Raw genomic sequence first — 71,603 nt, 5'->3', positions numbered from 1 at the left:
TCTCCCTTTTCCGGTTTGTTTGTTTGTTTGTAGGCAGCATCTCAGGAACCTCTAGATTCCATTGTGTGGTGCTGGATGACCTTGACCTCTCCTGATCCTCCTTGCCTCCACCTCCCAAACGCCGGATTCGGGGCCTTCCTAATGCTTTCTGGAACCTACCTCACAGATTTTAAGCCAGCTAACAAAAATAAACTTGGTGTGGGCAGGGGGGGAGGCTGTGTTTTTCTGATGAAGAAACCAGCCGCTCTGTTGAAGCTGCTTACAATACAGGGTCTGTTGGAATTCAGTGCTACACCCAAGCCCTTCAGAGGCATTTCACCTTTGTGTCCACCAGAAAGCTACAGGCGTGGTTCTCTAAGGCAAAAATAACCTCCGAAGTGGTACAGGTTGGGGAAAAGTTTTAAACTAGCAAAACAAGTTAAGGAAGAAAGCAGTTGTGTTTGAGCCCAGGTTCTTCATTCAGGACAGCCAACTAAGGTGGGTTTTGTCACTTCGCCCTTTCCAGGTGAAACCCAGCTTCAGACAGAACAGGGTGGGCTGTGAAAGGGGCAGCCTCGGCTTAGCTAAAAAAGAACAGACTGAAACAATCAGCGTAGATTACAAAGATTGGTCCTCGAGAAGAAACCCGTAAGGAGGGCAGGGTAGCTCAGTATGCTGGATGAGAGATTTAACTCAAGTCTTTGTCCTCCAGGAGTGAAGGTAACCATTTATAATGGACATTATAATCATTTACATTGGCTTTTTAAAAAAAAAAAAAAAAAGCTTAACTGTAAGTTAGCTGGTTGCCATGGTGGCACATAAATTCCTCATAGGGACAAAGGAAAGAAATTAGCTTATGTTAAGTGTAAATATCCCTATGCTTTAGTCAGTAATGAGCAGTTATAACAGCAAAAGGGTCATAGGAGTGATGGTGACAACTTAATTGCTTGCATGGAGTCCTCTGCTCAGGGAAGAATTTTTATTTTAAGCTCCTGGAGAATTTTCCTCGGTTTAAATCCTCCATTAAGTGAGAGATGGTTCCCTCAAATGTATTCTGTACTTAGACTGTATATCCTGGAGTCTCCAGTTGCACTCTGCTTTACTTTGGGGTTGAAGGCTGGTTCTCACTCAGGGGCCACTCATGTACAATGCATTGATCCCCCTTTTCTTGTAGGACAACAACATGGCAACCCTTAAGGAAAAACTCATCGCCCCAGTGGCAGAAGAGGAAACAACCCTCCCGAACAATAAGATTACTGTAGTAGGTGTTGGACAGGTTGGAATGGCATGTGCTATCAGCATTCTGGGAAAGGTAAGTTTTAAGAGCAACAGAGGTCACAATTCCTGCAGGAGGGCATGTTCTCTCTGCACAGCCTAGGATCAGGGTTGTCTGTAGAGACCCTCAACAATCTGAGATAACTTGAGGAATCACACTTACCTCTCAGTACTTGTATATATATCAGAGAATTCTGGTCACTCTACTCTGTGTGACCACACTGGAGCTACCATCCAGGGATTTCTCAACAGTGCTATAGTATTGTGCTGTCCCCCATCCCCCATCATATTCATACTTCTCCATGTTGTTAAAAATCACACCCTTTATAGCTGGTTTTGCCTCAATCCAAGACACACGTTCTACATCCTTACCATACCTCTTTTTCTCTGTCTTCCAAAAGCCTAATGGTTTCAGAGCATCTTCTTCAGTGTTTGCCTTGTGGGTGTTTCCCTGTGATTGATCCGTTTGTATGTGTTGGCTGGGTCCCGCATCAGGAGGTATAGCATGGTAACTGCCTCGTTTCTATGGTGATAAACTGAAGCCTGTGGCTGAAGGAGTAACTGGAAAATTTAGAGGCAGTGGTCTTTGCCTTTTCTTCTTAAGGGATTTTTGTAGAGTGGCTTGTTGAAAGAATGTCTTAAACTTCGAACCCGCGCCTTTATTTGTAAATGATTTCAGACTTAGTGGGAGATTTGTAAAAATTATTATCTTAATGAACATTTCCATGTGTGCATCATTCAGATTTACCAGCCCTCTGTATTTTGTTGTGTTCTCTCTCTCTCTTCCCCTCTCCTCCTTCCCTCCTTTCTCCTGGCCCTTACGTCCTCCATTGTATGTATGTGTCCATGTACGTACAGGTTCCCTAAATCATTTGAGAATGTCTGTAGTAGATGAATGTTTCTACAGTCCCCAGCATGTTTCCTAAGCATGGGACAAATTCTCACATAACCACTGCAGTCCCCAGCGCTCGGCATCAGTTTTAAGGCTGCTTTTGTGTCTCCAGACTTGGCATTCCTTTTGCTGTCTACCGTCTAGGTTCTGGGCTGTCCTTCCAGATACCCCTCGTGGTTCACAACACACCCCTTTCCTGGCTTCTCTGACTTTAGTGACTCGAGGCCTTGCTCACTCTGAGAGCTCCCTTAAATGTGGAAAGAGAGAAGGCAAGCAAGCAGCACCTCCCCCGCTGTAGAGCACACTGACTCTTTGTGTGGAGGCTTCCGGAATACCTCTGACCAAGCATATTCCTTCTGTTTGTGAAGTTTAAGGGGTTGTTGTTTTGTTAGGGGCTGAGCGCGAGGACTCTCTTGCATGCTGAGTGAGCCTTCTACGAGGCAACCCCTGGGTTGTGTTCCCAGCCCTTTGCATTTTCATCGCTTTTGAGGTGCCATGTGTTTCACATGCTGGCCTCATACGTGTGATCCCTCCTACATCCACCTCCTGAATGTTGGGGTGGTGGTTATGTGCCGCAAGACCTGACCCCAAACTTAAATTCTTTTTCTTATTTATTTTGTGTGTATGGATGTTTTGCCTGAATGTATGTACATTCCTGCCTGAGGAGGCCAGAAGTGGGTGCTGGATCTTGTGGAACTGGACTTACAGATGGTCCTGAGCCACCATGTGGGTGCTGGGAATCTAAACTGGTTCCTCTGCAAGAGTAGCCTGCGCTCTTAACCTCAGAGCCATTGCTCCAGTGTGTACATTTTAAATTCTGAAGGATCAAATTCTGACTCTTTTAATGAGAAATAGTTATTCAAAGAATTCATCAGTGTGTACCGAATTCTTGGGCGTGTTTTTCTAACTACTTTCAATTGACTAGATACCTGCGATTTGTGATAGTTTCCTTGAATTATAGGGCTTTTAAATAGTCTTAATTTAGTGTTTACTCTTCCCTTGGTCACACAAAAACAATTGAGCTTACATTTCTTTTTTTAAAAAAATAAGTACATACCACAAATATACCATGCACCATACTATTAAAGTGTTTTATTCTAAATAATCAATACAAAACATAACTTTTTTCTTTTGTGTGGGGGTTGGGAGGTTTTTTGTTGTTGTTGTTTTGGTTTTTTTGTTTATTTTTTCTTGTTTTTTTTGTGGGGGGAGCTATGGGGTTCTCCTTAAAACCAGGCTGGCCTTAATCTCATGGCAGTTCTCCTGCATCTGCTCGGCCTTCCAGGTGCTGTAGCTCTTGTTCTGGGCCACCACACCCTCCTAATGGAGCAATTTGCTTACCCTTGTTTTAAGACAAAGTGCCAGACAAAGGCAGGAGAAATGATGTCACCTGTCCATTGTTGTACAGCTGCAAAAGTAAGAGCTGCACGGGTGGCTATTCCGCCACGTATGTGACAGTAAATCTAAAGTTGACAATAGAGATAACATATGCTCAGGCTGGAGGAGAACTCCTCAGCACCACAAAACAATGCATTTATTTAGTGCCAGCAACCCACCCTGTGCCACAGCAGCACAGGACACTGGAGGAGACTATAGCCCTGGATCCTGCAGCCCACTGCCGCTGCCCAGCTTATTTTACACATATCCCTAGGCTAGGACAAGCTCAAAATGCAAATTAGTGAGTGGTACTTCCCTGGCTGGTTAATTATTTGCAAAGTTATATCTTTTCCTCCCACAAGAATCTCATGCTTAACAAACAACTTGAATATAAAAATGCTGGTATCAAATATCCGTGCACTGATGTCAGTCATTATGAACTAGGGGGTGGAATCCACAACCAAATCTGGTCCACTCTGGACTTGAGGTGAAAAGATTTCTACAGTAACATCCTTGACTTGCAACTGGCCTGGCTCCTTATCGATATATTTCTAGTCGCAGTAAATACACAAGCTGCAGAGATGCTGTTACAGAGGTCGATTCATTTCGGTAGCATCAATCCGTGGTCATGCATCTCTGTGTGGAACTGCTCACACAGGGCGTGCATCATACACATTCAGCTATATTCAACACTCTGGTTACTTTTTTAGGCATTGACTCACCTCCTTCCTCCTGCCAAATGTGCACTTCGAAGCTAATTCTCTGCACCCACGACAGAGAGGCGCTGACATCCGGTGACGTGCTCTTTGTGACATACACACTGCCTTGTGTTGCCCTGTCGACTTCAGTGCTGTCCCTAAAACATGACTGTGTCACAGAATGTTAGGTTATTATTAAGTGAGAAGGTATTAATTTAGGACTTGAAAATGCAAAGAAGGGCGTGTGGGCTCTTAGATGCTGCATGCGAAAGAACAGAACAGTTGTTTTTAAAAATTTTATTTTCAAACATGTTTAAATAAAAAAGGAGATAAAAATTTGAGTCCATACTTGAAACAGAGCCGTCATCGCTCCCTGTGCTAAGGGATTGGTTCCTGAGGGCTGGCGCTTTATCCTAAGACTTGGTGGCCTTTCCTGCCAAGATATTTAGCTACTCGGAGCCAAGCTAAGCATTCGGTGGTTCAACCAAGCACATCTCCAGTCTCTTCCAGAATTACTCTCTCTGAATTATGATGTCAGCAAAACACACTGGTAATGTTGTTCCTGAGTCAGTCTGTGTCTGCCTGCCTGTCTTTCTGTCTCTCTCATATATGTGTGTGAGTGCGTGCGTGTGTGTGCTTTCATGTATGTGCATATTCGTTACCTAATGTGGAGGCTCACACTCTTGTCTGTGTTTTCTATTGAGCCAACTTACTTTCATGAGGGAACTTTGTACCTTTCTCTTGAATAGTCATGGAATACCAAACACCAAAGTTCTTGAGGATTTTAGCCATTGGGCGCTTAGCCCTTTGGAAAAGACCTTTTTAGGGTAGTTTGGTGCTGAGCCTTCCTTGTGTAACTTAGGGCGCTATGTTTCTAACCAAACAATTGGGATGAGAAGGCACTTTATTTTCCCTCACAGGCCGGCATGACAGAAGGCATGCTTGCTCATATCTTTAGATCAGGCTGTAAAGGCAAGGCAGGAAGTAAGGCCAGCTATAACGTGAACCCTGTCCCCCGTGACCCACTTGTCCTGTGAGGCATCATGTCTTCAGTGCTACAGTTTCCCCCGGACAGCAGTAGTGACTGACTGGGAACTGAGTTCCGAACTCAGAGCCTGTGAGAGGAATGGACACCTGCTTTTGTCTCTCCAGTCTCTGGCTGATGAACTTGCCCTCGTGGATGTCTTGGAAGACAAGCTCAAAGGAGAGATGATGGACCTACAGCACGGGAGCTTGTTCCTTCAGACTCCTAAGATTGTGGCAGATAAAGGTAGGCAGCCTCTTCTAGTTCTCCAAGGGGCGGGTCTTAGGTGAAGGTAACTGTAACAAATAGATAATTTGGATGCACCCTCCAGCATGACAAACTATTACTCACTTTTAATTTATGCTGTTATTACCTGTGCTGCTGTGCATCAAACCCAGGGCCTTGCAGGATGCTGGGAGGACTCAGTGTACTCCTGCACTGTACTCCGTCCTAATTTTTGTTTGTCTTATTATGGTTTGGTTTTTTGAGACAGGGTTTCTCTGTGTAACCCTGGCTGTCCTGGAACTCACTCTGTAGACCAGGTTGGCCTTGAACCCTGAGATCCACTTGCCTTTGCCTCTGGTGTACTGAGATTGAAGATGTGCACCACCACCACACAGCTAAAACTTTTTTTTTTAACTAGGAAAAGTTGAAATTGTAGGCGAGATTGTTTCAGCTATCACTAATGACCTATTTTAGTAATCTTATATACTACAAAATTTCCATCCCTATTTTTTTTTCATTTAAAATTTGCTCTCATTTCTACTTCTTGTAGAATGTATTGTTTTTTTAAAAATGAGGTTGTTTTCCTTCTCTCCTGTGTCCATATCAGCAGCAGAGAACCGCAGACTGTGATGTGTGGTATTGTTTACCATCTGCCTCTTTCTCAGACAGGCCAACTTTTCTGCAGTCTTTAATCCTAACCCTAACCCTAAACCTAACCCACAGTCTTTTAATGCAGGAAATTTAGTTCTCATAATTTCTGGAAGCTAATGCATGGTGAAGCTTCTAGAACATACCGTAGATGGCATGTTTGGTCAACGACTTGAATTTAAGGCCCTGTCTCTTGCCATTTTTCTTCAAGATTACTCTGTGACAGCCAACTCTAAGATTGTGGTGGTGACTGCAGGAGTCCGCCAGCAGGAAGGGGAGAGTCGGCTCAACCTGGTGCAGAGAAATGTCAACGTGTTCAAGTTCATTATTCCTCAGATCGTCAAGTACAGCCCTGACTGCACCATCATTGTGGTTTCCAACCCCGGTACTAACTCGATGCTATAGCAATGGCCTGTTCTGTCCTGTCTGCTTCGGTGTTTTAGGCGCCTTATTGCTTTGGGTTTGTTCACTGACAGAGGTGATCCACATGTCTTCTGTTACCGGTGCAGAAACATGGCGTTTGCAAAACAGATGGCCCCATCCCCCATCCCGGGACAAATGTTTAAGAATGGTTTTGTGTTGTGGGGTTCCGTTTTGTTTCCTCTGTGGTTGTTGTAGATTTGGAAGGCATTTGTAAATGCTCTACAGGTGGAGCTGGGAGATGAGTCTGTAAAACGCATTATGAAATCTTGAGGACCTGGGTTTTGATCTCCAGCATCCATGTGAAACTTCAGGGAGGTGAAGGGGGGGGGGGGAGATTCCTGGCTTAGAAATCATGGGAGGCCATTGTTTACAGCCTCTGCTGAGCTGCAGCTGGCCAGGGTAAAAGTCAGAGCAGGATCACACAGCAAAGTCTATGACACCAAGCTGCCCCTGAGCCTTTCACTTATAGCGATAAATCAGGACAAGACACAGAAGAGTCACATTGCCCAAAAGGCCTTGGGGAGAATGTCTCAGTAGTTAAGGGCACTGGCTGCTCTTAGAGGTCCAGGTCCAGTTCCCTAGTTCCCAGCGCCCACCTGGCAGCTCACAACTGTCTGTAACTGCAGTTCTGGGGTCTCTGATGCCTTCTTCTAAACTCTGAAATAGGTTTATCTACCCATATAGGCAGATAGACACACATAAACTAAAACTAAAAATACATAAATAAATATAAATAATATCTATAAGTAAATAAATATAAATAAAAACTAAAAATAAATAAAACTTTCTAAAAACAGGATCATCTCTTAGAACTTGGTATCAGTTATTTTTCCTTTTTATTTTCCTATCACCATCTTGCAAGGAAAGTAACTTTGAAATGGCCCCGAGCTGGTTTTTGTTTGGCATTTTTTCTCCTTAGGATTTTTCCTCTCTGTTTATAAAAAGAAAGTTTTCTGTTTTCTAAGGACAGTATAAGGTTTCATAAGTAAATTATATTTTGGCGTGTGTTCTGGGCATTGAACGGCATGGTGAGTTAGCTTCTGCCACCGAGCTATGTCACCCAGCTCAGTGCTACCCATCTTTGCTCTATAATTCACCATCAAAGTTACTGCATGATTGTGAGCATAGATGGAATGTTAAAAAAATGGTTAGAGCATTTCTGATTTCTCCCCTGGAGGATTGTGAATAGGCCTGGGGAACCCTTGCAGTTCCTTTGGCCCTGGGAGTTAGGACCTGATAGGAGCTCATTTCTATATTTGAATTTTTATGAGTCTAGACTGGGGCCTCCAGAATGGTTCAGTCGTGTATGTAAACACATGCACAAGGTAGACGTAGAACGGAAACGGCAGGCAGCTACCCACACTCCATCTCTACATCCTGTTTCAGTTGTCACGGACTGATTACATCACTTCCAAGGTAGACTTTTTCCAAGTCTGGGTCTCCAGGAAACACTCCCGGTTCATTGAAGTCGGCATACAAAGGCATTATCCAGTCAAATATGTCTAAAATACCTTTGCTCCACAGAGGAGTGGGGTTGCCAAACCCCCCTTCGGCTTCCGATGGTGTGCATTTCCTTTTCTTTCCAACATCACCTGTAACTTCTGTGAGCCAGCAGAAGTTTTACCCCTGAGCCACACTGGATGAAGGTTATACAGCAGTTGTCCAGCCATGAGATAGTAATGGCATGAATTCTGTGATAATTTATTAGACAATATTGTACTCAACAAAATGTACACTGGCACCCCTTGCTAACTTAGAAGTAGCATTGTCTGTGGTGACAGCCTTCACAGTCACGGGCTGTTATCACTGGTGGCAATCTAAGTGAGTACGCTAGTGTTCCGTTGCTGTGAAGAAACACCATGATCAAGGCAACTCCTTTAATGGGGCTGGCTTACGGTTTCAGAGGTTCAGTCCGATGTCATCATGGTAGGAAGCATGGCAGCCTGCAGGCAGACACGGTGCAGACATCTGATCCACAGGCAGAGAGAGGGAGCCTGGGGCTGGCATGGGCTTTTGAAACCTCAAATCCCACTCACACTCACACACCTCCTCCAACAAGGCCACCATCACTCCCTGGTGGCTAAGCATTCAAATATGTGAGCCAGTGGGGACTGGGGCAGTCCTTTCTCTCATGGTAAAGCTTGTTGACACCTATGCACTTTTTACATATTTTCTTTACAAATGCTTCATTCTTATTTGTCTGAACCCGAGTATGAAAAGTTAAATTGCGTACCTCTTTCAGGCCGTATCTCGCCAAGAGATGGGCATGTGGGGAGGGAGAAGACCGAGCACCTTCTAATTGGTTCAGTAGTTCCTATTTACTTCCTTTTTTTTCTACACTATCTAGTGGACATCCTTACTTATGTTACCTGGAAACTGAGCGGGTTACCTAAGCACCGTGTGATCGGAAGTGGATGCAATCTGGATTCCGCTCGCTTTCGCTACCTCATGGCCGAAAAGCTTGGCATTCATCCCAGCAGTTGCCATGGATGGATTCTGGGAGAGCATGGTGACTCCAGCGGTAAGGAAAACAGTTTCCTTTGTGCCCCCGGGTTATGCAGACTCTTCCGAGTGCTGTTGCTTTATTTCAAAGTTTAGTTTTATATACTTTGCTCTATTTCAGAAAGGATTCAGAAGTAGCAGTTTGGATTCTATTCCAGTTTGCCTTTTCTCCATCCATCCACCCATCCACCCATCCACCCATCCATCCATCCATCCATCCACCCATCCATCCATCCACCCATCCATCCATCCACCCATCCATCCATCCATCCATCCACCCATCCATCCACCCATCCATCCATCCATCCACCCACCCATCCACCCATCCATCCATCCATCCATCCACCTATCCATCCACCCATCTATCCACCCATCCATCCACCCACCCATCCACCCACCCATCCACCCATCCATCCATCCACCTATCCATCCACCCATCTATCCACCCATCCATCCACCCACCCATCCATCCACCCACCCATCCATCCATCCACCCATCCACCAATCCATCCACCCACCCACCCACCCATCCACCCATCCACCCATCCACCCACCCACCCACCCACCCATCCATCCATCCAGTAGCTATCTTTTGTTTGGTTGTTTTGCAGACAGGGTCTTGCTGTGTAACTCTGGAACTTACCATGTAGCTATCCTAGAATTCGCCATGTAGACCAGGTAGGCTTTGAACTCCCAGAGATCCACCTGCTTCTGCCCCTCTAGTGCTGGGAGTAAAGGTATGTGCCACCATGCCCAGCTTCATCTAGCTATTTTTAAAAATGTATGTGTGAACGCTGGCACACATGTGGGAATCAGAGGACAACTTTGTGAGTTGCTTTCCCCCTGTCACGAGGGTACCGGGATCAAGCCCGGTCCTCAATCTTGGCAGTCCTTGAAGAACACAAGGATGTCTAGTTAGCCCGGAACAGAAGAGACTGCACCAAGGGCTCTTACTTGGCCTCTAGCAGTTTTGCTGCTGCAGCTGTGTAATTGCACTGGGCTCTCCCTGAGCCCTCATTCACACCATGAGTTACCATTATTCTCCAAAAGTCCCTGAGGAGCAAGAGACTGGGCTTTCAAAGTCCAGTTCCCACGACGGTTTGTAGACATTCTCCCCTGAATTGTAAAGACCCTAATTCATATATCAGTGGGCTTTCATAATAACCGTATCTGGGTATAGTTATGCTAGATCCTTTTTCTCTTTCCTTAAAAAGAAAGAGGCTTTTGTTACCAAACAGTTCCCGTAGAGTAGCTTATATTTCTAAAATTGAGGGCTTAGAATGGTCCCAAACTATAATTTCTCATGAATTTTACTAACCTGGAGATTTGGAAAGAATTTCCTGTTCTCTGTAAATTATACGGCGACTGTTTTGAACCTCACATCTTTGCAAGGTGAAAGGTCAGCAGTAGGGGCTGGAGGTGTGGCTCAGTGGATGAGGGCACTTGCTGCTGTGGGAGAGGCAGAGGTCTTGAGTTCAGTTCCCAGCTCCCACATCAGGTGGGCCTCCACTGCCTGCAGCTTCAGCACCAGTAGTTTCAAGTCTCACTTCTGGGCTCCTTGAGCACATCCCTGCATGTGCCCACCCACATACACACACAATAGCATGCATGCTTTACTTAAATATATGTATCTAAAAGGTCGGACCTATTGCTAGGTGAAGAGACAAATATCAGAACGAATACCTCCCCGGAGGGGATGAGAACTTGACTAGAGACGATTGCCACTGGGCAGTACCAACTGATATTGGGATATTTGCGTGGGAGTTGAAATCTGAGATAAGGGAAAGCAAGTTTGTTTTGTTTTGTTTCACAGTGGCTGTGTGGAGTGGGGTGAATGTGGCCGGGGTCTCCCTCCAGGAACTGAATCCAGAAATGGGAACGGACAATGACAGTGAGAACTGGAAGGAAGTCCATAAGATGGTGGTGGACAGGTGAGTGGAGGCAACCGCATCTCCGTGAGTCAGTCACATCCGTCCCAGTAGATAAAACCCCGAGCTGTTTCACGCTGCCTGCTCGGGTAGAACTCTCCACCTGGTGAGTCTGTCCTTGAGAAGTGAGCAGGATTAATTTAGATCAGTCAGGCTTGCTGTGTGAGTCTCTAGAGAAAGCAAGTGTGTTTTCTCAAGAGAAAACCAGCTGTAGAGGCAGATATGGAGTTGCCTCCTGAGAGGGGTCTTCATCTTGTCACCCGTCAATGAATAAGGTAAACCTGGACCCTGGTAGTCACATAACCACACGAACACACACTTAGGCAGACTGCTGAAGTATTTAAGGAGCAATAGTCTTACTACCCTCAACCCCCACCCACCCTGTTAAAGATGTCTCTCACCCTAATCTTGTTTTCTCTCTTATGATTGTTCTGCCCCAAATAATGTATCACTTTAAAATGCAGCTGATAATGGAGGCTTGTACCCAGATCCTGACACTCAAGCTGACTATAGTGAGCGAAGCCAGTTAAACTTGAAGCTTATCCATCACCGTCTTCTCGGAGATGCATTGAGTATAGGTTCTAGTCATCTCTGTGGGCCCATTAGTTGTGTAAAGTGTAAGACCCTGTAGGCTTGTCGAAATGAAGTCACACGTCACATACAGGGCCACAACTTATCACCGACAAGCATTCAATCATTGTTACTATTTGCAAAGTTCTTGCAGGAAAATTGCTAACTCAACTACGGGAGTTTTACTCAGAATGACTTTTCTTGGAGAATCTGACTTGTGTATTAGAAAAACAAATCTGAAAGTTGAAAAAGTCCTTAGATTTTCCAGTTTACATGATGCTTTGATTTCATGAATGAGAAGATTGCTCACTTGAGTGATGGCCTCCTCCTGTCTCTCACCGTTTTCTGAGTTCATTGATATATTTGGAAATACACTTTTATGTAAAGCAGTGTTGGTTGGAAATGTGTGGTCTTGGGGATTGGAGAGATGCCTTATCAATTAAGAGTGTGGACTGCTCTTGTAGAGGATTGGAATTGAGTTCCCAGCACCCACATTGGGTGGCTCACGATTGCCCTGTAACCCCATCTCCAGGGTCACTGATACCTCTGGCCTCTTGGTATTGGCACTCATGCACCCACATGAACATACAGAAATACAGACACACGATGCATACACATAATTAAAAATAATCTTGAAAGAGAATGTACATTCTTAACTGCTGTGACTCCAGAGACATTCGCTGAAGTCTCTATGTCACCTGTTTTTAGACATTTCACTTTCACAGATCTTATTTGTGCATTAATTCACTTGATGTTCACGAAAACCTTACAAAACGGGTGCATGTCCTCCTTCACTAAGAAAAGGAACTAAAGCAGAAAAAAAAAATTAAGGAACTGGCCACAATGACCATTAGAGGCAGAGCAGGTGTCCACCCGGCATCGGGTCCAGTGATCTCTCATGTGGTTTATTTTTCGAAGTGCCTATGAGGTCATCAAGCTAAAAGGATACACCAACTGGGCCATTGGGTTAAGTGTGGCTGACCTCATTGAATCCATGCTGAAAAACCTGTCTCGGATTCACCCCGTGTCTACCATGGTCAAGGTGAGTGAAGCTATTGCAAAGTGCAGCAGAATGTCCAGTCTTATGTTGTATAAAGAGATTTCATCTCAAGAAAGACAAGGGAAACTTCAGTTCACATTTAGGGTTTATATGAGCCTAGTTTTTCTCTTTCCAACCTAAGTCTAGGCCAAGAACACTCAACATTATAGGAGCTATACTCTCTTATATGTTTTCTAAGAAATCTTCCTTGTGTGTTGTAAAAACTATTAACTGTGAATCCTGTCAGGAACTGCATCTACTGTACCACTAAGTAAACATATATGAGGTTCATTATATTTAAGCTTATGTAATAAACTGTAGACAGCCTTTCATGGAACATTTTGAAAGCATGGCAAACCTAGCTTAATTCAAAAATTATAGAGCAAACACACAAAGCAGGCAAAGAGAACCTGAAGCCCGGGTCTGGGATGTAGCTCAATGGGGAGAGTGTGTGCTTAGCATGCGTGAGGCCCTAGGTTTGATTCCCCAGCACTGCTTAAATCAGGCGTGGTTGTGCAGACCTGTGATCTGAGGACTGAGGATGTGGAAACAAAGGGATCAGAAGTTCAAAGTCATCCTTGGCTACATAGCAAGTTTGAGATGAACCTCATTGGGATGAAATTCACTGAACAAAAATAAAGTTATATTTAAACAGCATATGTAGCAAGTGTGTCACGTCCACATGTCAGTGTCAAGAATGGAAAAAAAAAAGAGAGAGAGAGAAATAGATGGAATCACCAAGAATAAGCTAGCTGGCTAGGAAGCTGAATTGGCAAGCTTATGGTTGGTTCAAGTGGGAACCCCACCTTAATGTGTGGAGAGAGCCATCAAGGAAGATGCCTGCTGTTAACCTCTGACTTCTACATGTGCACACACACACACACACACACACACACACACACACACACACACACACAGAAACACGATGCACACATGCATACCCATACATACAAAAAATAGTTTAGGAGTACAGATGGTACCAGATGTTTGGCTTAGGATATCATGGACAGATTACAAGGTGAGCATGGGAAAACTCGAGTAATTACTGACTTTTGGAATGCATAGAGGATGTTTTTATTTTCTCTACTTTGGTGTATGTACAAAAAATCTTTTAAAGATTAAGATAACTCGTTAAATATAATTAATCCATTAGCTATATAGGGAAATTGACCCATAATCAATTCCCGTATTTAAAGCATTCGGGAGATAGCTCATTACTTCAGCATCTCTTGAGGGTATCGTACTCCAGTTCCAGGGGATCTGATGCCCTCTCTGGCTTTTGTAGATACCTGTACTTATTGACACACATAAACTCACACATAAAAAAAAAATAAAATCTTTTGTTGTTGGCTTTGTTTTTGGAGACAAGTTCCTCTGTGTATCCCTGGCTGTCCTGGAACTTACTCTATATAGGCTAGCCTTGAACTCAGAGATCTGCCTATTTCTGCCTCCCAAATGCTGGGATTAAAGGCATGTATGTGTCTCTCCAAGCACCAAAAATATAAAATTAAAAAAAAATGAGTTGATATATAGTTATCCATTAAGGGACACCACTGAAAGCCATTTAAAGATTCATATAACAAAGTGTATTTAAGTAGAAAATAATATTTGATTTAAAAACTAAATACTGACTACCTTCTTGTAACTAGTTTTTTGTTGTTTTGTAGTGTAAGTTTGTGTAGTCTGTAAATATAAAACTCACTTCAAATCCAAATAATTGGGAACATAATAAACCAGTTAAATGAAAACTAAGTGAATGAATTCGGGTTTGTTAAACTTCCTACAGTTGTTTGTATTTAACATGGCTCTTCGGGTCGTTCTTAACCGTGGCCTCGCGCATATCTGGGTTTCATTGTCCTCACAGGGGATGTATGGCATTGAGAACGAAGTCTTCCTCAGTCTCCCCTGCATCCTCAATGCCAGGGGACTGACCAGTGTCATCAACCAGAAGCTGAAGGACGATGAGGTCGCTCAGCTCAGGAAGAGTGCGGACACCCTGTGGGACATCCAGAAGGACCTAAAAGACCTGTGACTGCCAGGTTCTAGGCTGTAGGACCCAAACCTCCAATGTCACTAACCATGAGCCTTTAGTCTTCAGCCTTGTATATAGGTCTTCTCCCCTGACATGTGATACGAGCTCACAGATCAATCAAAGCCCAGGCTCGTTTGATGTTTGCACTAGGAGCTCTTGAACAAATAAAGTTAGCTATTGCAGCAAGCTTCTCTGTGTCCCTTTCTCTGGATTGTTTGAGATGGTGTCTCACGATCTTGTATAGCTAGGAGCAGCCTGGAACTTGATCTCTACTCAAACAACCCTTCCTGGTGTTGAGATAAAAGCTTGCCTTATGTGCTTTTTTTTTTTTTTTTTTTTTTTTTTTTAATGATTTCTGAAAAGTTGTGATAGATTTCTTCCTGCCCCTCAAATATCCGTAAATCCTGCCATCTCTGCTCCTGTAACCCACCTTCCAGGCGGTGCCTGAACATCCAGTCATAGTGTGCTCCACGATTCTCATGTTTTGAGAATACGGTTACAATGTTTTAAAGGTTTTTAATTATGGTTATGTGTAAGTATGTGCACATGAGGCCAGAGGCGAGAAGTAATGTGTGTGTGTGTGTGTGTGTGTGTGTGTGTGTGTGTGTGTGTGTACACGCGCGCGCGGGCGCGCGCCTTTCATATAATGCCTATTTTAATTCTCTGAAAGCAAGAAACTGTTTTGTGAAACTGGAAAAGACTTATGCTGGAGTTGTCTTTGATAGCGACAAAAAATGAGCTGTCGCGCAGACCCGGGTGTCAGGAAGACCGCACAATAGAGAAAAGAGGGTCGGGGAGAGAGATGGATATATGTAGGCTATCTAAGACTCTGTTTGAGGATGGTTAACCATCATAACAACTGTTATGTGATTAAGTGTGAGGGGAACCTGGGCAGATTCCATGGCAGGCGAGGGTGACCTAAGTGGGGACAAACATGCCAGGAAGACAGAGCTTAGTGAGAAGTTTCATTAGAAATGGGAGGGAAGGGGAAGGAAAGAGACAGAGAGGACAGAAGAGAAGAGGGTGACAGGAAAAGTCCTGTCTGCCCCAGCGGGAAAGAGAATGTAAGTGGGAGGGGTCTTTCTATTAAAGGGTCCTTTGCACCTGCGTGTAGACTACGCAATCATGGAACCCTGGGCTGACCAGGGTACTGCCTGAGTGTATTCTGCCAGGTGACGGGCAGGCCAGCATAATGCCTGAGTCCTTACAACAACCCAGGGTTTGAGCATCAGCTCTGTTCTTGACTGATCGTGGTCTGGGATTGAGCATGTTGCCTGCTGTCTAAGCAAACCTGAGCCTTAATGCCCTCATCCACGAACAGTGATGGTAATGGTTTCTTTTCAGTATGAGTACTTGACTGTACTTTTGATTGATCTTTTTCAGTGCAGAGGCTGAAACCCAGGGTCTCCAACAAATAAGCCATGCAGAGTGAGGGTATTGCCTGCCATGCATGCAGGGATGACCACAATGCCAGGTCCCCAGGGGGTAGGGCAAGATTTACCCTTGTTTGATAACAAGAACAAGACAGATACTAAATTTATTTTTTTCAAATCACATTTCAACCAAGACAAGTATTAATTTTACTTCTTCAAATAGCATTTCCGAAATGATACGTTTGTGTCAAGACCACTTCTATAAGTAGAGAGAGTGAGTCTCAGAGCCATTTCTTGGTCATAGTTCTAAGTATAGTTCTTAACAGCAAGCTATTGGTTTCCAAGGTTCATTTTTTGGACAAGTTAAGAGTTTAAACAGAATTCTTGTTTGGCTGGAGTTCCTACATAGAAACGCTGCTAAGCTGGGCGCTGAGGGGGAAGCAGAGCTGCTCGTCTAGTTTTGGAACACTGTTCAGTGTCAAATAAAAAAGCAAATTATAGCAGGAAACCATGACACGTTAATAGAACCAAGCAACAAATAAGTGTTCCTTGAATATTGAGTAGGAGTTACATGGCAGAAAAGGTAGCCCATGGCTCAGGAAAACAAGACATGTAAAGATAAATTATATTTATATGCTCCCATTTTTTTTTTTTCCAAGACCGGGTTTCTCTGTGTAACCTTGGCTGTCCTGGAACTCGCTCTGTACACCAGGCTCGCCTCAAACTCACAGAGATCCACCTGCCTCTGCTTCCTGAGTGCCAGGATTAAAGGTGTGCACCACCACTGCCTGGCTATATGCTCCTATTTTAAATAGATGTACTTAATTATGTGTACATTCATAAAGGTAAAAACAAGATGTCAGATGCTCTGGAGTCGAAGTGGCTGTGAGTCTGGGAACTGAACCCAGGCCCTCTGTGAGAGCAGCAAACACTCTTCTGTGCCATCTCTTAACCCTATTTTATATTTAATACAGAAAGGGGATGCTGGTCTAGATGTTAAAGATTCATAGCTCTCCAAATGCATGTGATCATGCTGTCAGGTATTTTTCCCTTTTAATTTTGTTGTTGTTGTCTTTGTTAATGTAAGAGATTAAATTGAAGACCTTCTCAGGCTTAGCATGTGACCTGTCCCTGAGCCACAGTTCCAAGCCATAGTCAGACACTGCCTTTAAAATGTAGCAAGTGGCACAGATTAAGTAGCATTTGGAAATGATGTGATTTGTCAACCTGCGTGCCTGTGTTGTTATGGTAAGAATAGCACAGTGGCCAAGTCCAAAGTCTTGCCAGTCTTGCAAAGCAATCTTTGGAGTAATTTATAAACATTTAGGAATGTGGAGAGGATTGTGAGCAACCAGAAAGCAGGACTGGGAAAAGGTACAGCACACATTAGTGCTTTAATCTACACAGGGGCACATCTCTGCAGGTGGAGGCTCTAATGCCTCTGGGAAGACCAGAGAGATGACCCTGAGGGTAGGAGCACCAGCTGCTTTTCTAGAGGACCCAGGTTTGATTCCCAGCACCCAAAAGGCAGCTCACAACTCTCTGTTCCAGAGGATCCAATTCCCTTTTCTGGCCTCCTCTGACACCAGGCACATACATGGTATAGAGACACATGCAGACCAAACACCCATATACATAAAACAGTCTTCATTTTTTAACTAAGAAATAAATTTATTTGAAAAATCCTTGTATTGTCTGGAAGTTTGGAAATACCATTCTAAAGTTCTGGTTGCCTTTCCACAAGAGAACTGGGTTTCTTCCTGGAGAAACAATGCCCTACAGTCAGCAGCCAACACAGATATAATCAACTCATGCATCAGGTCAAGAGCCAGCCACACAGTTATTTAAGAATTATTAAGATTTGCTGGGCAGTGGTGTTATACTCCTTTGATTCCAGTACCCAGGAGGCAGACACAGCTGGACCTTTGTGAGTTCAAGGCCAGTCTAGTCTACTGAATGAGTTCTAGTACAGGCTCCAAAGCTACAGAGAAACTCTATCTCAAAAAAATTAATATTTAATTTTGAAGGCAAATTAATGAAATAAATCTAAGTGCTGTGCCTAGGTAGATTATTTTAAAAAAACTGTTCAAATTTATATTAAATATGTGAAAAATAATAAATAAAAGGATATTGATAGACCATTTCACACACCAAAAAGAAGAAAATAATCCCAAATATTAATTTCTTTTTGAAAGCTTTACATTTGTTTGTTTGTTCACCTGTGGGTATGTGTGTGCATGCCACAGCTCATGGGTGAAGAGAACAACTTGCAGGAATTGCTTGGGTGCCGTATGTAAAGAATAAGGTTTTTCCTCCCGCCGCTGATCTTGTCCTGCCACCGCCCCAACCCCAAATAACACACTGAGACTCTGTATTTGATATAATGCTGTTGGCCAGTTACTTGTTCCTTATGGGATAGCTCTGTCTTAAGTATTAACCCATTTCTGTTAATCTATGTATTTCCACGTGGTCTCCTCTTACCCTCGGAGAGCGGGCTGGTGTCCAGCTCTCTCCAGACTCTCCATCTTGACTCTTCCCTACTCCTTCCTATTTCCTCCTTGTCTCCTAGTCCCACCTATCTTGCTTTCCTATTGGCCAACAGTGCTTTATTCATTAACCAGTATGAGAAACAGACTTACAGAATGACATCTCCCATCACATCATGTGTGTCCTGAAGACTGAACTTATCAGGCTTGGCTGCAAGTGCCTTTAACTGCGGAGCCATCTTACAGGCCCTCATTGAGTTTCTTGAATACCATAATGATATACAAACCATCATTTGCTTTTCCTACCCTTTGGTAATTCATCTGTGCTGATAGCAAAGCAAGACTTTACAGGTCAAAACCGGTATCTTTTATTGATAGAGAAGGAACAAGTTTTTGCATCCTCAAGAGACTGGAGTAATATTTATTTTGAAACTGAGAAATTCCAGGACCAATGATCAGAGAATAGCAGACATATAAGTGGCACATTATTCCAAGATGAATCTAGATTAGAATAAAAACAGCTTTCCAGGAAATTGAAAAAGTATGAAGAGTTTGATGGGTTAAATAACACAGGGAATTTTAATCCCTAACAGGGTGTGGGATGGGATCAGGCAAAAGGCTACGATGTGGCCCAGGTTCTCCATTATTTTGTCCACAAGGTATTTAGCTGCCTATATCTCAAAACACCGATGGTTGTCAGCCCCAGCCCCAACCCCCCCTCCCCCGTCCCCCAACCTCCCACTTCCCCCTACCCCTGGGCCTTGAGGAAGGTGAAGGCTGCTTGGATCCTGAGCCTCCCACCCTATCCCAGCAGCTGTTGCTTTCAATTCCCCTGGCGACATGAATGATTCGTTCTAATCAGCTGAATATAAGAACAATGTGCAGGGTATTTTTAACAGTGTTTAAAAATAGCGCATACCTCTTAGCTCTGCGCTTTGCCAACGGGCGCCACGAGCTGCTTCTATAACATTTAAAAATGTATTAAAATTATTTCTGTTGGGTTCGGGGTCACACAGTGATGGGGAATAGACCACCAAAGTCTATTAAACTAGAAGCAAGCTTTATTCCGGAAAAAGAAAAGAGAAACAAAACAAAACAAACAAAAAAACCCAAACAAAAAACCCCACGGGGCACAAAAGCTTATCAGCTACAGCAGTGACCACAGCCAGAGTTCGGGCTTCTGAAATGTGGCAAAATGGGTAGTTCATGAACTCTCCTTTTTATAGTAAGAAGCAAGCATTAGTCATGAACAAAAGAATTTTTACAATCTTGAGGCCAAACTCACTTACAAATTTTTTTTTTTTTTTTTTTTTTTTTTTTTTTTTTGTTTTTCAAGACAGGGTTTCTTTGTGTAGCCCTGGCTGTTAGTAGTATTCAGGCATTTGTATTTGCTTTTCCTGGGGTTCTGACAGGATACGCCCTCAGCTGCAGCCACTAAGAGCACCACCTGTGCACATTCACTGTGTTCCTTTTTAAAAGGGCCCTGCCCACCTCCCATCCCTCTCTCTCTTCCTCTCTCTATCTGATCCTCCCTGTCTCTTTTTTCTCTCTCTCCCCATTTCCTTTCTCCTGCTGCTTCCATCCCTGAAGGCCAGGCTGCCCCCTCCTCTCTCCCCTTTTTTTGATCCCTTTCCAAAAACAAAAAACCCTCTGCTTGAACCCTGTCTCATGGCACCCTCCTCTTGCATGCTGCTTTTCTTAAATTACAACACTGGCCATCCAGAAAGGCTCTGCAGCCCAGGCTGACCTTGAACTCACAGAGATCTGCCTGCCTCTGCTTCTAGAGTGCTGGAATTAAAGACATCAAGTAGGAACCATGCTGTGGTATGGCCAATGAGAAGCTGCAGCCAAGTTTTATTCCTGGAGCCTATCCTGTACTCTTCTGTAGTTAGGTCACTTGGAGGATGTAGCCATTCCAGTGGAAGGTGAAAGTAGCTTGCATGGTGATTTAAAGAATGCTACCTTTCTCTCTGACTCTAAAGGAGCTGCTAGCCCCAGAAAGTTGGGATCAATCCTGTCGAGTCTATGTATTACATTTACTTAAAAAAAAAAAAAAAAGTACACATGTATTTATCAGCACACAAAAGCCCCTCTGGTGTTTCTAGTGGTGATTGAAATAGTCCCATGTGGTTACCAGAAAACAAGCAGTTCCTCATATCAGCTGGGATAAACTCCTTGTTCTCGGGGAGAGTGTTTGCTGCTATTGTTCTTTGCATGGTTTTAGCTAATAATCTAACTTTTGTTTGGAGTTTGAAATAGCAATTTTCATCTTAACAAAGATTCAAAGTTCTTGTGCTCCTGTTGTGTTGCTTATGGCTATGAGCAGTATCTATTTATATCCCGGCCAGCTGTGTGCTGAAGTATGCAACTCAAGGAGCCAGTTGTTCAAGGAACTTCTGCAGAGTAACAGGTATTTCTGAGGGCACTGGAGCATGTGACTGGGCCTATGAGTGACAGGGAAGGGTCCATCAGCCTGTGTGAGAGCAGAATGATTGGAAGAGAAACAAGGGAAAGCATGGCCTGCGGCTGAACATGAGGGAACAATTTAGATAGTATGGCTTCTCAGTATATTCATTTTGTCTGTTTGCTTGGTTTTGGTTTTTCAAGATATGGTTTCTCTGTATCTTTGGAGCCTGTTCTGGAACTAGCTGTGTAGATCAGGCTGTCTTTGAACTCCCAGAGATCTCCCTGCCTCTGCCTCTGGAGTGCTGGGCCTAACGGCCTGCACCACTAACACCCATTGAGTGTTATACTCCATCCACACTGTGTGCTAAGGGATGGTTTGAGGCTCAAGGATGGAAACAATATGCCCGCCCTTGCCTTCCCTGGGTTTGGCACTGAGGCCAGCAGTATATTGCGGTGGAATATACTACAACAAAATGTAGATGTGCCCCAGGCCATGAAGGAGCATGGGGCTTCAGCAAGACTAATCTCTGATATTAGAATTTAGGAAAGCTTTGGTCTAGGTGACATCTGACTGAGTCTGAGAAGGGGAAAGATGAACTGACCACATGTAGGATGAATATTACACAGACTATTCCCTGCAGAAGGAATAATATCAGGGGAGGAAGAGAAACTGGTCCTGGTGTGTTGTGGGTATGGCGAACCTGGGAACACCAGGCTGGTGACTCTGAGTGGAAGATGGCGAGGCTAGATGGCCACCACTATAGAGATTGGTCACTTGGAAAATCTACAGTGGTCCAGCCACACGCAGGCATTTCACAGTCTTCAGGGAATGCTGAAAGTGTCTGAGAACCTGAATGTTATAGATTTCAGGCTCACTGGATCTGTATTTTTAAAAATGGATTTCTAGTACTAAAAGAATGGTATTAACATGTTTCATCATAAAAAAACATAAAAATTGGGGGCTGGAAAGAGGACTCCCTGGTTAAGAGCACTTGTTGCTTTTGTAGAGGACCCTGGTTCAATTCCCCGCACACACATGGTAACTCAAAATTGTCTGTGACTTCAGTCCCAGAGGACCTGATGTCATCTTCTGATCTGTCCTGTGTAAACATGGAGGACAGAAATACATGCAGACGGGACACCCATAGACTTAAAATATAAATAAATGTAAAAATTCAGCATAAGTGTTGGGGGGATGGTGGCAGTGGGGTAGATGCAGTACCTGTGTATAAGATTCTCAAAAAGTAAAACTAGTAAATAAAAATTTCAGTTACAGTAAAGCCTAGGTTTTTAATAAAAATACAAATACTGTCTTCCTCTATTCATGATCTGGGAAGCAACTGTTCTGGCTTGATAATAGATGGGAAAAAAATACTTGACTCAAAAAAGAAACATTTGGGTGCAAAAGGAATGGACTTTCCTGCAAGGGGCCTCTTGGTCCTGCTGGGCAAAGGGTTGTTAGTTTTCTTCCAAGCTGACATTGTGTCTCTGCATTTTCCCTTTCTTCCCCCCCCCCTTTTAATGTTTTCAAAATTTTCTGTTTTCCCTGTAAGTAATTCTTACTACCTTTCAGCTGTGACAGTTGACCTTTCACTCAGGCTTGGTGACCAGAGGGTACCCAATCCTGTTTTAGGGTATTTCTCTGTGAAGAATTGATAGGCACCGGAACATGAATCACGTGAGGGGGAGGAAGGCACAGAGGATACAAAAACACTATTGACATAATTACTAGTGAAGTAATTGCAAATGACAACCACTACAAACCACAAAGCAAGGTAGTTATGAACAGTAATCAGTATGTGAGAGACATGATTTGGAGGAAGATGTTCAAATATCCAACAAGAGTCTTTGAGAAGTGAAATGCTCCTTTTGTGGGAATCTCCTCTAAGATTGCAATGGGCCCAGAGATAAAAGAACGTGAGATCATCCATGGCAAAAATGTGCCTCAGTGGTCAAGTGGATGAGCAGTTCCATGGAAAACATTGCCAGGATCCAGCCACACATTACTGATGAGACTTAGACTAGGGAAGTTCTGGCAGAAAAATATAGATGCAGGCAGTTCTGGAGAATTCTTCAAGACTAAATTAACAGAACTTTAAGTGACACAAATAGTGGTCAGGTCACATGAGAGCAGACAGCAGACAGATTCTGCAGTAGAATTTCTTAGAGTAAGAAGCTCCAAGCCTTCTTGACTTTGAAACTATCTGTAACAGTTATCTCTAATTATCAGCAATACTTAGACACTGCAACTTTGTGTTGGTCTGTGTAAGATACTTGATGCAAACACTCAGTCTACTGTGGGTGGAACCATTCCCTATGCAGAAGGTCCTGAACTGTGTAAGCCCAGAAGGAGTGAGCAGAACACAAGGAAGCAAGTGAGCCTATATGCATTCATTTCTCTGTGTTTCTTAACTGTGGATGTGATAAGATTTATTGTGCCAAGTTTTACTGTGGCTTCCTAGAATGATGAACTATATCCTGGACTTGTGAGCTAAGCAAAACTTATCCCTGGTTGCTTTTTTGCCAGGGTACTTAATCACAGCAACAGATATGAACCTAGGACATAGTTAACTGACCTTTACCTTGGTGTTCTGGTCTAGAAAGGACTACAGTGTCAGAACAGCTTTCCTAGAATTGTGGTGAGAACCAAACACTCAACAGACAAAAGACAGTTAATACACTGTAGGGAACATCTGGATGCTCTGGGAAGGTCTGGTGGTGTCAGTTGATCCTGGGCATTGTAGACAGAGACAGAAGAGCCCTCCAGCTCTGAAGTGAACACAGTTGCATTCAAGCATTGATAAAAATTAGTTTAGAATTAATCATCTAAAAGGAAGGAAGTCTTTTTAAAAACAAACTAGTAACAGTCCATGAGAAGTGATTGGATGCTTGCATAATAGAATATTTTCCCTGTCAGACCTTTTGTTATTCTTCCCCTAAATTTGGTGGAGATGGAAAAGAAAAAAGCAAAAAGTTCTACCCAAGACCGAAAGAGCAGAATCCAAAGTAGCTACTCAGACACAGTGGAGTCAGACCTGGCATTGCAGTGACAGAAAGGGGTTAGTTAGCCACAACCCTGGAAATAGCCATTGGTGCAATCTCCCATTCTCTCTTTCAGCAGAGTGTTCATGATTTTTTTTGGGGGGGGGCACAGGGGACCAAGTGTGATGATTAATCTTGTCATCTCAACTGCATCTAGGATCAGCTATGGGAGAAGCTGTTGGCCACACCTTTTAGGGACTCTCTTGCTCGGGTCATTTTAAATGCTAAGACTTACCCTGGCAGTGGCATTGGCAGCCTGGACAAAAGATCTCAGGGAAAAAGTTTTGCTTTTTTTTTCCTTATTGCCTTGATGTCTCACAGACCTTGCTACAGTGGCAGTGACATTATTTGGGCGCTATCAGAACCCAGAATCTTCAGGCATCCCTTGTGAACTAAAGACCAGTGTTTCTCTGGTCTCTTGGTACCAGGCTGGAACTACTGAGTCAATCCGCTCAGTGGGAAGGACTGGGCTGTGTCCTCGCCTCTCTCCACTGTGAAGCAGCTTCTGTTCAGTTACCCTAAGCTGTAGTACATGAGCTCATGTAATAAGTCCCTCAAATGAATATTCATTTCATCAGCTCTATTTCTGTAAAAGATGCCAACTAATGGACTGTGTCATGGGAGTGGTTCCAGAGAAACAGAGTGGTAAGGATGGATTTCTCTAGTGTGTTGTGAAGTGTTATGTTAACTAGGCAAAAATGTGCTACATTTGTTTTTGCTGCCGAATATTACTTAACTATGTGAAGGTGTGTTACATTTGTATCTGTTGCCTTTGTTAATGATGTAAAGATGTGTTACATTTGTTTCACCTTGTCTGCCTAAAGCACCTGATTGGCCTAATAAAAAGCTGACCGTCTAATAAGAAAAGTGGGGGATAGACAGGACTGGCAAGCAGAGGTATAAAGAGAATCAAGAGAAAAGAAAAGGAAGAGAATGAGGGAGGGAGGGAGAGAGAGAGAGAGAGAGAGAGAGAGAGAGAGAGAGAGAGAGAGAGAGAGAGAGAGAGAGAGAGAGAGAGAGAGAGAGAGCGCTAAAGCCAAGCCAGGTAGACTGATTGTGATACACAGAAGGGAAGAAAGGTAAAAAGCCCCGAGGCAAAATGTAGATAAGAGAAACAGATTAAAATAAGAGCTAAGCAAAGGCCAAGCATTCAAATAGAATAACAAGTTTACGAATTATAATTTGGGAGCTGGTTGGTGGCCTAAAGGAGAGTCTGATACACTAGTGGGCTTAATGGTGTCTGGATCTGGCTCCAACTCCAGGAAGGACTCTCCTGGTAGCAAGCAGAGCTTTGAAAACCTGTGGTGTGAACCATTTCATTAACTGTGTAAGATAAATACATCAACTGCTGAACTTCCTGACTATGGGGGTGATATAGCCAACTACCTCACGTTCCTGACACCTGAGTCAAAATCAGTCCCTTCTCTATTAAGTTGCCTTAAAAAATGTTATACTTTTTTATGTGTGTGTTATGTTGTGGTGTGTGTGTGTGAGTGTTGTGTGTGTGTTGTGGTGTGTGGGGGGGTGGGTGAGTGTTGTGTTGTGTGTGTATACGTGTGGGTGTCTGGGTGAGTGTTGTGGTGTGTGTGTTGTGTTGTGGTGTGTGTGTGTGTATGTGTGGGTGTCTGGGTGAGAGTTGTGGTGTGTGTGTGTGTGTTATGTGTGTACATGTGCATTGTGTATGTGGGTGTGTGTGAGTGTTGTGTGTGTGTTGTGGTGTGTGTGTTGTGGTGTGTGGGTGAGTGTTGTGGTGTGTGTGTTGTGTGTGTGTGTGTGTGTCTGGGTGAGTGTTGTGGTGTGTGTGTGGGGGTGAGTGTCTGGGTGAGTGTTGTGGTGTGTGTGTGTGGGTGGGTGGGTGGGTGGGTGAGTGTTGCGGTGTGTGTGGATGTTGGTACATGGGTGGAGGTCAGAGAACAACTTGAAGCCTTTGGTTCTCTCCTTTCACTGTGTGGGGCCTGGGCATTGGATGTAGGTTGCCAGACTTTCAAAAGTACCTTTACATCTCCTTAGCCCTTAAGCTGCTTTGTGCTGAGATCTTTTATTGCAACAAAGGAAAATTTACTAAGACACAAGTGATTGGGAGAGGCAGTTTTTATCTGCCAAAAGACTAGCACAAGAGATTTTTAAATTCATCTTATTAAAAAAAGATAGAGAGAAATGCAAGGTGTTGTCTTCATTAAAAAAAAAAAAACTGTATTCTGTTTTGGCATTTTTATGTTTGTTCATATACGATAATAATAATAAACAAAGGAAGAAAGGCAATCAATTTGAGAAGGCATGGGGGTTGTGGATGAGGTTGGAGGGAGGAAAGGGAAAGAGTGAAATTATAAATTAAATTTCAATTATAATGACGAATACAATTTAAAAATAAGGACACAGTCTCTCTTTTTCTTATTTATTTTAAAAACCTATAATTGTGAATAGCTTCTTTTTATCTTAATAAATTTAACCTAGAAGTTTAATTAATTCTTTGAAAATTTCATACTATATAAAAATAAGCAACTTTATTCTTAAAACTTAACATTGTTAAAAAACAGTAATATCAATACAGTAAATATAGAAATGAAACTGGAGTTTCGGGCTTGCTGGTTTTCCTTTCGTTACTGTGAGAATGGAACCCCCTGTGACCACTTCTTCCAGATCTTCATGTTCACCGTATTGTTGTGTGACACTACTTCCTGGCCTCAACAGGTGCCCCTTTCTATCTGGTGATACAGCTTACATTTTGTAGTCTTTTTCAGGAACTTCGTGGTACCTGATCCAACATGATTTATCTATATTGAACAAGATTAAAGCCTCTGTGTTCACACTAAAGCAGAGACTACTGTTGAGTAAAATATCCGGGTGTGGCACAGACGCAGGAGGATCTCGGGAGTTCAAGGCCAGCCTGGTCTATATAATAAGTTCTAGGATAACCAAGATTATATACAGAGACCCTGCCTCAAACAAACAAAATATCCTGGACCGCTAGAATGGTGCACATAATAGGTGCTTCATAAACATTTCCATAATCAGCCAGGCATTGTGGTACATGCCTTTAATTCCAGCACTTGGGAAGCAGAGGGAGGAGGATTCTCTGCATTTGAAGCCAGCCTGGTCTACAAAGCAAGTTCCAGGACAACCAGGGCTACACAGAGAAACCTTGTCTTGAGAAACAAACAAGCACAAAACAATCAAACAACAACAAAACACGCCCAGAACCATCTTGGACACACAGGTGGAGCTTTCCAAGCCTTGGGAGTCCCCAAGATGGACAGGAAGATTCCAACAGGTCATAGCCATAGCTTTCCTAAGTGTATCTGGTGACCCCTGCTGGCCTAGTTAACACAGGAATCAAATTCAATTTCCATCATGCTCACTCAACTCATTCTCTTGCTTCTTTGCACCAGTGGCAAAAAAAAAAAAAAAAAAAAAACGCCAGCTAGCACGGGGTGGAACTGGGGCTCAGCATCCTTCTTCTTCCATCTCTGTCAGAACAGCTCCTTCAGCTGCAAGCTCATCACTTTGTATTTTTGGTACAAACTTCAGAGATTTGTGAAGGAGAGAACTGTGCTTGATGCAGGTCTTTCCTTCCTCCCTCCCTCCCTCCCTCCCTCCCTTCCTTCCTTCCTTCCTTGCCCAGATTTCCGGCATTCTGTGGGTCAGACTTCACATCAGTGAAATGGATTGGTGAGAATATAATTGGCAGTGACACATCATTTAGTCCCATGGATTTCATGTCTCTTGACTTAACAGTTTTGAAAATGGTATTCACCACCACAAAAGCAAAGTTTGGCAAAAAGCTCTCCTTGCATTGAAAATGGCAGTCAGAAGAGTTGCCACAAGTGTCTCAGAGGCATCATCAGGAGATGTCACTGAACTTGTTAGGACTTGACATGAGAAAGTAAAAGAGGAACTAGGAATTAAAAAATAATAATCAAAATAGGGCTAGAGATATGGCTCAGCCACACTGGTGCCTCAGTAGGACCTGTAACTCCAGTCTGAAAAGATATAAAGCCCTGTGTGGGGTCTCACACACATGTGTACACACATCCATCCACAAATCATAACAAGCAAATCTTTTAAAAGTTCAAAAAAAAAAAACAAGACTGGGAATATATAAAACAACAACAAGCTTTTGAAAGCTATTTTATTTACTTTGTGTGTGTATATACATGTGTAATTTGCTGAGCATAAAGCCATGTGTACTAGACATAACCACTACTACATAGAGACAAAAATATCCTAGTTTTAGCACAGAGCCTCCAAGCCTGTTGATGCAACTTTCATTCACATGCGTGCATGAATACATACATACATACATATACATACATTTACAGATGTGAGTCAGTCTTACTGTTCATTCTACTGTATACCCTACTGATTATTTGTGATGAGCCTTCAAATGTGTTCACTCACCTAAGGTTGTCACTACAAGTATTTTATGTAATTAAATATTCATAGTATGATATTCAAAATAAATTTGAAAAAGAAAGCTTTCTCTCACTCCATCACCCCCTCCCCACAGTGGCCACCACCCCTAGGGGGCACTGACTAGATCCTTACAGACACCCTGTAACCAGGATGCCACATTAGCTTCTCCAGCCATTCTCTGCCTTCCTTTGGGACTTTGTGCCTTTATTCCCATGTTGAACATGTTGACATCTCCAGAACTGATCTGTATCCATTGGATAGGCACTAAATAAACAATGGCAGAAGTTCACATCACGTGAGAAGTGGCCCTTCGGGCTTGATCCCACCAGGGACTGTGCACTTGGTCTTAGTAGGTAGCAGCGTGAATTAGCTCTCTGCAACCCATTCTGCGCTAGAAGAAACAGCCGAGATCACAGCAAACCTGAGCTCTGCCTCCTCCCTGGCAACCCTTTCTCACTACATGTCAACATGACCCTCTCTTCGGTTTTACTGCAATTTGTGTTTGCAGAGCCCTCAGTGGTTATGTCAATACACACAAGGCATTTCTTCAAAGAGACAGACATGCTGAGCATGTGGCACGCATCCGTATTATTGTAGAATTAGATTTTCTTTAAAAATGTTTTATGTGTGTGTGTGTGTGTGTGTATGCACGTGTGTAACAGAAAGTGGACATACATGTCACAGCATACACGTGGAGGTCAGAGGACAACTTTGTGCACTTGGTTCTCTCCTTCCATGGCTCACACTCAAGGACCTTGCTGCAAGATCTTTTATCCGTGGAATCATCTCATCAGCTCTTGTACCTGAATTTTAAAGTTAGCCATATAAGCTTTTCTGTTGGACTTCAAACAGGTAAATAATAAATGATGTGACTACATGTATATCAATAGGCAAGGATAATGATTTATAAGTGTCACTGAATCCTGGAAGACAAACACACAATCTATTCCATTTCTATAGATGTATTTATGCTACACATTGTAATATGAGTTTGCCCATTTTGAGTCATTAAAGGCTTACGCAAATTATACCAACTCTAAATGATGTTGTTGGAACCCTAATAATTAATAATTATTTCTGAGCCATGTACTTTACAGGTTTAACTTGCTGTCAGCATGCCCACATAATTATGCTTTTTTCTTCAGAAAATCGATACTTGCTCCACATGCTTGTAACTGCTGTGTGTGTGTGTGTGTGTATGTGTGTGTGCACGTGTATGTGTGTGCCTGTGTGCGTACGTGTTTGTGCATGTGTATTTGTGTGTGTGTGTGTGCATATGTATGCATGTGCGTGTACATGTGTGTGCATGTGTATGTGTGTGGTGTGGGGGTGTCTGTATGTGTGTACGTATGAATAAACACACTAGCACACACATAGTTGTATACTGAGAAATACAGGGAGAAGCAATATATGCATGCCATTTACTGGTAATTTAATCCCGAAATCCCCATGAAAATTTAGATCCTAACTTCTTTTGCAACATTTTCCTGTATTTGAATACTTTCCTGTCCACTGGATTATCAAATACTATCAATCCCGTAATACTTGACATTTAAAATATACAAATGTGACTAAAATCCATTTCTATTCAGCCCTTAAAATGGGACTGACAGTCATTAAAGTAGCCAAAATTATACTCTGTGTGTGTTATTCACACACACTTCAGTCTATGCTTGTGTATATATATTTAAAAAAAAAAAAGTTCAGTAATTACAGAGACTCAGTATCCAGCATCTCACCACAGTTCAGTTTGTACATTTAGAATAAGATAATTAGGAATGAAATTCGAAGTTCTAGGTAAGAAGACCGCGGCAAGGCGCGCACTGCCACACTGTGAGCAGTGAGGGAAACCCTCCCTGCTCAGGTGTCTGCAGATGGTGAAACCGCATCCAGCGAGCGCAGGAGTTTGGTCTAAAGGACAAGGGCTAAAGGACTGGACTCTTGCCACTGTCGGTTTGTCCTCTGGCTACCTGCACGGCTGGGAACAGGCAGGTTTCACTTGCGATTTTTTTGGGGAGGGCGGGGGTGCACAGCGTCTGTGTGGGTATCTCCTTTTCAAGGTCTGCCCTGAAAGGCAGCAAAGGAGCGGAGCCTTCATCCAGCTGCAAGTTCATGTGACCTCAACTTGCTGGTTCGCGCTGCAGAACAGATCCCAAGGCTGGCATCTCTCAGTTTGTGCCACATCCTCATCTCCTGCGACTGCAGATAGCTGATACGGGTCCCCAAAGGCAGCGGAAGAATGCTCCGGGGCCGGTCCTTGTCTGTGACTTCCCTGAGTGGCCTCCCTGTGTGGGAAGCCGAAAGACTCCCGGTGGAAGACTTACTGCTTTTTGAAGTGTCTTGGGAGGTGACCAACAAAGGTTTGTACTGTCCTTAACATTGGCCTGTGCTGGGTGCGTGCGGAGGGACGGTACTGTCCTTAACATTGGCCTGTGCTGGGTGCGTGCGGAGGGACGCAGACTAGGAGCCACAGGTGACCCCAATGACGATGCACTACCAGAGAGTGGGGTAACATTGGATCTGAAGATACCCATAGGTCTCATTACTTTTTCTCAATAGGCAATGAAAACATAAAGCGACATACGGGGTGAAGAGGGAGAGAATTGAAAATGCTAGTGGAAGTTGAATATACACATTTATGCTAAAGTTTTAAATTAATGTCATGACAAAGTAGGAATTTAAAAGTTTTTTTTTTTTTTTTTTTTTTTTTGTTTGAGCATTTTCCTCTGAAATAAGAAGCAAATTAAGCAATCCTTTGATTAGAGACAAAGCTGTATGTGGCCATGAAAAATATATAACTTTAGCTCTTTATGTTATTCGTCTTTGTACTATTAGTGATTATATGAAAAATTCAATATGTGTTTCTAAGAATTCCAGATGAGATTGGATTAGGGTTTTTTTGGGTTTTTGTGGTGTGTGTGTGTGTGTGTGTGTGTGTGTTTGGTTTGGTTTTGGTTTTTTGAGACAGAATTTCTCTGTGTAACAGCCCTGGCTGTCCTGGATCTCACTCTGTAGACCAGGCTGGCCTTGAACTCACAGAGATCTATCTGCTTGTCTCTGCCTCCCCAGTGTTGGGATTAAATGCATATGCCACCACCGCCCGGCAAGATTGGATTAGGCTTTAATTAAATTGTGTTCTATTAAAAGGGATGAAATTAACCTTTCTCCGATGCTATGCAAATACAGAGAATACAAAATAAGGAAGAAAATAAAATTGGTTAAAAAAAAAAGTGCTTTTAAAATGCAGACAACCTGATGATTTCCTAATACAGACATTTCTAAGACTATATGGAAACCAATTCCTGTAGATTGATGTTTTCTAGTTAAAGGATGCTGGGATGGGGTGTGGGGGGGGCCACTGTCCAGTTATGGCTGGCTTAGAACTCGAAGATTCAAGTGCTAAGACTACAGGTGTGTGCCATCACACCTGGCTTAAGACCGTCAACGCAATATTAGCAGGTGAATGAATTTCAATGGCTGAATTCTCCAAGATCAATCAAAACCAGGCAGAAAGATGGGTGGGTAAATGGTAGCACCAACCTTTGCAGTTTGAAGATGGGAACTCAGAATGAACGGGGATCCTATTTCTTCCTTGCATCTGTTGAAAGTCAGCTAGTATCAGAATTAGGATTGTATTTGCTGAGGCTGGTGAGATAACATGCCCAGTAAAATGCTAACCTCGCAAGCATGACGATCTGAGTTCCTTCCCCAGAACTCACATGGAAAACCTGGGTGTGGTGGCAAATGCCTGTTGTCCCAGGGCTGGGGAAGTGGGGACCAGTAGACCGCAGAGGCTTACTGGCCCGTCAGCCTCGCAGAAGTGCTAAGCTCCAGGCAGATGAGAGACCCTGTTTCAAAAAACAAAGCCCCATGATGGCGTTTGTTGACCTCTGGCCTCCTTGTGTATGTGCATACTCACTCACATGTGCACACACGTGCACCCATAGGAACATGGGCACACACGTGCACCATGTGCGCGCACACACACACAGAGCTGTATTTGAACTCTGTCCTGGTTTCTACCTCACGCTGACTGTCCAAAGTTCTCTGGTACAGATTTCGGAACTATGGGAACGGAGGGTTAGCAGTGTGCTCTTCTGTTTCGAAGTGCCCAGACCCACGCGAGGCACTGAGTTCTTTTTCCTCTGGATTATTAACAGAGAGCACCCCACCTCTGTTCACAGCTCTTTCAAATGCCCCTTCCAGGCTCCCGAGTGTCCCTGGGTTTCTCTGCAGAGTAGGCAGGAACTCGAGGAGCGAGCTTTTGGAGAGGGGAAGCTGGTGAGGGTCTGTGCTGGGAATTAGTCATGAAGAGCTATGCACAGGCCCCGGACACCAGCAGGGCTCTTCTTGCTTCCATTTTGCAGTCATGAATGGGACGTCAGAGATCACGCGTGAAAGTTGCAGTCCCGTGAGTCCTATGTGACATGCATGCTGATCTCTGGCGCTAGAGAGGTTCCCTGGCAAATAAAACATGTTCCTAACTGGGTGCTGGTTGCTCACACCTTTAATCCTCGCATGAAAGCAGAGACAGTTGGATCTCTGTGAGTGAGTTCGAGGCCAGTGAGTTCCAGGGCAGGCTCCAAAGTTACAGAGAAACCCTGTCCAAAAAAAAAAAAAAAAAAAAAAAAAAAGTTCAATTGCCTTTTTTTAAAAAAAACAAAAACAACCTTTTTTTTTTTTTTTTTTTTTTTTTTTTTTATGGATGTTTTGTCTGTGTGTAAGGAAAGACCAGAAGAGGGTGTCTGCCCTCTTGGAACTGGAGTTTCAGAGGGTTGTGAGCTGCCATGTGAGAACTGCAATTGCACCCAGGCAGAGCACAAATGTCACAGCCCCTGTTAATTGGCTTAACAATGCTATCTACTCATGATGATGTCTTTAGCATATATCTACTATTTTCAATCTAGCTTGAGGTTGCAGCTTGTGGTTTTGAGGTTAAAAAAGAAAAAGAAGAAAAAAACTTAGGATACTTTAGGTATATTTAGGTATATTTAGTATCAGGTGCTTCACAAGTAAAACAACTACCGCATGCTCTGGCCATCCTACAATGATCTGTGGAGACTAAGAAATGTTTTCATAGCCAATAGAACAGGACTTTTAAAACTGTTTCTTTTTTATTAAATGTATATGTGTGAGTGCTGGCAGGCACGTAGGTCACTGTACCATGTACACAAAGTGTCCGTGAAGGCCAGAAGGGAGTTTCTGACCCTTGAACATGGAGTTATGCATGGTTGGGGGTGCTGGGAAATGAACTCAAGTTTTCCCTCTGCAAGAACAGCAAGTGGTCCTATCCCCTTGCTATCTCTCCAGACCCACAAAAGACACCCGAGAGAGGGAAAGCAATTCTCCAGTGAATCACAGCTATTATACATTATGCTCTGGCCTCAAGATGATTATTCCTACTTATTCCCACTAGCCTCAAGCGGTTGCTTTTTATTCACTCGTCTGCCTACTATCACAACTATCCAGCTATTGTTTAATAAAAAGCCTTAAGTGTCAGAGGTACTGGGAGAGCAGACTGGCTGTCTTGAACCCTACAGAATGTGTTCAGTCCTCTGAAATGCACAGGCTCTTCAGGAAGATGGCCAGGACTGCATGTCATCATCCAGTGTGATGGGTGTGAACTCTACTGGGTGTTGGTGGTTAGGGTGTAATTCCCAGCCTACTCTAGCCTCAGCTGCCCAGTGGAGAGACATTTGTGCAGAGGTCTCTGGGCTGAGTCACTGTGGGGCAAAGCCGGTGAAGGAGCAACAATTCGGAGAGGGGGTTGTGTGGGAGAACGCTATGCCCCTAGACTCACAGTGTGTAAACCAAGACGCACACTGTCGGCTGTTTACAGAGAGAGCAAACAGGAGGCTGTGGAGTGGTGAGAGACTGAATAGGCGGGGCTAGATTGTGAAACTCCTGATAAATTATTACCTAAAGGTGACAGGCAGGCGTAAAGATCCACAAATGACGGGAAACGTGCAATGTTTGCCGTCCAGAGTCTGCTCTGTTTTTACTCACTCAGGATAATCTCCAATTGTATCAGATTTCCTGCAAATTACATCAGTTTTTTTCCCCTTCACTTCTAATGAATATTTTTTTATTAATTACATTTGTTCTTTGACAATTCTGTACATGCATATTCTATTTCCTCTCGTCCAACCCTCTTTTATCTCTCTCTGTCTCTCACCTGTCATCTCCCCCTGTCCCTACAGGTCTCTTCACACATTCATGCCTTCCTTTCTTTTTTCCTTTTCTTTTGTGACCACTGATTTTAACCAAGATTGTCTGCGTTTGGAAATCTCCACTGGGGACTGATGTGCTAGCTGTTTGGTTCATAGCTGTAGGGGTTGTTTTTTGAGACAGGCTCTCACTGGCCTGATAAGGCTACCCTGGCTGGCTAGGGAGCTGCAGACGTGTGCCTGTCCACCTCTCCTGTGAGGATCACGACAGCCTGAATACTCATTGGGGTCAGGACCTCAGGCGTGCACAGCAAGCTTTTTACCGGCCGGGTCTAATGTAAGACTATTTCTGAGACGAGAGTCTGCTATTTTTTTTTTTTTTTTAAATCAGATTTACGGATAGCCCAGGGATTGATGTAGGAGCAACAGCTTATTTGAGAAGTGTCTGTTTAGGTCTGTTGCTCACCATATGGGGGTGGCGAGTCATTATGGAACTGGGTTTCCCACATGCTCTTGGTATTAACTCTTTGTGGGACTAATAATCAGTACACTTCACCCTGGAGAAGCCTCAGTTTACCCCGTTCACTGCTTCTTTTGCTGGTTGGCGTGAGTTTGGGTGTCCCCTGTGTCTTGAAGGTCTCATCCTGAATGCCTTGTCTATCCCACTGGTTTGAGTCCTCTATGATTCCTTCCAGGGGTTTCCTATCTCCAGTCTAAGCATTAGCTCATTTGGACTGAGTTTTGTGGTGAATGTTTGGTTCCATGGCTGAACTTGCAGACATCCACATTTCCCACAATCTGTCACTGATTTCCTCTCCCCAGCCGGTTGTTCTTTACATCCTTGTCAGGAGTCAGTGGACTGCAGCTGTGGGGATGCATTGCTAGGCTTGCTATTCTATTTCATTGTTGGGCTGGAGAGATGGCTCAGCCGTTAGAGGCTACGATCACACCAAAAATATTCTCTTCCATTGCTATCCCTGTATTTTATTTTATTTACTTATTTATTTTGGTTTTTTGTTTGTTTGTTTGGTTGGTTGGTTGGTTGGTTGGTTTGTTTTGTTTTGTTTTTTGTTTTTTGAGACAGGATTTCCCTGTGTAACTGCCTTGGCTGTCCTGGCTCTCACCAAAGATCTGCCTGCCTCTGCCTCTCGAGTGCTGGAATTAAAGGTGTGTTTTTATTACTACGTGTTTGTAGTGTGCTTTGGAACCAGGTAAGTATAATTCCTCTTGCTTTGTTCTTTTTTATTTTTATTGTTATAAAACACTTATTTTTATTTATGAGTGTGTGTGTGTGTGTGTGTGTGTGTGTGTATGTGTGTGTATGCCGCCTGTGTGAAAGTGATCATAGAGACCAGAAGAGGCTGTTTGAGCCTCTGGGACTGTAGTTACAGGTGTCTGTGAGCTACTGGATATGGGTGGTGGGACTCAAACTTGGGTCCTCTGGAAGAGCAGCCAGTGCTAGCTCTTAAATGTTAAGCTGTCTCACCAGCCCCTGGATTGCGGTTTTGTTGTTGTTTTGTTTTGTTTTTGAGACAGGGTTTCAATGTGTAACAGTTCTGGCTGTCCTGGAATTCCCTTTGTAGACCAGGCTGGCCTCAAACTCACAGAGATCTTCCTGCCTCTGCCTCCCAAGTGCTGGGATTAAAGTATGTGCTACCAGCGCCTGGCCTTTCTTGATTTCTTTACAGGTAAGTTGCTTTTGGCATATGGAAATGTTGCTGCTTTTGTATGAGGACTTTGAATCCCATCATAACTTTACTAATTTGTTGGTTTTAGTAGGGTTTTTTGTTTGTTTGTTTTGATTTTTTTGTATAGTTTTTGGGATTTTCTAGATATTAGATTGTGCGATCTGTAAATAGCAACAATCTGACTTTCTTTTCTTTGGCTTAGAAAACTGATCATTTGTTCTCATGACTTTCTGCTCCAGCATAGGTTTCTGTTACTATGTTAGATAGAAGTGATAAATGTATGAGCACTTTCTCACCTAGAGTTTACAGAGAGAGCTGTCAGGCTTTCTCCACTGAGTGCAGGGCTACCTGTGGGCATGCTTACCCTGACTTCAATGTTGCATAATGTACACATACTGAAAGGTCACACACACCAGAAAAATGTGACTATTTAGAAAGCAGAAAGAAAAGCTCTAAACTTTCTAAGTCACTGGGATTCTTTTTGTTAGTCCAAAAGTATCTAGAAAACACACACACACACATGCACACACATATATACACAGATATATACACTCTTACACATATATACATACACACATACATGCACATATACACAAATACATACACTCACAGACATATATACACACATATACATGTATGCATGCATATACATTCACACCCATATCCATACAAGTGCACACACACTCACACATTCACACTCCTCCACAAATTCACACAAGTTTAACCAGGGACAATGAGTTGGCTCATCAGATGAATATATCTGCAACTAAACTTGGTGACCTAAGTTTAATCCCTGGGGCCCACAAGGTGGAAGGAGAGAACCAACATGTGCAAGTTGTCCTCTGGTCTTCATACATGTGCTATGACACACATGCACCCCTCATTCATAAAAATAAAAATGCAATTTAAATTTTTTAAGAAAGCTAGGTCCCAACTATGTCATTGAGCTCTTGTTTCCCGTGTGGGTTTCTGAGACCACAACAGAAAACATTCCATGGTCACACCCTCTGAACCCCAATGCCGTTTATGTTTTCATGAAATCTCTCTCCCCTCAGTGACTTTTGAAGACCCATCAATCCATTGTTCTATTTCAGTTATGATCTCACTCTGCTGTCTGGAGGCTGTGGAGTCAGCCTGAGCTGGAATCTCAACTCACCCAACCCCTGTGTGATGACAGATCTATCACAAAGTCTCTCTGAGCCTTGGTTTATTCATTTGGGGAATAAAAACAGGATCATCCCTACAGTGTTCTGTGAAACTATGAGAAACACCTCGAGTGGCTTAGAATAGGCCCAACATTGACCTTCTCCAAACATTTTAAAACCTACCCTTTAAAAAAGTTAAGAGAAATGCTACTTTAAATAGTACAGATAGTAACAGATGGGTAATTCATCTCTTGAATTACCTGCCACCTGGAATAATAATGGGAACTTTTCTCCTTCACAGTTGGGGGCATCTATACTGTGATTCAGACCAAGGCCAAAACAACAGCAGATGAATGGGGAGAAAATTACTTCCTGATAGGTCCCTATTTTGAGCATAATATGAAGACTCAAGTAGAACAGTGCGAGCCCATCAACGATGCTGTCAGAAGAGCCATGGATGCAATGAATAAGCATGGCTGCCAGGTAAAAGATTCCAGTTGTCCCTTCCCCTCTGTAACTCTCAATGAACTGCTCTCAGAAAGCAGATCACAGACACCCTCCAGCAACTGTCAAGAGATGGCCATCCGCCTAGCTAGGGAAAAGAGCAGATTTCCAATGACAATGATTGTTCTCATAGAGTGTGCTGGGAAAGCTAAGATTCTCTGACAGGAAAATGAGTGGGAGCCGCAGGAAGACCCAGAGTTAAGATGGTCTTAAGAAAGCTGCAGTTAGGGCTGTAGAGATGGCTCAGAGGTTAAGAGCACTGACTGCTCTCCCAGAGGTCCTGAGTTCAATTCTGGGCAACCACGAGGTGGCTCCCAACCACCTGTAATGAGATCTGGTTCCCTCTCCTGGCCAGCAGGTACACATGCAGACAGAACACTGTACACGTAATAAATAAATCAATCTAAAAAAAAAAAAAAAGTTGAGACTATGATAGACAATAAAGTTTCAGGACTTTTAAAAAAAGAAAAGAAAGTTGGAGTCATAGGAGTTGATGGCATTATATTCAAAAGCAGTTTACTGAAAACTGACTAAGAATGCTATACTAGTTCCCTTTCTTTTGCTGTGGTAGGGCTGGGGATGCAGGTCCATGGGAGAGTACTAGCATGCATGAGGCCATGGGGCCCCAGGTTAGAACCTGAGAACTACGCAAAGTAAAATAACAGAATTTGTCACTGTGATAAAATACTGGGACAGAAAGGAAGCAGGGGAGAAAAGTCTATAACGCCAGTACCAGAGGATCCAGCAGCCTTTTCTGGCCTCCTTGGACACCAGGCATAAACATGGGCACGCAGACATATATTTAGGCAAAACTCCCAGACTAGCCACGTGGTGGCAAATGTGTGTCCTCCCAGCACTCACAGTATAAGGTCAAAGGATCCAAATTTGGAAGCCAGACTGGATTACATAACAAGGTGCTTCTCACATGTGATATTAAATCCAGTATCTGTGAAACTCAGACTCACAAGAAAGTGATAGGGGACAGAAAAGAAGAAATGACATGATCTGGACACCTGACTTTCAAATTACTTCACATAATGAAGAGAAACATTTGGAGATGGCATGCAGATACGTGGAGATGGGTGGGCTCTCCAGCTTCGAGTTCAAACACCAGATGTTATCACTACTCTTCTGGGTGTAGCTTGATGTGTCTGTTAATCATGCTTTTGTCATGGCGACAAGTACCCGAGAAACAATTCACAGGAGAAAATGGCCTGTTTTGGCTCATGACTTTAGACTTAGCTGGCATCATTGCTTTTGGGATGTAGTGAAATGGAATGAAATGTAATGTCATAGTGGTGGGAATATGACTTAGAGGTTGTTCAGTTCTTAGTAGACACAAGCAAAGAACAACCAGGAGGGACTAGGGACTGACAAAATACCCTTGAAATGCATCGTATCCTTATAGCTATTCAGTTGTGAATTTTTGAATGAGTTCATCCATTGAGTCAGTACCTTTATGATCCAAAAGCTAGAAGTTTTCTAATACCTAAAACAAGAAACTTATGCAAATTTTACCATTTTTACGTAACTCAGTATTAGAAGTCTTAGCCAGAGCAATAAGGCAAGAAAAAGAAATAAAGGGCATCTAAATTAAAAAGGATACAGCCAAATTACCAGCTAGACATGGAGAAGCCGTGAAAGTAAGATATACAGAAGGAAGGTAATAAGCTCAAGGAAAAGGTAAACAAGTTAGGTTAAGTTAAAAGAGCTAGCCAGAAACATGCCTAAGCTAGGCCAGGCGTTCAAAACTAACAATGAAGTCTCTGTCATGATTTGGGAGCTGGTTGGTGGCCCAACAGAAAAGGTCTAATACATGCACTTTTGTCTTTAGGGAAGCATTTCACATTAACCCTTGGCCTGCCATTGTTCTTTGTCTTAGTTCCTTTGTTGTGCCTGTGATGAAATACGCTGACAAGAGTAAGGGACAAAGGGCATATTTGACTTGCAATTATAGAAGGATGTAGTCCCTCGGGCATGAACAACATAGCAGCAGTCAGGACAGGCTATAAAAACCCAAGGTCTTCCTGTGGGTAGGTTCCACCTCCTAAAAGTTCTTATGTACAGTATCATATCGTCTGTGAATAGCGGAAGTTTGACTTCTTCCTTTCCGATTTGTATCCCCTTGATCTACAACATTCCCAAAGAGTACAAGCAGCTGGGGCCAGGTGTTCAAACGTTTCACATTCAAATCACAACCCTTTCCAAATGTTTACATCTTCTAAGCACATCTTGTAACTCCTCTCATATGTTGTACTTAAAAGACAATGGCTGCGTTTTCTTTCTGTATCAGGTGTATTTTGGAAGATGGCTTATAGAAGGGAGTCCATACGTGGTGCTTTTTGACATAAGCTCTTCAGCATGGAACCTGGACAGGTGGAAGGGTGACTTCTGGGAAGCATGTGGCGTTGGCATCCCCCATCATGACCGAGAAGCCAACGACATGCTTATATTTGGGTCTCTAACTGCCTGGTTCTTAAAAGAGGTACGGTTTTCTGTATAATGACAAAGCACAGGGCATCCTACTGCACTGAGGGTCCATCAATGACCCAAGAATTTGGAGATAATGCATTTATATTGATTGTCATGATGTATTTTTTTAAAGAATTTCAAGAAAATATTTACCATTCCTCAACTATGTGCCAACCTTTACAACAGAATAGTAATAATTATTATTATTTATCTCATGTAATATTTAAATGAAGTCATGTATATAAAACATCCCAGCTATAATCACCTGATTATGTAGATGGTATGCAAAATATATGTATAAAAGAGATATAAGCCATGAAAAATACAAATAAAGTGTAGATACCAGGAAAGACTGGAAACATTCCATTTAGTCTATGTATGAGTCACTGTGATTTACATGAGTTACAGTGATTACTTGATATTTCCAGTATTCACTAAGGTCTGATGCGGCCTCAGCAGCTATGCAGGAACCTTAGCAGCAGTTTAGTCCAGAGGTGTACAGCGTAAGGCCACTGGAAGACAGTTGTTAAATGAGCCCAGGCTCTATTCTCTTACCTTCGCAAAGCACGGTGGGAGGATTTCCCTGGGGGCCGCCTATCACCTACAGAGGGTTACAGCTAACATGAAAGTCAGATCTTCAGGGAGGAGACCCTAGTGAGGAGGGAGCTAAGGACATAGTATTATGAGGATGCTCCCCTTGCCAGATCTGTCTGATGAAGTTCTACTCAATACTCACCAAGGACTGACTGGAGTAGGTAGGCAGACAGCTTCTTAGAGGTAGTAGAAAAGAGAGGAAGCCAAGTTAGATATGTGGAAAAAGTCTGTCACAATGACAGATATACAGTTCCATGTGCCACCAACCGTTCCTCTACAATCTGCCTGCCTGAGCCATGGCCCCAAAGTGGAGACCAGCCATCAAGTGGTGTGTGTGTGTGTGTGTGTGTGTGTGTGTGTGTGTAGTGCATTTGTTTGGTTTAGAGGTATATTTGTGTGTGTGTGTATGTGTGGTGTATGTGAGGGGTATATTTATGGAGGAAGGTATGTGTGTAGCGTGTGTGTATGTGGTGTGCATGTGTTTGGTTGAGGGTTATGTTTGTGTGTGTGTGTACACATACATGTGTTGAGTGTGTGTGTATGTTTGTGTGTGTATGTGGTAAATATGTGTTTGGTGAGGGGTATATTTATGAGAGAAGGTGTGTGTGTGTGTGTGATGTGCATGTGTTTGGTGGGTTTAGTGTGGGTTATATTTGTGGGTGTATATATGTGTGTATGTGGTATGTATGTGTTTGTCGAGGGGCATATTTACATGGGAAGATGTGTGTGTGTGGTGTGTGATGTGTTTGGTATGGGGATGTATTTGTGTGTTGTGTTTCTTGAGTGTGCTTTGTTACACGTACTTACTGTGAAAGTGTGTGTATGTGTTGAGTGTATGTTGTGGAAATGTATTTATGTGTGTGTGCTGTGCATGTGTTTGGTATGGGGGTGTATTTTTATGCAGGTGTTTGTGTGTGATTTATTTTTGAAAGAGTCATATGGGTAGACTCAGTGGATTCCCTTGGTTTCTTCAAAAGCATTATTTCTGTTATTGAGCCATTTAGTGAATGAATATTACTACTTGTTGCATGTTTATCAAGTTATTAGTATTATAACTGGTATTTATTATTTATTAATAATATTTTTATTTATTTGTGGATACAAAAATAAATCTGATCAATTGCTTAAAGGGAGGATTAAGACACAAAAACATACGAACTTACCAATGAGTCAGTGAATTCTACTTCTTGCTAAGTCTGCATGCTTCTTGTTTAGACCCCTTTAAGAGGGATACAGTTTATACGCTTCGTATCCATCCTTCTGCTGTGGACAGTGCTCAAGATCAAGCATCACCAATCACTTTTCTAAAGGCTTTTCTCCTGATCCAGGTGACAGACCATGCAGACGGTAAACACGTCATTGCCCAATTCCATGAATGGCAGGCTGGAACTGGTCTGGTCCTTTCTCGTGCCAGGAAACTCCCCATCGCCACGGTATTTACCACCCATGCCACACTACTTGGGCGTTATCTCTGTGCAGCAAATATTGACTTCTACAACCAGCTTGACAAGGTAAACCACCCACAGGCCCCCCTGTTCTCTCTTTCAGCTCACTGAAGCCCAAAGATGAAAGTTATTGATCTCTACATTTCAGCTAACAACCACATGGCAGCCATGCCCTTTCAGCTAATCAGAATTCATGGAGCGGTCTCCCCTGGGTGACGGAAGTGGAAGGAATTTGACTTGGCTCAGAGTGCATCAGAATATAGAGGCTGAGAGGCCCAGATGGGCTTAATAGGAGGAAGACACAGTACTGCCAGGCATAGGCTCCTGCCCCTCCCCTCATGATTGACAGTAGACAGCTGGGATCTTAGGTAGACCCCAACCCGAGCCTTGTTGCTCTGTCCTCCACGTGAGTCACTTACTGGAACACACTTCAGGCAAATGGCTCCTCTTCTTTCTGGAATCCTGAAGTGCGTGGTGAGGAGCTTACAGGGCCATCGAGCAGCTGTCATGGAAAGTGGAGGAAGGCACCTGATGGCTCTTTTTACAGATGGCCTAATTCTGTGACCCCAGATCATTCACTTTTTATCTGTCTTCAACCTTCAGTTTAACTGGAGTGATGAAGGTATCGTCCCGATTTTAATTTTATTCATGTGTCTGTGTGAGCCTATGCCACTTGTGTGTAAGTGCCCTTGGAGGCCAGAAGAGGACATCAAGTCACCTGGACCTGCAGCCACGAGTTGGGAACTGCTCAAGTGGGTGTTGGGAATTGAACTCAGGTCCTCTGCAAGAGCATCACGTGCCTTTGCCATTGAGCTGTCTCTGCAGCCCCAACGCATCTTCTATAAAGTCAGAAAGATTATCCAAGACACATTATTTGATGACCATCAACTAAAACATGTGTGTTTGGAAACTATTTTACTTATCAAGTCAGTTAAGCACTTGAAGGTTTGGTTTCATTATTAGGAAAATTAGGAACTTGAAAACTTGAATTTTTAGAAACTTACCCAGAATTATTAGTTCCTGGATCTTATGAATCAGAGTGTGTGTGTTCATGGATGCACATTCATGAATAATTACCAGTAGCCTGGGGTGGGGTTGATGGCGCAATCTTGAACACATTTGGAATGGGAGGATGCTTCTTCTGCACACCTCTAACACTGCAGACAGCCGTGCTAATGAGAGCTGGCCTATGAAAAGGTCAGCTCAAGCTAAGGCCCAGGCTTTCAATGAGTCATCAAGGGATTTGGAAAACCAGGAGTCCAGGCAGGTGTGCAAACAGTATACAGTAACTGTCCGCTAATGAGGGCAAACCAGCAACCTACGGTGTGCTCCTCGGCAGTATGTGCTGAGGAGGTCAGGCTTGTATCTTCCAGGAGGTCAGGCTTGTATCTTCCAGTGACCCATGGAGCCATCACTCCAGAGGGTTTTGTGGGCTCACAGATAACAATCAATTAAATCTAATGATGTGTGATGGGCAGTCTTATTTGGGAACAAACACATTATAATACACAGATAGATTTCAACAAGCCTTTGGTTAAATGGTGACATCATCATGCCTTCGATGATGACTACATATCTCAAGTATGTTCAGATATATGTTACGTATTTCAAGCTCATCATTCTAGCGAATGGTTCGTCCTGCCACTAGTGGATAACAAGTAATTAAAAATCAGGCTTTCACCTATATTCATAAGCATGTTTTTTTTTCCAGTGGGAGATCCCAAGCTCACATTAGATTTAGATTTAGGCAATGTGTAAATCGAATTACACTCCTCAAATAAGTCATTTAATGGAAATGTGACCCTGGGTAACAGACAACATGAGTTCCAACAGGACAGTGAAGAGCAGAACTGAACACTGTGCTGTGGGCATCCAATGATGCTGTGCGTGAATTTGTCTGATTTTCTTTTAAGGCACCGCCAGGGTCTCGGGAAGCTTTGTGAGAGCTAACCCTGAGTGAGTGAAATGGGAAAAGGTCAGTTGTTCAAGGGTTCATTGAGGATTTGGTTTCTGGGGGTTTAGTTTGTTTTTAGCTGAAACATCCAGAATGCAAATACAAAATCCTATGAAAATATTATATTACAAATGATATCAAGAGTGACAGATGAGCCCGCAATCTAATGCTATCTATTTAAAGTGGGCATGCATTCTTTGAAACTAACTTGGAAGGTATATAAAACCAAGGGCGGGGGTCCCTCGACAAATTAAATAGGGTAATAATAATTATCCAAACTTCACTGTCAGCTTTGTTTCATTCCTTCAGTTTTTAATTAGATTTTATCAAAATAGGTGTTTTGCCTACATGTATGTCCATTCACCCTGCGTGTGCCTAGGGTCTTCTGAGGTCAGAAGAGGGCATTAGATCCCCAGGAACTGGAATTACCGATGGTTGTGAGCTGCCTTGTGGGAGCTGGGAATCAGACCTGGGTTCTCTGCAAGAACAGCCGGTGCTCTTAACCATTGAGCTCGCCTGCCTCCTTTTTTAAATCTTTTTTGTTTGTTTGTTTTGTTTTATGGCCCCAGCACACTTCTGCTGCATGATTCTGCTACACTTTTTTCTATTTTATGATTTATTGTTTATGATAACATATGAAACATTTGGAGATTACAATTATCTTTATGCTTACAAAGTAAGGACTAAGAAAACATGCAACGAAATATCAATTTTTTTATAGGCAATAAAATAGCAGTCTGGAAGACATGAAGCAAACAGGACTTTTAAGAATAGCAATTTTGTAAGTTAGCAAGTGGCTTCATTTGCACTAGTACTTTGATGATGTTATCGAGACTTTTTATCACTTGTGAGGAAGTGAACTTGTGAACTACCGATTTTGTTTTGCTTGCGAAGAGATCACAAGATGTGTTTGTCCTCCACAGTTCAACATAGACAAAGAGGCAGGGGAGAGACAGATTTATCACCGCTACTGCATGGAGCGGGCCTCCGTGCACTGTGCGCATGTGTTCACCACGGTGTCCGGAATCACAGCTATCGAGGCGCAGCACATGCTGAAGCGGAAGCCTGGTAATTAGAGAGGCTGGGTTTACCATCTCTAACACACACACAGCAACCTTGCTTAACGGAGCCCAAGGACAGGACTGTGGCAGCGTGGGGGGCTATGCTGTGTTCTGTGTTCTTTCCCAGTGTTCCCTTGGATGTGGGGTTCTCTTGGACGCTGTCGTAATTAGGGTTTCAGTTGCTGTGACAAACACCATGACCAAAAGCAACTTGGGGAGGAAAGGGTTTGATTCATCTTGCATGTCCTTTTTTTTCTCTCTCTCTCTCCCTCTCTTACTGCTAAATACCTCGGAAAAGCAAACCACAACGGCCACTTCCATTTACCCACAGAGCCTCAAGTGTTTGCCCTTCCACACTAAGTCAAAATTATCTTTTTAAGAAACTACCAGAGTCAAGGCTTTATTTATTTATTACCTACCCACACCCAGACATTAAAGATGACAAAGAACGTATTTTATCTCTCAGGAACCAGTCCTGATGGTTTTATTTTGCTTTTCCAGATGTAGTAACTCCAAATGGCTTGAGTGTTAAGAAGTTTTCTGCAGTGCATGAATTTCAAAATCTCCATGTTATGTACAAGGCTAGAATCCAGGACTTTGTTCGAGGTCATTTCTATGGGTGGGTATGTCTCTCTTCCTCCCTCCCTCCTTCCGTCCCTCCCTCCCTCTCTCCCTCTTTCTGTTTCTTCCTTTCTTCCTTTCTTTCTTCCTTCCTTCCTTCCTTCCTTCCTTCCTTTCTTTCTTTCTTTCTTTCTTTCTTTCTTTCTTTCTTTCTTTCTTTCTTTCTTTCTTTCTGTCTTCTTTAGAACACCAGGGCTATAGAGATGGCTCAGTGGTTAAGAACATGTGTTCTTGCAGAGGACCGGAGCTGTGTTCCAAGCACCCACATCAGGTGGCTCACAGCCACTTGTAACTCTAACATGGGATGGGGTTCTGACACCCTGTTCAGGTCTCCAAGACACATAGGCATGCACGCATGCACACACACACACACACACACACACACACACACACACACACACACCCCCTTTGCAAGGTGTTACCAACCATTACAACAAATGCTCTTCCCCCAGGCTCCTTCTGCTTGAGTAGATGTCCTGTTGTGGGTCTTGTTGCTAGTATTCTGTTTTATTAGAAGTTGCTTTGTTTTGTTTCAGTCATTTGGATTTTGATCTCGAGAAGACTTTATTCCTTTTCATCGCTGGGAGGTATGAGTTCTCAAACAAAGGAGCTGACATCTTCTTGGAATCCTTATCCAGGCTCAATTTCCTCCTAAGGGTAAGGCCCTGGGGTGTGGCACGCTGACTTTCTGCTGTGGGGTATGAAGAACCTGGCTTTCAAGAGGAAATTTGATTTTGACATCGTAAAATGATAACCTTGGGCAGGTGAGATGGGTCAGCCAGAAAAGGTACTTGCCACAAAGTCTGATGGAGGGAGAGATTCCCAGAAGCTATCCTCTGAACTCACACACACACACACACACACACACACACACACACACACACACACACACACGTTCATATCCACACATATCCATATGCTCATAATCTTAACTGAATTTTCAGGCTTTTACTCCAAAGCTGCTTGATATGTGTCATTGCCCTGTGAGAGATGTTAGGTCTACGACATTTGTGGAAGAAAGCAAGAAAACACAGATTTCAGATGCTAAAAAATACCAGTTTAAGTATCACTTTACTCCTAATAGGCTATGGGCACTCAGATAAAATATTACACATACTCCCTTGACATCAGTAGAATGCGGGGACTCACATCTAATGTGTATGGTGGCTGTGAGGGCAGAGGTCAGTTGTGGATTTAAAGTGCCCCAGCACAGAACCTGCTACATCAATGTGTGAAGCACATTTTGGCCTAAAAGACGAGAAGCATGAAAAAAACAAAACAAAACAAACAAACAAAAAAAAAAACAATCCATTTGTACAAATCAGTAAATTAGAAAGAGCTAGAAGAATCAGAAGTAAGTCCTCATTAAACTTGGAGCCTGAACTTTTAAAGAAGGAATTTTGTTCTTTTGTTCTGTTTTTGTTTGTTTTTTTCCTATCAGGTCCCATGGGTTCTCTAGCCGCGGGCAAACACAATGGCATGGGTAGCTATTACTGTCTGTTTTACGTGGCCAATGGTGTGGGACAGGCATGACTGACAAACCCTGATTGGAAGTCAGGGCCCCCAGCTCAGCATTGTCTCTCCCCTGTGACGCGTGAAAACACTGTTTTCCAGGCTTAAGGTCCCGTGCCAGGTGCCTTTTGATCTTTGATAGGTGACGCCACTGTGTTCTCTAACCTTCCTCAGATGCATAAGAGTAACGTCACTGTGGTGGTGTTTTTCATCATGCCTGCCAAGACAAACAATTTCAACGTGGAGACCCTGAAGGGCCAGGCGGTGCGGAAACAGCTGTGGTAATGTCCCCTTTGTCAGCCTTCTCAGTCAGGTGACACGTGAAGGGAGCTCTGCCCAAGTGTGTGACCTCTGAGCTGTGCCCTGGAGCTTTGTTTCTCCTTTTATGGCTATGGCATAAATACTGTGTGTGGCTCTCTTCTCCTGGGGCTAGCTGCTGCTGCTGCTGCTGCATTTGACTGCAATGCCCGCACCACAGTGGGCGGTACTAGGAGAAGTCCCTAACAAACAACCACAGAATGAGCGAGTATCCATATATGGGCTTTAAAGATGGCTTGGGCATATCTTTACAGGGAAAACTAAAGTGTATGCCAAAGCAAGGAGATGAGTATAATGACTCCGTCTACACTCAGCCCAGAGCAGTTATGGAGCATTTCACTAAGGTGCTCTGTCTATACCTCCACCCACTGACCCACCCCGCTGGCAACAATTCCCCAGTTACCTCAGGCAAAAAAAATTCCAGCTCTCTGAGCTATTGAATTTATTTATTTGTGAACTTAGTCCTGGATTCTTTTCAACCGGTCTAGAATTAGCCGGTATGGATATAGTAGGAGAGGCTACATTAAAGAATACTTGTAGCGCCAAGGAATGCTGATGATACAACAGCACCTTCACAACGGATAATGTCTTAGTTACCTTTCTATTGCTGTTGACAAAGCGCAAGACCAAGGCAACTTATAAAGAAAACAATCAGTTCGGCGCTCACAGCTACAGGGGTTAGAACCCATCATGGTGGGCAGCATGGCAGTAGGCAGGTGGGCAACCAGGCTCCAGCAGGCAGACAGGCAGTCAGGTGGGCAGGGAGGCAGGCAAGTGATGCTGGAGCATTAGCCGAGGTAGAGGGCGCTAACTAGGAATTGCATGGGAATTTTGAGACCCCAGAACCCACTCCCAATGACTTTCCTCCTCTAACAAGGCCACACCCAAATCTTCCCAAACAGTTTCAACAACTAGGGACTGGGCATTCAAATATCTGACCCTATGGGTGCCGTTCTCCTTTAAGCCCCGAAGATGAATATGAAAAGTTATGATTCCGTCTGAATTAGGACTCTGTCTGTGTCAAACAGGGACACTGCACACGCTATGAAGGAAAAGTTTGGAAAGAAACTCTACGACGGGCTACTGAGGTAGGCATCTTAAACAGCTTACACATCATCATTTAGAGCCTCACATTCACACACCACAGTTTATTCACTTTTCATGCATTTTGTTCCAAACGTAATGGGATTTGTAGCCTTTGAAGATGTCATATGAGCACTAGCATTTTACCTTCCATTGACATCATCAGTAGACAGCTTGCATGTCGGAGACCATGTGTGCATATACGCGCACAGGTTCTTATTCAGTGGGCACTCATTAATACGTCAGTCTGAGACTGGAGGGGCTCTTGAGTTCAAATATATTTTGAGTTAATACAGCAAATAAACAATAAATATTCATATATTAAATCTGTGTTGATATCTTAGCAAATAACCTTATTACAATAGATGAACTACATATGCCTGGCACTTAGGAAACACTTAACCTAGTGCCCGCTGTTTTTTAATCTTTAACGCTGTTTTCATCGCAGAGGAGAAATCCCTGACATGAATAGTATCTTGGATCGAGATGACATAACAATTATGAAAAGAGCAATATTTTCAACTCAGGTAAGGAAAATTTAAAAGTACCTACCATCTCTCATGATCGTTAAAAATCAGCCTAGGCAGTATTTTCTTCATTCGGATGAAGGAACTTGATAAATTAGGAAGTTTCAGGTCTGGGAGTTGGAAAAAATATTCTCTTTTCATTCTGTGTGTGTGTGTGTTTGTGGAGCTGGGCACGTGGAAGCTGTGTGGAAGGAAGAGGGAAGCTTGAAGGAGTTAGAGTCTTCTCTCCACCATGTGGGTCCCAGACGAACCTCAAAACATCAGTCTCAGCACCAGAGCCGTCTTACCCACCCAGAAAAATACTCTTATGTAGTCACTGGAATGATTTTAAATGTGCTTTTATGAATCATTTTTAAGGGATTCTTGTAGATATCTCACAATTCTGTCTTTGAACCCATTCAAAGAATTCCTTTTGAATCAATACCCTCAGCTGAAAACCTACATCCATTATAACAACCGCAACAGAAAACTTGTGAACATCTCCAGAAGTGCAGAACCCCTGCCATAGCGGAGAAAATGCCAGCGTTTCTCGGCTGAGTGGGATTACTTTAAAATGTATTGTAGTGTCCTAGACGTGCATTGGGGTCCTGCTAATAGAGTGCTTTGCTAGACAATTCCAGTGAATCCACTTCATCTTGGACAAAGATTCCAAAGTACCTGCACATTCTAGAAAAATCCAGAAGCAGCTGTGAAGCCCAGCCTTTCATACAGTAGCTGCATGGGGCAGGGGCAGAAGCTTTCTATTCCTGTCTGTGAAGAAGGTTCTGGAACTGTTTGTTTTCCCCTGAACTACACAAAGCTTAGTATTCAAAGCAAGCATCATCTTAGAGGACTGAGTACAGAGAGGGTGTGTGACATGTCAGTGGCCTTTGCAGAAGTGAGTCACGCTTATTAATGCTTTTCACCGCCGACATTTTCTTCCCTGTTCCCTCAGAGACAGTCTTTGCCTCCTGTCACCACTCACAACATGATTGATGACTCCACGGATCCCATCCTCAGCACCATTAGGCGGATTGGACTTTTCAACAACCGTGCAGACAGAGTCAAGGTGGGACTAATTGCTTTGGTATAAACCGCTTCAAGATTGTACAGAACAGGCTGAGCAAACATTCGGTTGGTAAAATGCTTGCCATGCAAGCATTACAACCCCAGGTCACCTTCCAGCACCTCCATACCAGCTTGGCCTGGGTTCACACACGTGTAAACCCAGTGCTCAGGGAACCCAGGGAATCCCTGGAGCTCTCTAGCAAGCCAGCCAGGCCTAATTGTTGAGCTCCAGGCCAAAGAGAGACCCTGCCTCAAAAAGTAACATGGAGCACTCCTGAAAAACAACACCCCAGGATGAGCTCTGTCCTCTGCACGCCTGTACATACAAATGCAGGGACATCAGCACACACATGCACCCAGTAGAACATACATCCCCGTGCCCACATGCACATATATAAACAAAAAAAATTGTGTAGAGCATGCTTTGGAGGGAATTTATTGCAAGCTCTTCGTTGTTTTAACACCTTCTGTAAAAAGCAAAACAAAACAAAGAAACATGTAAATACTTCTAAGAAAATTGAGTCTGCTTCTTGTTTTAGGTACCCTTAGATATTAGTTAACTCTGAGCTTTAATCCTAACATTTGTTTTAATTGCACAATGTTACCAGTAGGCGCAAAGAAATTACCTACTCTTTAATGATGAAAATAAATTCTAAAACTTACTTTAGGGAAGAACTCTGATAAGAGTTATGTTTTTAAGTGTTCACTGTTTTTTATGCATTTTATTTCAAAATTACGTTTATTCATTTATTTACTTTCTGTGTGTGGACAGAAATGTGCCATGGCATTCATGCAAAGGTCAGAGGACAACTTGTGGGGGTCAGTTATTTCTTTCCACCTTTGGCTCCTGGGGATCAAACTCAGGTTGTCAGGCTCAGCGACATGCACCTTATCTGACGAGCCACCTCCCTGGCCCTGCAAGTGTGTTCATTGTGACAAATTCTCTTCATATGGAGTGACGTTCTCATTATTGTTTTATGTGCATGGGTTGTTTTGCCTGCATGGTTGTGTGCCATGTGTATGCCTGGTACCCAAGAAGGCCAGAAGCTGGCATCAGAGACTCTGAAACTGGAACTACAGATGGTTATAAGTCACCATAGGGGTGCTGGGAATCCTGTCCAGATCCTCTGGTGGAACAATGCTCTCAGCCATTGAGCCACCTCACCATCCTCCCATCTGGTTGTGTGGTTGTGTGGGTTATGCACAGTTGTGTAGCCAGCCCTCTGTGTGTTCCTCCATCTTCCCCATCCAGTGTATACACTGGAATAGCCTTTCATTCTGGAGCCATCGTCCATTTCCCTTTTCTGGGTGACTCATCCAGGCGCCACCTCCTTTCTGCAATGCCCTCACCTGCTTGGTCCATTTGCTGGAGGTGATGAGTCTCAGTGGGCACATTGCTGTCTCTCCAATGTCCTTCATGTCAGGGCTCGTATTGGCCTCATTCATCTGAGCTTGGACAAGTGAACAATGATGTGTGCTTGTCACTGTAGCGTGGCATAGAAAGCTTTGCTGCCCTAAACACTCTTTGTGCGCTGCATACACACTGCTGAATAGTAGTTTGCCGATTCCTGACAATTCTGTCTTCCCCAGGATGTCATACAGTAATGATGTCTTACACATAAGTGGGTGTTTATGATTTATCTTGAACACCAGCACAGCTCTGCACACAGGCCTTTATGTATGTGTGGCATGTTTTTTTTTTTTTTCTTTGAGTCAAGTGTGATTTCCTTAGCAGAGAGGCATGAATAGCATCTTTGCAGGACGCTCCAGTTGTTGGGTGGATTAGTGAGTCTGGTGGACTCACTAAAGTCAAGAAGTGATAGATAATAACTATGTCCGTGTGAGAGGGAACAGCATGGTCTGATGTGGACAGGACTGTTTCAATATCTCTCTCCCTTGGGGTCAGTTTCCTCTCACATAACTCATGAGTAGGTCACAAGTGACCCATCCTCTCTTTGCTGCTCAAGCTGGGAACACACTGACAAATAAGACAAATATAACTTTCCTTGGGGAACAAGGCTGAAGAAGGTTTGAGGGATTCATTTGGTGTGAAAGCAGAAAATGTGCAAGCTAACTCTCTACCCTGTGAGCCAAGATTTGGAGACAGAGGGCAAAGTTAGGCATGCAGAGTGGAGACTTTGTGCTATGGAGTGGGGGAGGGAGGAAAGGAGAGACTAAGTTCTTTATTGTTCATCTTTCCCTCTATCCCAAACATAAAACACATGGATTCTCTGGGATTGCAGTAAGGATACAAGGATGATGATGATGATGATGATGATGATTATTATTATTGCTTTATTTTCTTCATGAGAACTTTCTCTTTTAGGTGATTTTACACCCAGAATTCCTGTCCTCCACCAGCCCCCTACTACCCATGGATTATGAAGAGTTTGTCCGGGGTTGTCACCTTGGGGTATTTCCATCATACTATGAACCCTGGGGTTACACTCCAGGTATGTGCTATGTGTAGATTACGGATAGATACTGATTTTCCTGTAAGGTATTTCAAGTGTGTGTATTCCAATGTTAAAGTTTACTGAACATCTCTACTGTGGCTTTACTTTCTTGGTTCCTTTAAAAAGTTGGGTTGGACCCACTCAGGCATTAGTTTTATGCTCTGTAGATCCTAACATAGGGGACAAAACCTATGTGACTGTGCTACAGGGGGTCTGCTGCCTCCTGAGTGGGTCAAGCCCGTTGTCTAATTGTATTCCAAAGAGGGAATAGATGTTCTATGAGGGTTGTGTGTATACTCTTTGGTTATCTCTGTAGATCACATTAATGTGAAGTAGAAACTAGGCAGAGCTGCTGTGAAAATTGTTAGTATCCCAATATGGTTCTTTAAAAGTTATTTCAAAAGATACAGTTTTTTTTTTTTTTTATTTGAATTGGATTTTGTAAAACAAAAGTCGGCCCTGGAAACCCAGGTAGCGTTAAGAAAGCGCCGTGTTTAGTGGTGGCTAAGGCATTGCAGCTAATGCCATCGTATGTTCAGAAGCTCTGCAGTCTCCCTTTATCTTTTGCACATTGACAGTGAATTCTCAGATCCACTATTTGTCGTTCCCTCTTCTGGTCCCTAAACGGTATAGTTACCATTAGCAACAAGAGTGATGGATTTCCATGTGTACTGAAGTGTCTTATAAAAAGATTAACAGGGGTTTGAAGTGTAGCTCAGTGGTAGAACATGTGCTTAGAATATGCCAGGCCCCAGTCCCAGCATCACTGCATAAATAATAAATAAAAAGCAAACAGTTTGCCTACAGTCCAGCGTTAAGGATAGGAATAGCTTTCCTGTCTTATTGATAACAAGAAATACCTTCCTGATCTAGGTAAATTCCACTTATTTTAAACACAATGCAAAAAAAAAAAAAATTGACCTACAGCTCAAGGGACAGCAGTGGCCAGGTAAAGGGGACCAGCATTCAGATCCCCCAAACCCACCAAATACCCCGTGGGGTTGGCAGTAAGCCTGTTATTCCAACCTCAGAATAATAGGAAGAGGGTCCTGGAGCAAGCTGGCCAGCTATACCAGCCACACTGGCGACCTCTGGGTTTGATGGAGAGACCTTGCCTAAATGAATACATTAGAAGAGCAATTGAGGAAATTTCCTTGATATCAGCCTTGGCCCTCAACATGAACGTGTACACACAGGTTCGCACACTCACACACAGGAAGAAAGGTGTAGCTATCTTCGATATTTAGTGGGAAACGGGTTTTAATCAAAAGGCGAGGGAAGACTGAAGCAGACCACGACTTCCCTGCTCCTTAAGAGAGTAGCAGGGGTGCGTGTAGAGGGGATCATAGTGGGGGGGGCCTGGCTGCGTCAAAGCACGCACCCTACCCCATGAAGTTATCGGGCAGAGTCACAAGCTCAGAACAGAAAAGACGCAGCCAGAAACCAGGCTGTGGGGCTTGGGCAGGAGAGAGCAGCAGAACTCTAGGACTGGGTGTCTCCTTTCAAGCCCCAGCTCTCCACGTCCCCGATCATCACATCAACACCCATGCTTTAATTTCTTCACCTGCCAGAGAGCGATGATGTCAGCGTCACGTCAGGGGATGGTTGAAAGATTACATGTGTTGTGAGTGCTCATAAAGGGTTTATACCATGCCTGACAGGGAGTAACAACCTACCCCCAGGCAAACAGGACCCTTTCCCCTCCATGAGCGTGTGAACACTGAGGGTGGGTCCGAAGCTCATTCTTTGTTCTTTGTCCATGCTCTGGCAGCCGAGTGCACGGTGATGGGCATCCCGAGTGTGACTACAAACCTGTCTGGCTTTGGCTGTTTCATGCAAGATCATGTGGCTGACCCTACTGCGTACGGTGAGTTTTTTGCTCCCTTTGTGTCCTGAAATGAAATTAAGGTTTGTATTTCTCATTTAACTAAAAGAAGATTTAAATAGGCGACCCGTAGGGAAGAACATTCTTAATACTGAATATATTGCTCCCAAGAAGAATTGCAAGGGGGTGGAGCTTGGGCAAACTTTGCCTTTAATTAATTAATTTATTTATTTTTTGATGGTGGTGAAAGAATTTTTTTCCCTTAAGTCCTGGGAGCAATAATACTAAGTAGCTCTGGTCTTGGAGTATGCATATTGGCCACTCTATAGAGAACCCCGTTTAGTCTTTTCAAGATCCATGTCAAGGTAGAAAAAAACCAACAACACTTTTTTAAGACCATAGGACAATTTGCATTCCACTGTGTATCAATTCAGTTGCCTAGCAATGAGAAATTTTGACGAGGATGTTTTCTCTGCCTCTGTCTTAGCAGTTGAGTCTGCAGGGGGCAGCTCTCCTCTGCTTGGCTCTCAGTGAGGTTTCGGGGAGGTGGGGGAGGACCTAATACAGGTTCTGCCTGGTGTTGCTGGTTTGTAACAATTCCTAGAGAATTACTGACCCAGAGGGCTACATATCTTTTTTTTTTTTTTCTTTTAAAGGTAAGTTCTACTTTGTTGACAGAGGATTAATGATGGTTTTTAATAATTAGAAGACTTAGAAAACATACAACCTTAGAAGGGGAAAGATAAAGTGAAGGTGGTAACTTAGGCAGATACTGATGCCAGGCTGGTTGTGGCCTTTGGTGGAACCTTGGTAATATATTGAAAGTAAGTCATGTTTTGGTTTGTGTGTGTGTATGTGTGTGTGTGTGTGTGTGTGTGTGTGTTCTCCAGATATTTACATTGATAAGTTGGAAGATGATTGTGTTTTGATTTGTGTATGTGTTCTCCAAGTATTTACATTTTAAATTGGATGTCAGATTTTGATATGTGTATGTTCTTCAGGTATTTACATAGTCGACAGGCGCTTCCGATCTCCAGATGATTCTTGCAATCAGCTGACTCAGTTTCTCTACGGGTTTTGCAAACAGTCACGCCGTCAGAGAATTATCCAGAGGAACCGCACGGAGAGGCTCTCAGATCTTCTGGACTGGAGATATCTAGGCAGAGTGAGCAAATTCCTAAGCAGCCAGGAGGAGCGTGTTGAGATCTTCTTGCACAATGAAAGCCTTGCTTTTAGTCCCAATCTGTAAATTCAACTCAGTACCATGAGTGCTGAAATCTCAGGATGTGTCCCTGTGCTTTTTAACTGAACATGAATCCTCAGAGTTATAAACCCAAGTCTTCATGGTTTCAGATAGTCCATGAGGATATAGCATGCCATAAACCCAGCATGCACTTAGCTTGATGCATAACAGGCATGCAGAAATGCTTTGCGGAGTTGAGAAAATGTCAAGAGCAAAGACCTTACTTGTTTTTCACTCCACGGATGATGCAATCATATTCTTCAACAATGTAGAGTGGAAAGGACCCTCCCTGTGAAGCAGCAAGTACAGACAATGCCCTTATTCACTTATGCCATAGGCGTGCAATCACTGAGGTGTCCACATATCTTAAAACTGAGTGATTTGTTACTAAACGAAGACTTTAGCTTTCCTGAAATGTGGGGTTTTTTTTTTTTTTTCATATTATTGAATTCTCCTTGTCAAGAATTGGTGTAGCCATCTGCTGAGTATCTACATCCAATAATAATCATGCTCAGTGTGACCTAAGTAGTTAATACCACTACCTCATTTGAACCAAGAACAGGAAGGCCAGGCCTTAGACGTTCTTTCCAATATGTCTCAATATCAAAGGATTGAAGCAATTTCCAGTCGTGTTTATATTCAGCCCAAAGCTCAGCATGACCAACACAGATGATCTCCCTCAATATTTTATGGTATTTCTGGGCATGCCAGTAATAGAACTATAGATGGTCATTTCTTCATTGATTCTCAAACTTGGGACACATAGATTCCCCAACTTCAAATACACAGCTAGCTATTGGTCAACACAATGTCTGATATGGTAAACTATTATGTGATAGCCCATGATAAGTACAGTTTTACATATCTGTTAATGTGGAGATGGATCTTTCAGGCTTAGGAAGATAGGACCTTATATTCTTAATTGGTTACTGAAATACCTAGTTGGGTTGAACATGTGAGTTTGCTTTGTCTTGACAGTATTACCAGCATGCCAGACACCTGAGTCTAAGCAGAGCTTTTCCAGACAAATTCCATCTGGAGCCCACCTCACCTCCAACGGTAAATATTTAATGTACTGTTTGCTTTTTACAAAAATGGCATTTCTTACTTGACATTTCTAAGAAGACCTTTGAATCTGTAAGTAGCTCAGTATGCCAGCAGTATGCCTTTTATGGTGTTGAATCAAAGCGAAGAGTAGAGTCACACAAACCTAATGGCTGATTCACTCCATCAGAGGGGTGTCTCTTCATTATAACTCTCTCTGCCTTGATGTCGGGAAGCTCTGTTAGGCTCTCATTCTTCTGAGTCATTCAGCAACAGAGTGGTTTGATTTAACAGGAGGTAGATTTGCTATCCAAGGAAGTGTTCAGAGAATGACCAACTTGGCAAGAGTTAAATAGGACAAATTCAAGCTCAGAGGAGGAATTGGACCCCTGCATTCAGCATGGCCCACAGGAGTTTTCTCTAACATCCAATTAGACATCCCAATCAGTGAAACCACCGCAGTTCACGCATACTCTCTTCTAAAGGTAGAGGACAGGGTCTTCAGCTTGATTCATCCCTGCTGGAATCTATTGATCCTGATCCAAGGATTACTTTTTTTTTTTCTTTCTTTCTTTTTTTTTTTTTTTTTTTTTTTGCCTTGCATCAATCCAAGGACAGCCTCAGAGGGAAAATATGAATTCTTAGTGTGTCCACATTTTTTGATATTGCAATACTTTGCTTTGTGTATAAAGTTCACACAAGAATTATGCCAACTGTGGAGTCAACATTTTTTTTTAAACAACCACGGAGAAAATCTTACAGTTTAAAAAAAGTTTCCAGTTTTGTCTTGGTCCACATTCATCACCATTCTTGGCTTCATGTAGTCCATGGATGGCAGGTTGGACACATCTGAGTTACCATTGTGTATAAGATCACCTTAGAGTCACATGCATATAGGCCCAGTTACTCAGAAGGCTGAGTCACAAGAGTCATTTGGATTTGTGACTTTAAGAGAACCATGGAGCAAGCCTGTCTTAAACAAACAAACAAAACAAAACAAACAGAAAGACCCACTTTGTTCAGGGGCTCTGTGTCCTGAAGAAGTATCTTTTGAGCAGATGTACACAATTTTTTACACTGTTGAGTGTTACCAGTTTTATCACCTCCCCTGAGACTGTCCATCCCTGTCAAGGGCACGAACATCCCTCAAATCCAGCTGCATTCTGATCCAGGGTCCTAGGCTGGGATCATTTTTACTGAAACAAGTTTTATTAATATGAGAGTGACTAGCCCATCTAGGTCAGATTTCTGGGAGAGATGTAGAAGGAAGGATTAGCCCCTACATGAGGCAGGAGGATTCCCCTGAACTTCCCCTCTGCACATGCCAACCTCTGCGGTTACTGGGAGAGCTGGGTGCCTCATTTACCTGAAGGTACATGTCTCACCTGCTAACTCAGCTCCAATCACCCATTTATGTTTTTCATTCAATTAATGAGAGTTTAGCTCTTACGCCTTCAGGTCCTAAGTGCAGGTTCCGCTCTTTTAAAAAATCCCTTGATACTTCCATAGACGTATTTAGATCACTCCCCATATCCCTCCCAACTTCATGTTTCCTCCTCCTCTTCTCCCTTCTCCTCCTGACCCACTCACTAATCAGTATTTCCCAGGAGAGGGTCGCAGCCCACCTCTAACTGAGGGAACTGTCAGCAGTTGATGGTCAGCAGGGGAGGGAGCCTCTGTCTTCTTTAGCAGCATGGCCCACAGTGTGTGACTCATGCTCCAGTTCCTGTTTTGCCTTCACAAAAAGTACCAGGAGCTCGAAAGGACTATACTTGTATAACACAATAACAATGTCCAAACGCGATCGAAATGAAGTTGCCCAGTTGCTTTCAAGCACACGCGCTCCTACAAGCAGGGATGCTGTGATGCATTCCAGGCTGTGTCTTTGGTGGCAAATGCGATCCAGGATGAACACCGTTGGTGCTGAGCGTGGGTTTGCCACATGAGCTTTCTCGATGACCACAGGTAGCTGAGCAGTGTCACTTATACCTCCATGATGTTTATCACAAACTAAAACGATGCAGTTGGTACAATCTCAGGAATCAATGAGGTCACCCAGCCTCATTGGATTCTCCTTAGTGGTGTCTGTTGGTGGCCTATGTAGCTGCCCATGTCCTGGAACATTCTGGAAACATCTGAAAGATGATAGAGCAACATGTGTGGCCACTGGGAGAAAAGAAAGACCCTAGGGTTGTCACAGACTTGGCACTAAATTTTGCTGTGCCACTCACATGCTGTGGCTTCTAGAAAGTCATTTGCTATCTCTCTCTCTCTCTCTCTCTCTCTCTCTCTCTCTCAGAGAGGAAGCAGGAAGAACTAATTTATAAGGATATTGTTAGAATATTAAATTAAACAGTGTATAATTATATACAATTATTATAGACAATAAATATAGCACTTAGTATATTTTAGTGTGTAATCACAGATAACTAACTGAATGTATAATGGATCTATTTTAATGTTGATAGTACCAGAGGCAGAGTTCCTAAGCACCTGAAGGATCACAACAGACTACCTAAAAAAAATTAAATTAGCATCTGTACTGTCTGTGTCATTGAAAACTGGGAAGTCGGGGCTGGGAATCTGATGTTTTCATCTGGTATCTGTGAGCTGTGTGTGTGTGTGTGTGTGTGTGTGTGTGTGTGTGTGTGTGTGTGTGCGCCCCTTCACATGTGTTTGAATAATGTTAAACCTAAGCTGATTTGGAAAAAGACAAATCATGTGTATAGCATGCACTTGTGAAATGTAATTAAAAATCTTAAAAAGACCATTATATTTAAAAAAAGGAAAGGAAGGAAGAAAGAGGGAAGGGGGAGAAAGAGAGGGAGAGAGAGAGGGGGGGAGAGAGAGAGGAAAAAAGAAAGAGAGAGAAAAACAAAGAAAGAAAAAGAAAACCAACCAGGTGTGGGAGTGCATATCTTTAATCCCAGCACTCTGGTGGCAGAGGCAGGAGGATCTCTGTGAGTTTGAAGTCAGGTTTGTCTACATTGCGAGTTCCAGGACAGTTAGGGCTATGCATAGAGACTGTTTCAAAACAACAAGAGGAACCAAAAGAAAAGCAACAAAACAGAGAGAGAGAGAGAGAGAGAGAGAACCTAGAAGTTATTTTGAACTTTTATGTCTTATTTGTCTTCGGCAGACGGATGGGTTTAAGTATCCCAGGCCCTCCTCAGTACCACCTTCTCCATCAGGATCTCAGACTTCCAGTCCTCAGAGCAGTGATGTGGAAGAAGACAGAGATGAGGATGAGGATGAAAGATATGACGAGGAAGAGGAGGCTGAGAGGGATCGGTTAAACATCAAGTCACCCTTTTTTCTGAACCACGTTCCAAAGGGGAAGAAAAAGCTTCATGGGGAATATAAGAACTGATCCAGAGCGTGCAAAGTAAGAATGAGTCTCCGAGAGAGTGAAAATGCTTGATTCCTTTTCCTTCTGAAAAAACACAATCACAGTTTCTGCCCGTAAAGAATGGAGGAGATTAAGTGGATGACAGTTTTGTAATTCAGAATAAAGCAGTGTTATATTGTATTATATTACTTTAATCTTTAAGTCTTGTCTCTGCAAACTTAAAGATGAGTAGGACTTTTTAAGCAGTGGGACTGGAGGCATTTTAAAGATGGGTAATTTAGGTGGAGATGGTGACTCACACCTGTAATCTTAGCACTCAGAAGGCTGGGGCAGGAGGATTGCCATGATGCCAAGGCCAGACTGGGTTAAAGAGTAAGACCCTACATTTAAAAAAATGTTTAATGTAAGTGATGAGAGTTTTTTAGCTACTTATTTTTTAGAAAAATCATTATCATAATCCTTTGATTAATATTTATGAAGCTTCTCTCTTCCCAAAAAGACTGGATCTGAGCTATGATTGCATGGCTCACATATTTTAGATCGGCAAGACTTTGTTATTTATTTGTCATTTGCATTGAAGCCATGGATTTCTATTTCGCTCTGCAGATGACTGTCGAAGTCCACAAGAAAACAAACTAGCCCAAATCCATGTTCTGATGTGTGCTGAAAAATATTTACTACATGATGCCTGCTATCTAGAATTTGTGTTCAAGTCACTGATAGTAAGATGTTACCACCATGTGTGTCACCTTATTGTAACAGTACTTTAGTTGATTAAATGGAAATTTCAATCTTTTATAGATAATAAATTGCCAAATCCAAATGAATAAATGTGTCACGACAGATTTTATTTTCTTTGATAATATTGTGCTTAAGATGTTTACGACGTCAAAATAACATGTGTGGAGTACCTGTCATGAATAGTACTTAGCATATTGAAAGGAATCTATTTCTCTTTCTTTTTGAGAAAGGGTTTTCTGTGTAGTTTTGGCTGTCCTGGAACTCCCTCTGTAGACCAGGCTGGCCTCAAACTCACAGGGTTAAAGGTGTGCACCACCACCATCCAGCTGGAAGGGATCAGAAATTGTAGGAAAAGTAGAAATCTATTTATATGTAGGAACAGTTTCTCTAACATAGTCTGTAATATATTTGAGAGGGTAGCTGAATGATTGCAATATGCATAGTTATATTGCAAATGTAATGAACTAAATTGACTAAACACTAACAGCAGAGCCAGGATTTACCCTTGGTTCATTTTTTTTTCATAACTGACTAGCCATTCATTGTGTCCCACACACCACATAGTGATCACTTTGATTGACAGATCAGTTGGCCTTGCTCCAAAAATGCTCTGTATAAGTGTTGGTCTTCTTACTTACGGTGAAAAAGACACCATGTCACACGGTTGAAGACAAGGGTAGGCTGTCATCTAGCACCTTTGTGGCCATAGAGAAAGTAGCAGCATGAATACAAGCAATGAATCAAGCCAGCGTAGAAGATGGTTGTAAGTTCACCTTTTTATATACATCGAGAAGGAGGAACATGAATTATATAAAGCTCAATCCTGCTAAAAAAAAACAATCTTCCAGTATGATAGCACTAGGAATGATGGCCTCTGTAAGGTGTCAAGGCTGTGAGAGCATAGTCTTTGGGAATGAAGTTAGTGATCTTAGAAAAGAGGACACCCCCTCCCCACAGCCAAGCTGGGGATGGTAGCTTAGATGTATACTGCTTGTTCAGCTGCATGGGGCTCAGGGCTCAATACCCAGTACCAAAATAAGAAGAGAGAAAAGACAAAGAAGAAAGAAGGAAGGGAGGAAGCTACAGAAGGAGGAAGAGAGGCAGGGAGGGAGAAGAGGGGAGGGGGGAGAGGAAGGGGAGGGGAGGGGAGGCCCCAGGGAGTTGCTTCCTGGAGGTACAGCCATGCAAGGAAGCAACTGCGAGAGAGCAGTCTTCGCCAGACAGGCATTCGCCAACATGTTGGTCTGACAGTTCCAGAACTCTAAAAGGTAAATCTGTTTTTGTTAAGCTGCCAGTGTGGGGCACTTGGTTTTAGCAGTGAAACCACACCCTCCAACGGCAAAGCCAGGGTGAGCAGAGCTGGTTTCATACCTGCAGCTGTAAACTTTGGGACTTGCAATGCGGTGCGGATGGTTTTTCAAGGCACAGAGAGGACTGTTCTCGAGGAAATCCAAAGAGGCCCCATAGGAGGAGCTCAACTTTCAGTGAAGTCACATGGCTTCACAGCTGTATCGTCCGTCACTCAGTAACTTCAAGAATCAAATGAAATGAGAAATGAACTCTTCGAAGAATTAGCCACTGGAAAGACTGAACTGAATGCAGCTGCGTTGCCAGCTCTACTTTTACCCGAGGCCAAGCTACAACGATGAAACTCAAGGCCGCTAATACACACCCATTTCTATGCTTTTCACCAAGCACGGAGGGGCGTGGACCAAAGGCTGACCCGAGCAAGGCAGAGCCCCTTTGCCCTTTGCCCTTGCCTCTCCTCTTTCAGGGTTCCAATGGCGCTGGGGTTTGGGGACACATCTAGAAATACAAAGAGAACAGCAACCAAGAGTCAAGACTGAAGATGGGGGATGGGAGGGGGCAATGAGAGGGAGAACATGTTGCGTTGTGCAGAAAGTGGCCGGAAATTCCGAGGAAGAGATGGTCTGTATGCATATATGTGTCGACGTCAGCAATGTCCAACTTTAAGATGAGTCTCATAAGGTAAACAGCTTTGACCTGTGGCCTTATTCATTTCAATTTGTACAAAGGTAGAAATAAAGAGACTGGAGAACACACCCGGTTCTGGCTGGAAAGTAGTTTTCCCACCTGTTCATGTTGGAATTTGCTGGCTATTGCGGTAGTGTTGGAGGGTGGGGCTTTTAATCCACACCTGGTGTACCCATTCATTAACTCCATAAGTCAATCCACTTTTAAGTTAAGTCATGACTAGTGACAAGTGCCTATGATAATGCCACAGTTTCTAGTTCTTGGATTTTTTTTGGGGGGTGGGGGAAGGCAGAAACCAATGGTTCATTAACTTAATATAATTTTATTACTTAATAGTGAACAGAGAAGCAGACAAAACACAAGCACAGAGTTCAAATTTCAGACTGCATATATTACAGATATTCACATAAAGATATTCCGAAGTTATGGTTAGCAATTCTGAATTGATTAGGTAAAAAAAAAAAAAAATACCATGGTGATCATGCTATAATCCCAAGTAAGTTATTACCCTTGCTGTAGGGATCTTATCCTCAACTGCCCCCACTGTGTGTGTGTGTGTGTGTGTGTGTGTGTGTGTGTGTGTGTGTGAATGCATGGGTGCCTTCCCTTGTGTTTGGACTTGGAAATGGATAAATCATGCACATGGAACACACTTGTGCCATGGGAGTACCCTAATGTGAAGTCATGGCGAAGTCTCTTTCAGCCACAAAAAAACAGGGATCTCCACAGGCTACCCCCGTTTGTGTGGCATATGCTCTGGCAAACTCCGTCACCATCTGCTTATATGCCAGTGACTTTAAGGTCTAAGTTTCTAAGTGGAATTCAGTTAGATTCCTTTGGAACACAAAGAGGCTCCCAGCCCTGACTCTTCACGGACCTTCCATGGGTTTCAGGATCATGCAGGGTCCCCCGTCTAAGCAGCAAAGACAATGGGTGTCTTCATGGGAGCTTTATTTACCCCAGGCGTCCTCTCCCACCTCCCTCCTTAATTAACCTCTGTAGATGAGTTACAGGAAGACATATGCTGCCCCATACACAGGAAGTCCTGTCACAGCTTCTCTCTTACTGGGGACGAGAAAAGGGAACAGGGAGAATTGCTGCTGAGTGAACCCCAAAAGGGTGAGACACAAACCGCTAAGACCCAGACAGCGCCCGGCTGCGGGGAAAAGAAAGCATTTCTGAGTTCCCAGCCTTGACATTCTAAAGGCCATACAAAATCCAAGCCTGCGTCAGACACAGCTGTCCTGAACCCAAAGCAGGGGAAGAACTTGGCAGTGTTCCAGCCAAGAATTCCGTGTGTCTTCTGCTTCTGGAAGACTAATCCTAGAGCTGCAGGTGTCTAAAGTTACAGGCGTGGAAGGAAGGGTCCTAATCACGGGACTGCGTTTTCACAGGGACAGGCGTGCACTTGAATGTGCCCGGGTGCCTTTTCACTAGTTCAGTCTTCCAGGGATACACTTTGATAAATTCCCTCCTTCATCTGTAAGAAAGAAATCCATCAGTCAAGCAAACACTTTACGCTTGTTTCCCCCAAACACTTGAAATGGGGACCTAGAATGCTATCCCTCCTCCCGCTTAAACTGAACTTTCCTTTCTCTGTTGTAGCCTGGTGTCTGGCTCTGTCCATCTTCCCAACATTCATTGCTACTGTCATTTGCCACCAAAGTTCTTTTCCTAAAGACCTCAAGACTTGGTTCATTGTTGCACAGCTGGGAGTTAAAACCCATCACCTGGACACAGCATTCTCTATTATCCAGCTTCCTGTAACTTTTCCCATGGTCTGCCGATGACGTCTACTCTTAATAATAGGATTGGGACCGGAGACATGGGCTCAGTCGGTAAGGAGCTCCTGAAGATCTGAGTTTGGATCCCCAACACTCAAACAGAAGAGCCAGACACAATGACACATGCCAGTAATCCCAATGGTGGGGAATGGAGACAGGCTGATCTCTAGAAGCGCACTGACCAGCCAGATGGATGAACCAGCCACTTCCGGGTTCAGTGAGAGACCTGCCTTAAAGACTAAAGCAGAAAATGACAGGCCATCTAGTGACAACATCTGGCCTCCACATGCGTGGACACACACATACTGCACACACACACACATACACACACTATGCACCTCATGACAATGGGTCCTTAGAACTGTGGGGCTGTCCCTGTAACAGGGTCACACAGCTAGTGAAGGCTGATGGAGCAACACCCAGGTGTGTGAACTTCCAAAGACATAGCTGACCCATTGCCAGGATGCCTCGGTTCTGCTAGCTTCCACACCATGTGTGCAGAATGGCTGGCTGTGTGCAAAAGTGAACCGGGATTGCTGAGCAGACTTCCATTTGATTCCATTCTGAGCGTGAGCAATTGGATTTTCGTTATTTCATTTTTTGTTTTGTTGTTGTTTTTTTTTTTGGTTTTAGTGCTTTCAGTTATAAAACAATACAGCTGGTTGGAGCGCCTTCAGTTTTAACTATTGGGTGGAGGCAGGAGGATAAGGAGTTCAAGGCCAGCCTTTGCTACATAGGGAATTTGAGGCCAGCCTCAACGTAAGACAGTTTATTTAAAAGTAAACAAATAAATGTTATTAAAATGAGTGATGGGTCATGAAATTCATATGCTATTCCCCACTCTCATCAAGGAAGCATTTTTTTATATTCTTGGGACTAATTATACTGGGAAGTACATTGGCTTGTATTGAATATGTATTTCTGTGGGTCTGGAGAAGGGCTTGGCAATCAAAGCTCCAGAGTAGAAAGCAGTGAGCATATGTGTACCTTTTTGTGGTTTCTGCAATGAAGCCAGCAGCAGCGCTACAGCTTCTGGGAGAGTTAGTGGTTGAAGATTCAAGTTCCGTCTTTCTGGAGAAACACAAGTATACACAGCCTTGATATTCATGTAAACAAAGCAGCACTTAGCTATTCATGTCAATTAAACACTGTGAATAAATTAACACGTAAATGACTTCCTCTGCTATGCATGGCCAGAAAGGCCTCTGTGAAGCCGACTCTCGACCTGTGAACAGCGTACACTGAATATTGATTTTAAAAAATGAATTAAACATTTGTATTGCATTTTATTTAGAACATTCCTCTCCGTGTGTGTATGTGTTTGTGTGTGTGTGCATGTGTGTGCATGTATGCGTGTGTGCATGTGTATGCATGTGTGTATGTTTGTGTGTGTGCATGTGTGTTCATGTGTGTGCATGCATGTGTGTGCATGTGTGTCTATGTGTGTGTGCATGTGTGTATGTGTGTGCATGTGTGTGTGTGTATGTGTGTGCATGTGTGTGTGCATGTGTGTGTGCATGTGTGTGCGTGTGCGTGCGTGTGTGTGCACGTGCATGTGCCCACACTCATGGAGGTCAGAGGTCAGCTCTGTGTGTGTGGGTTTGAGGGGTTGGATTTGGGCAGTAAGGCTTGGTGTCGGGCCCTTGTCTGCTGGTCAGTCTCCTTGGTCTCATGTTGGTCTTCGTAAGTTGAGACGTCTGTCATATTTCTCTTGGAAATGACTTCCGATTATTTTTGCTGTGTTTACATTTGGGGCTGGAAGAGGAATGCACACCTTATGTTAGGGAGGGAAGATGGAGTAAGACAGCCTCTGCGGCTTTCCCCTCTTCCGGGCTTAGGAGGGGTGAATTTTCCTCTCACAGCTCAAAACAGTTGTCTGGGCCAAAAGATTGGGGCATGATTCCATCGGCGCCTGAATTCCCCACTTTCCATCTACCGAATGAGTTTGAGATAAACATGTGCATGCTGAGCTACACACGAGGTAATTAGCCGACTGAAGATACTTTCGCTAACTATTCAGAGCTGTTTCAGATTCCTTGAAGTCCATGTTTAGTGCACTACAGGTGTTAGGATGCTTCCTCATCCTACCTCAAATTTAAGGCACCAGATGGCTCAGTCCCAATTCAACACAGACACTGGGTTTAATGGAAGTAACAGAAAGAGAAGAAACGTATTTTACACTCACAACATAAGGTTAATCACACTGCAAAACCAGAGGAACAGAAACAGTAACTCGTGAAGCGTCTGCTAGGGGTTGTGTCCCACAGTGTTAAAGATTTCTCAAACGCTATCTTTTATTCCTTGCATTTGTATACAAAATTTTACCAAAATCAGTTTGTCTTCTTTTTAAACTGCAATGGCGTGGTTTCGTCAAGAAAAAGGGCCTTGACCCCTCCACCCCCTCAGGATTTCATGTTTCATTAGTATTGCGTCATTTCTGTGATCTCTCTCTGCCCCAACTCTTCCTATAACCCTCTCAGACTCATGACTTTTTCTTTAATTAGTATTTCCACGCCCCCCCCCCCGAGTTATCTAGTGTTACTCATGTGTACAAATATTCAGGGCTGACCATTTCAGATGGGATAGACCAACCCGGAGCTGTCCCTGGAGAAAACTGATTCCCTCCCCACCTACCCCTCCCCCCCCAGGCATTCGTACCTGGCTCCATTTTTAATGACCTTTGCTTGTTATGTTTGTTTTTAAAACCTTTTAGTAGCTGTTTTCAGTAATGTAAGAGGGAGATACATTTGAACCTTGTAAGTAATTCTGTAATAGTAATTAGTGTTTGGGAGGAAAAGGAGCAAGGCTCTATCCATAAATAAACACCGGGTGGGCTTCTCTCTGCCCTCTGGCCGCTCTGATGGGGCTCGGGGCTCCGCAGCTGCCTGCCGGGGTGGGGTGGGGTGGGGTGGGGTGGGGTGGGGTGGGGGCAGTACAGGTTGAGCCCCCGCCGGCGGCCGCAGCGCAGCGCTCACCCACCTGGAGGCGGCCGGTCTGCCAGCTCCTTCCTGCGGCTCTGGTCCGAGATGAAGCGGCGGCCCTCTGCGGGGGAGACGCGGGCTGAGCTCGGGCCGCCAGACCCGGGCCAGGAAGACCGAGGTTGGAAGGCGACGGTGCCCCAGAGACCAGCCCAGCGGGGTTCGCGCACCCCCCCCCAATTCCTAACTTTTCTTTTTGTCAAGTTCATCCCTTGCTCCTCTAACCCCAGACACCCTGCTTGCTCAACAAACGAAAAACAGAACACCAGTAGTCCTCTCACTGAACCACCCACCCCCTCCTCCACCCTCCCTCATTTCCCCTCTCCTCCCCTCCCGTCCCTTGAACCCCTCTCCTCCTCCTCTTCCCTCCCTCCTCCCTCTCCTTCCACCTTTCTTACTTTGACCCGGAACTTACTATGCAGCTCAAGCTAGCCTCGCACTCGCAGCTGCTCTCCTGCCTCAGCTTCCAGAGAGAGAGCTGTGAGGCCCGATGCCCGGCTCCTCTCTGGTGGCTCTGGCCATCAAGGCTCTCCCTGCATCTCACCTAACCTCGCTTACCATTTCGGCCTTGCCGGAGGGAGACCCTGGCTATTTACTGGAGCCAGGTTCCACTCTCCCCAGGTTCCCGCTCTGTGGCTTCCAGGGTTCCCGGGGTGTCTCCCATCATCACCTCCGGGGAGAGAACCAAGAGTTTGGGACTCACGCGCGCCCTTCAGGTAGAGCATCGCCTGGGGGAGTCCAGTTTCTCCTCTCAAAGAGTCTCTGCAGCGAGAGAGGGCAGGAGAGCAGTTACTGCAGGGCAGCGGGGTGGAAAGAAGAAAAAGCCCGGAGGCGGCACAGTTCCCACGGGGCTGTGCCCTCTGGGTGCCTGCGATTACCTGCGGAGCGCCGCTGCTGTTTCCCAGGACAGACAGCGCCAGGAGAAGGGCCAAGGCTGTCACCGCCAGGCCGCTGGGGCCCTACAAAAAAAAACATAAACCAAACAGGCCCACCTGAGTTCCGCTGGATTTTCTGCCTTCTCCTCAGACCAGACAAGCTCCTCACTTCTGTATATGGTCCTACCTCCTCGGCAATCCACACTGAGCAATTTTAAAAACTAGAAACGTATGCTTTTCTTAACTTTACCCAAATAAAGAATTGGAGGATAAGTTATTTTACTCAGCAAAGGCAAAGGATTTCACTATTTGGATGCGTTTTCTCCCAATGCCTTGTCATTAAAACTCTCATTAAATATTACCCAGACAGGCAGGCAGAGTGGGTGTGGGGTGAACGGGTCTGCTGAGGCTTACCTTCATGTTCCGGCCCTTTCCAGAGTCCCACAGTCGCTGTCACTCTCTACCTGCCAGTCTGCTCAATCCTTTTGCAACCTGGGGCTTTAAAAACTCTCCGTGTGAGCCTGCACAGGGGAGGGAGAGGAGACCACACAGGCAGCCTGTCAATCTTCAGAACAGGGCTGATCTGATGACTCCTCAAGGGAGATCTAGTTGGCGGAAATAGGACAGTGATTGATGGGCGGATATCATTTGTTTAGGAAGTGACCACACCAGCTAGGAGACACTCTGACTGTACCAGCACCCACCGTCACCTTTGTTTTCCTGTTAAGACGCCCCGTGCATTCTATCACCATCATTATTAATGAAAACAAGCGGATAACACAAGGAGCTGTGGCTGAAGATGAATCACCCCGGTGAACACGAAAAGGTTAAGGAACCTCAGAGGAACTTGACATCAGCCATTCACCCAAGTATCTATCCATCTAGTCAATGATTTAACAAACATGCCTTGAATGTCCGCCTCATACCAGACAAATCCTCCTTTAACTCAAGCATCCCCCCTTGGTCTCAAGGTACTCTTGCAGTTAGAGGGGCTTCATCTAGCCATTGGCACAATGCTGAGGTTGATAAGTCAAGGTGGGTAGGATGACATTGGGGGGGGGGGGGAGGGAGTGCTGGCTTACTTTACAGAGAGAAAGCCATAGGGGATTAGAAAGATAAGATTCCAGGGGCTTTGGAGCTGGTATTCCAGTTACTCTGCAGTCAAAGGAAAAGGAAAACAGAGAGACAGCAAACAGCATGGTTTACTCGAGGTGGAGGAGGCAGAAACACGGTGGGCTACAGGGGAGGGCGCTGAGCGCTGGCTAGTACATAAGAAAATGTGGTCACAAGCAAAAGGCTGTGACGGAAGACTGGAGTGGCAGAGAATGGAAAGCTAGAGATGATTTTGGAGGTGGAAAACAGAGGATTTGTGGGTAAATCAGACAGGAGAGTACGAGAAAATAAATCAGTCAAGCCAGGCTGCTGCTTAGATTTTTGGCTCAAGCATGGATAAATGAAACAGTTTACCAGAGCAACAGAGACTTCCTAAGGAAGCAAACCATGAACACAGGGACATAAGAATGTGTATTTGACATGCAAGTAGGAAGGCAAAGTAGATGACCAGAAATGCCACGTAGGGGTCCAGCAAAAGGTCATCAACTTTTCTAAACAAAGGAGTGATCCACTGTAGGAACTTGAAGAATTCTAAGAATTTAAAAGTGGGGGAAGACTGGGCGTGAATGAATCTATCAACAGGAAGAGAGAGAGAGCTATGAAACAAGCATACAGAAAGCATACAGGTAGACTCAGGAAAAGAGATAAAGGAGAGCAATCAGAAACAGGAGTCCTTGGGGCGGGGCTGATGTCAAGCAGCTCAGAGTCTGCAGTGATAGTGAGAGCCTGAGTGGCTGGTGACTGACTCAGCAGGTAAAGGCGCCTGCTGCCAAGACCCCTGAATAACTTGCATTTTATCCCTGGGACTCAGGTGGTGGAAGGAGAATGCTGACTCCTGTATGAATTCCTCTGACTGAAAACATGGTGTTGTGTATACACACACGCGCACACACACTATAGTTCCATAGTTTAAATTTTCACAAACACACACACACACACACACACACACACACTGTAGTTTAAAATTTCAGAGCTCAAGCTAGATGAGGCAATAGACAAATACATTTGGAAGTATGAAGCTGTCAGAGGGAATAAGCAAAATTGGAGTTGGTTAAACAGCAAATACAATGAAATCAAAACAAGTGTTGACAACCAGCCCAAAATTCACATTTTGGGGAGGAGAAATGATGAATTGGAGTATTCTAAGCTGTGGCGTTGTGGGATTATGTTGTTGGTTGGTGGAGTTGTTCTCTTGTGCAGATTGTAAATGCCTCCCTACTTTAGTAGATTTCTGTACCCCCAGGCTTCTCTAGCACACCTGTGTGTTTGATGGAGCCTTCTGCTGGGTCAGGAGGAGCCCCTAGAACAGTGGAGGCAGATCTAGTTTCTAGAGCAATTCTGGCAGAGTTAGTGGTGGATTCCAGAACTTAGTGCTGGGGTGTGATGACCTTCCCTTTGAGTCTTTTGTTTAAGCCAGTTAGGTTTGTCATTGTCTGTTGATAACAATCATTTGTAAGATGTATGCCATTGAAGATAATCAGAGCTATTATTGATGATGGAGAGTAAAGATAAACAAAAAAAAAAAAAAAACTAAAGGAATGAATTGCAGAACATTTGTTTAATGTGTGAAGATGTGTCACACATTGGTTTAATAAAGAATTGAATGGCCAATAGCTAGGTGTGATTTCTGGGGAGAGAGGAAGAGGATAAGGAATCTAGGCATGGATTACACCAGAGAGATGCTGGAAAAAAATCAGACGTATGGTATAGAGCAGAGATAATAAGAACAT

The 71,603-nt window shown here is 43.6% G+C and overlaps 3 protein-coding genes across 3 annotated transcripts in view; 2 read left to right on the top strand and 1 right to left on the bottom strand.

Annotated features, from left to right (window-relative positions):
* Positions 1-14,798, top strand: part of Ldhb (lactate dehydrogenase B) — a 16,036-nt gene extending 1,238 nt beyond the window's left edge. Inside the window, exons 2-8 of the mRNA XM_051173323.1 lie at positions 1,154-1,291; positions 5,374-5,491; positions 6,330-6,503; positions 8,889-9,062; positions 10,857-10,974; positions 12,460-12,583; positions 14,445-14,798. Of these exons, the coding sequence (XP_051029280.1) occupies positions 1,163-1,291; positions 5,374-5,491; positions 6,330-6,503; positions 8,889-9,062; positions 10,857-10,974; positions 12,460-12,583; positions 14,445-14,612 (1,005 nt within the window). The 5' untranslated portion in view covers positions 1,154-1,162 and the 3' untranslated portion in view covers positions 14,613-14,798. The remainder of the gene's footprint in view (positions 1-1,153; positions 1,292-5,373; positions 5,492-6,329; positions 6,504-8,888; positions 9,063-10,856; positions 10,975-12,459; positions 12,584-14,444) is intronic.
* A 15,731-nt stretch (positions 14,799-30,529) lies between these two features.
* Gys2 (glycogen synthase 2) lies at positions 30,530-60,464 on the top strand. Its single transcript, XM_051173326.1, has 16 exons — positions 30,530-30,692; positions 37,634-37,815; positions 40,130-40,321; positions 42,231-42,413; positions 45,225-45,369; positions 45,864-45,981; positions 46,520-46,640; positions 47,670-47,776; positions 48,842-48,901; positions 49,345-49,423; positions 50,358-50,471; positions 52,797-52,923; positions 54,698-54,793; positions 55,753-55,916; positions 56,973-57,053; positions 60,178-60,464. Exons 1-16 carry the CDS (start codon positions 30,572-30,574, stop codon positions 60,406-60,408), a joined length of 2,121 nt encoding a protein of 706 aa, XP_051029283.1. The 5' UTR covers positions 30,530-30,571; the 3' UTR covers positions 60,409-60,464.
* Positions 60,465-62,815: 2,351 nt separating this feature from the next.
* On the bottom strand, positions 62,816-69,180 carry Spx (spexin hormone). The gene is given in 7 exon segments (XM_051173363.1): positions 62,816-62,934; positions 65,895-65,978; positions 67,887-67,949; positions 68,589-68,619; positions 68,621-68,647; positions 68,764-68,844; positions 69,175-69,180. Coding segments are annotated over 7 exon segments (411 nt in total).
* Positions 69,181-71,603: the final 2,423 nt, after the last annotated feature.

The sequence above is a fragment of the Phodopus roborovskii genome, unplaced genomic scaffold, assembly GCF_943737965.1.
Source record: "Phodopus roborovskii unplaced genomic scaffold, PHOROB, whole genome shotgun sequence".
In the NCBI taxonomy this organism is placed as follows: domain Eukaryota; kingdom Metazoa; phylum Chordata; class Mammalia; order Rodentia; family Cricetidae; genus Phodopus; species Phodopus roborovskii.
Note: the sequence above shows the minus strand (reverse complement) of the source record. Positions and strands in the feature narration are given on the sequence as shown.

Bases quoted from the DNA above. Each gene is read 5' to 3' on its own strand.
- Gys2 (XM_051173326.1), top strand. From the start codon at position 30,572: ATGCTCCGGGGCCGGTCCTTGTCTGTGACTTCCCTGAGTGGCCTCCCT. The intron at 40,322-42,230 runs GTACGGTTTTCT...CTCCTGATCCAG, and splicing joins CTGCCTGGTTCTTAAAAGAG to GTGACAGACCATGCAGACGG. The intron at 57,054-60,177 runs GTAAATATTTAA...TGTCTTCGGCAG, and splicing joins AGCCCACCTCACCTCCAACG to ACGGATGGGTTTAAGTATCC.